This window comes from Haplochromis burtoni, unplaced genomic scaffold, assembly GCF_018398535.1.
Source record: "Haplochromis burtoni strain Fernald_Lab_line unplaced genomic scaffold, NCSU_Asbu1 Contig_77, whole genome shotgun sequence".
Lineage (NCBI taxonomy): Eukaryota > Metazoa > Chordata > Actinopteri > Cichliformes > Cichlidae > Haplochromis > Haplochromis burtoni.
The window spans coordinates 146,984-216,959 of NW_024582438.1; the positions used below are offsets into that span (position 1 = coordinate 146,984).

The 69,976-nt window shown below is 40.4% G+C and overlaps 6 protein-coding genes and 1 non-coding gene across 13 annotated transcripts in view; 4 read left to right on the forward strand and 3 right to left on the reverse strand.

Annotated features, from left to right (window-relative positions):
- Window positions 1-6,785: 6,785 nt before the first annotated feature.
- ano5a (anoctamin 5a) lies at window positions 6,786-26,923 on the forward strand. Of its 3 annotated transcripts, XM_042221919.1 has the most exons (21): window positions 9,542-9,590; window positions 10,117-10,254; window positions 10,548-13,003; window positions 13,690-13,797; window positions 15,623-15,691; window positions 16,814-17,098; window positions 17,283-17,402; window positions 17,534-17,649; window positions 18,174-18,308; window positions 18,411-18,516; window positions 18,648-18,708; window positions 19,315-19,466; window positions 19,755-19,835; window positions 20,770-20,998; window positions 21,117-21,292; window positions 21,398-21,495; window positions 23,034-23,164; window positions 23,422-23,627; window positions 23,718-23,911; window positions 24,726-24,831; window positions 24,927-26,923. In XM_042221919.1, exons 3-21 carry the CDS (start codon window positions 12,998-13,000, stop codon window positions 25,155-25,157), a joined length of 2,610 nt encoding a protein of 869 aa, XP_042077853.1. In that variant the 5' UTR covers window positions 9,542-9,590; window positions 10,117-10,254; window positions 10,548-12,997; the 3' UTR covers window positions 25,158-26,923. The 3 variants fall into 3 exon arrangements, with proteins under 3 accessions (XP_042077852.1, XP_005945666.1, XP_042077853.1); XM_042221918.1 differs by lacking the exons at window positions 10,117-10,254; window positions 10,548-13,003 and adding an exon at window positions 6,786-7,062 and having other exon boundaries at window positions 9,523-9,590; XM_005945604.3 differs by lacking the exons at window positions 10,117-10,254; window positions 10,548-13,003; window positions 19,755-19,835 and adding exons at window positions 6,788-7,062; window positions 20,188-20,262 and having other exon boundaries at window positions 9,523-9,590.
- LOC102290078 (P2Y purinoceptor 4) lies at window positions 26,883-28,823 on the forward strand. Its single transcript, XM_005945602.3, has 2 exons — window positions 26,883-27,152; window positions 27,399-28,823. The coding sequence occupies exons 1-2, from the start codon at window positions 26,883-26,885 to the stop codon at window positions 28,449-28,451; spliced, it is 1,323 nt and encodes a 440-aa protein (XP_005945664.2). The 3' UTR covers window positions 28,452-28,823.
- A 206-nt stretch (window positions 28,824-29,029) lies between these two features.
- On the forward strand, window positions 29,030-39,364 carry slc17a6a (solute carrier family 17 member 6a). The gene is made up of 12 exons (XM_005945601.3): window positions 29,030-29,644; window positions 31,098-31,353; window positions 31,754-31,872; window positions 32,778-32,892; window positions 33,877-33,964; window positions 34,161-34,247; window positions 34,718-34,860; window positions 34,949-35,098; window positions 36,589-36,721; window positions 36,808-36,918; window positions 37,017-37,144; window positions 37,699-39,364. Exons 1-12 carry the CDS (start codon window positions 29,559-29,561, stop codon window positions 38,026-38,028), a joined length of 1,746 nt encoding a protein of 581 aa, XP_005945663.1. The 5' UTR covers window positions 29,030-29,558; the 3' UTR covers window positions 38,029-39,364.
- A 5,016-nt stretch (window positions 39,365-44,380) lies between these two features.
- Window positions 44,381-46,526, reverse strand: fancf (FA complementation group F). Its single transcript, XM_005945596.3, has 2 exons — window positions 46,446-46,526; window positions 44,381-46,192 (listed from the first exon to the last, which is right to left on the reverse strand). Exon 2 carries the CDS (start codon window positions 46,138-46,140, stop codon window positions 45,109-45,111), a length of 1,032 nt encoding a protein of 343 aa, XP_005945658.1. The 5' UTR covers window positions 46,141-46,192; window positions 46,446-46,526; the 3' UTR covers window positions 44,381-45,108.
- A 368-nt stretch (window positions 46,527-46,894) lies between these two features.
- LOC102288855 (growth arrest-specific protein 2) lies at window positions 46,895-66,135 on the forward strand. Of its 5 annotated transcripts, XM_005945598.3 has the most exons (10): window positions 46,900-47,207; window positions 49,284-49,347; window positions 51,491-51,641; window positions 54,382-54,512; window positions 57,219-57,360; window positions 58,255-58,275; window positions 58,612-58,675; window positions 58,792-59,002; window positions 59,089-59,196; window positions 64,716-66,135. In XM_005945598.3, the coding sequence occupies exons 3-10, from the start codon at window positions 51,497-51,499 to the stop codon at window positions 64,923-64,925; spliced, it is 1,032 nt and encodes a 343-aa protein (XP_005945660.1). In that variant the 5' UTR covers window positions 46,900-47,207; window positions 49,284-49,347; window positions 51,491-51,496; the 3' UTR covers window positions 64,926-66,135. The 5 variants fall into 5 exon arrangements, with proteins under 5 accessions (XP_005945661.1, XP_005945660.1, XP_014196623.1 ...); XM_005945599.3 differs by lacking the exon at window positions 49,284-49,347 and having other exon boundaries at window positions 46,895-47,207; XM_014341137.2 differs by lacking the exon at window positions 58,255-58,275 and having other exon boundaries at window positions 46,907-47,207.
- Window positions 66,136-67,916: 1,781 nt separating this feature from the next.
- LOC102314437 (small VCP interacting protein) overlaps window positions 67,917-69,976 on the reverse strand; it is a 7,320-nt gene continuing 5,260 nt past the window's right edge. The window contains exon 4 of the mRNA XM_005945595.3: window positions 67,917-69,976. This exon is cut by the window's right edge and continues 959 nt beyond it. The gene's annotated coding sequence lies outside the window, so the exon portion shown is untranslated.
- Window positions 68,471-68,557, reverse strand: trnay-gua. The gene is given in 2 exon segments: window positions 68,471-68,506; window positions 68,521-68,557. It is a non-coding gene; the product is annotated as a tRNA-Tyr (tRNA).

The window sequence follows — 69,976 nt, forward strand, 5'->3', positions numbered from 1 at the left end:
ATCAAATCTCAGATAAGCTGGCACAAACTGGCTCTTTGTTCAGTGCGGCTGATACAGTTATATAGGTGGACGCAAACCTGTTCACCTGTGATGTTTTATTAGATAGTAAACATAATTGTTCAAGATTAACATGTTTTTTATTATGATTATGATTATTTTTTTCAAAATTTTACCTTAAAAATGATAGACCTTTTATTCATAAATGGGCGACAACAGGGGTCAATATCAATCATGTGGTCTGCATCACTTAGAACTGAAATAAATCTGGTTTTAGGGTTCTATTGATTTAAAAACACAATAATCCACTCAATCCCCCTCCAATATACAGACACACAGTCACAGATACACACACACACATGGCTGTTGGTTCTCACAAGGATAGTAGAATGCAGATTTCTGTCCTCACAAAGAAAGCTAGACACACACACACACACACACACAACATCCAGTGGCTGCTTTTCCCCTCCAGCACAACTATTTTGATGAGCACTTCCTTTACTGTTGTTCTTGCAGAGACACATTTTTACAGCACAATCACCTACTGAAATCATTTTTAAGTCTCTATCAACAATTTATGTACACACTATTTTATATTTGTCACGTATGGAGGGTCATGTCACATAAAAACCTTATTAAAGCCAGTATGAGATTAAATCAACAGGATAGCCATGACTAAGCATACAATAAAATTGAATGACTAAACATTTGGCCTATCATAATTTGACTAATGTATGTATCTGATACTACAATTAGATTCTGTGTCACCTCAATGTATTTAAACCTGCCTGGTGTCATTACAGCTATACTTTATTGAGCTATGTTTTCATTCTGTTTTAATGACTTTGTGAGATGATGGGGTTATGATTCAAGCTGCGCAGTCTGGATCTATTTCTGTGGCCCTCTTCTTAAACTTTAACTAAAGAAAAGGCAAAGTAACATGTCAAATGGGTGGTCCTCCGTGCCTTGTTATTAAGGAGGATTTTCATCATTAGTCTTGGAATCCTGGAAAGGCAACGCTCACCCAGGAAAACCCACATCTCAAGGAAGATAGGCGATATGAGGGCGGAGAAAAAGTGGTTGCGAAAATAAGCTGCTGTATTTCTGTACTCCACCACACCCCTAAGAGGAGGACATCATAATTACACCCACACAGGATTGTAGAACCACTTCAAGGGTGATGGAGGGGGTGGGGGCACTGCTACTAAATTTGACCCCAGTGTAAGAAGACTGGCTGGGGTGGATAGGAGGTGGAGTGAAAATGCTGCAGATAGTCTCTTTCCTGAACTCCACGCCAGAGAGGAAAAGACGTGCCAAACAAAGTCCTGCTCTAAACAAATCTAAGCAAATATATACAAACATCCACTGCTGAGGGGATTAGTTCCAGGAAATGTCTGCTCAAAAAAGAAGTGAAAGTCTCATATTTCATACATATATATATGTTATCAAATTCAAATTTTATTTGTCACACACACACAACCATACACAGTATGACATGGGGGTGAAATGCTTGTAGCTGTACAATGCCCAACCATTAAATGACAGAAAAAAGTTTTACAGTATTTACAATTTACAGGTTACTACAAAATTTACAAATTAACTTAGGAATTTACAGTAAAAAATGTGCAAATAGCAGAAAGAGATTATAAAGATTATAAATTATAGGAAATGTGTGGTGGTGCGTGTGGTGATGTGATGTGTGTGAGAGTCCAGTCTTATAGTGATGTGTGGGAGAGTCCAGTCCTACACCTGGTTCAGGGCCCGAATAGCCTGGGGGAAGAAGCTCCTCCTCATTCTCTCTGTTTTGGCCTTAAGGGAGCGGAAGCGCTTCCCAGACCTCAACAGTGAGAAGAGTCCATTGTTGGGATGGGAGAGGTCCATCATAATCTTCCTAGCTTTGGACTTGCACCGCTTGGTGTAGATGGACAGCAGGTCAGGGAGCTCTGATTGAATGATGCGTTCTGCCGAGCGCACCACCCTTTGCAGATCTCGTCTGTCCTGCTTGGTGCTGTTCCCAAACCAGGTGCAGATGTTTGCCGTCAGGACGCTCTCGATGGTGCAGGAGTAGAAGTTCTTGAGCACCTTCAGTGGCAGATGGAAGTCTCTAAGTCTTCTGAGGAAGAAGAGACGCTGACGGGCTTTCTTAACCAGGGTGTTGATGTGACAGGACCATGACAGGTCCTGAGTGATGTGGACACCCAGGTATCGGAAACTGTCCACTCTCTCCACTGGCGTGCCACTGATGATGAGGGGTTTGTAATTCCTCGCCTGCTTTGTAGTGAAGTCCACGATCAGCTCCTTAGTCTTGCTGATGTTTAGGAGGAGGTTATTCTCCTGGCACCAGGTCTCCAGGTTCCTAATCTCCTCCAGGTAGGCCGTCTCGATGTTGTCGGAGATCAGGCCCACAACAACAGTGTCGTCAGCAAACTTGACAATGGAGGTGGTGTCTGATGTGGCTACACAGTCATAAGTGTACAGTGAGTACAGCAGGGGGCTTAAAACACAGCCCTGAGGCCTCCAGTGCTGAGTGAGATGGAGGGGGAGACTTGTTTTCCCACCCTCACTGATTGGGGTCTGTCTGTGAGGAAGTTGAGGATCCACTGACACAGTGATGAGCTGAGTCCTAGATCCGTCAACTTGGTGAAAAGCTTAGAGGGAATTATTGTGTTGAATGCTGAACTGTAGTCCACGAACAGCATCCTAACATAATTCCCTCTGCCAGTGTCCAGGTGACTCAGGGATGTGTGGAGCAGGTGAGATATGGCATCGTCTGTGGAACGATTAGTCCGGTAAGCAAACTGAAGTGAGTCGATGGTGGCAGGAAGTGAAGAAGTGATGTGATCTCTCATCAGTCTTTCAAAACACTTCATCACAATTGAAGTCAGTGCTACTGGACGGTAGTCATTGTGGCAAGCGGGCTGTTGTTTCTTTGGAACAGGGACAATAATGGACTGTTTGAAGCACGTGGGAACCACAGCTTGGGCCAGGGAGAGGTTGAAGATCTCCGTGAACACCGGTGCTAGCTGGTCAGCGCAGGCTCTAAGGACCCGGCCAGGGATTGCATCTGGTCCTGCTGCCTTCCTGGTGTTCACCCTCCTGAAGGTGTTCCTCACGGCATGCTCTGTGATGATGAATGCATTTTCTTCACTGGTGCACTCCGAGCGCGCGCAGCCGTTTGTTGTTTTAATTGCTGCGGCGTCGAAGCGAGCATAAAACGTGTTCAGCTCATCAGCCAGTGAAGCATCGGCATTCATCATTGAAGAAGCTGGTCGTTTATCATTTTATCACCTCATGGCCCATGAGGTGATAAAATGGGGTCACCGTGTACCCATTTAACTACCTGAACACCCTCTTATGTGAAAGACAGAGTAGCTTGTGGGATCCTACACATACTGGGAAATGTGTTGTGTCTGTTCACATGAGTGTTTGTGTGAGAAAGAGACAGTGCCTTCCCAAAGTTAACCCTGGACATTTTGCTAAACAAATTACACAAATGAAGTTTTACAAGACATCACTGACTAAAAAAGGAAACAAAATCCTTGTGACCATGTGACCTCTGTTTTGGTTTAAAGCAGCAGCAGCATTTTCATTGTGAATTGACAGATCTTATCACAAGGGCTGGTTGTTGCTATGGGGTATTTTTTCTTCTTCTTTTTTTTTTTATTTTTAGCTTTTTCATTGGTTTCAGTGTGTGAATAAGTGAACCAATGATTAGGAGACAAGTTGGGACAGAGCCATGTTTACCGCTGTGTATCATTCCCTCTTCTTTAGACAACACTCTGTAAATATCTTTCAGCGCCTGTGGTGCCTTTTCCGATCTATAAACTTCCAGTTCTATGTATAATGGGTCAGAGATGCAGCCACTGAATGCAAGTCAGATGTTTCATCTCATCTTTAGTCTGTAAAAAGTGTCCATCTCTTTGCAATTTTTATGTTGAGGAACAGTAATGTTGTAAATGTAGATTTTTGCAGACTGGTGATTCTCTGTCCATCCTCACTTCTGAGAATCTCTGCCTCTCTAAGGTCCTCTTATCTATGCATATTCATGTTACTGACCTGTTGTCTATGGAACCCCAGGACTGCCATAATGAATTAATTAAATACACCATTAAATAATTAATTAAATGTGGCAATAATTAATTAAAATTGGAATTAATTAATTAAATAAATAGTTATGACACATGTAATTAATTAATTATTAATTACGATTCAGCCAATCAACGTTGTCCACAGGCTATGACAGCGTCCTTATGTGCCGACACCGGTGTTTTAGCTAGCAAAGCGGTGTGGCTGATGTGGAGTGAAGCCAACGTGTACAACCATTGGAGATGTGAGCAGGACAGATGGAACAATTGACGGGAAAAGTGTGGACTTTATAACAGTTTTTAAATTGTGTTGATAGGCCACATAATACCAGAGTTGTGATAAAAAGAAATGCAATGTTTGGTTTTCTTCCTTGAAACTATCGTTGTTTAATTTAACTGCCGGAAGAAACTGTAAAAACTGCGTTTTATAAGAAAAAAAAGCTTGAAAGCACTCTCCGCCTGTGAGCAAAAACAACCCCGCCCCCTCTCCCCCGCTGCCCCTTTCCTATTCGTCCAAAAAAGTACCATGTCGACCAATCAAAAAATGATATGGCAACCTGGCATCTAGTTGTTAAGAAACGGGGGAAGCTTTAGGAGTGACGGCAGTGTTTTGAGATGTGAGAGATTTGAGACGTTTAGCGCAAATCTTGTGTAGTTAGTGTGTAGTGTAGTTTTGTTGTGTGTGTCAGAACAATGAGGTGACTGCTGAATGTTACAGGTGTTACAGCAGTGATACATCTCCTGTTGTCAGGCCTGCAGGTATCAGGCTGTTGTTCTCCTTTATCCCATAGTGGACAGAAATTATTTGTTGGAGTGGCACAAATAATTTGTGTGGCATCAAATTTGATGCAGAACAGGAAATAGTTTGAAATGTTTAGTTAAAAACGCCTTGGCTGCATTTAAGAAATAGCTGCAAAAAACGTTGTTTGCTAAACTCAGTTACTTTTTTTTGAAGAAGTAACAATATAATTAATTGCCCAACATTGGTCATTATATACTGTATTTTGCAGACAGAGAGTTACAGGACTCTCTCCCAGACCACAGACTCATACTCATGATACAAGTCAGAGCTTTATAAAAAGAAAAAAAAAAGAAAGTTGTGTTTTCGAAATTGGAGTTTAAGTTATTTTTACTTCCAATAGTTAATTAAAGGTAGTCTAACATAAATGTAAATGCTGTAATTTGATTTGATTTTAATAAACCATGTAACTTGGATGGATTCGATGCTGGCATCGCCACAGTGCACACGTCTGATGTCGCTCACAGTGGTCCCAGGGATCGCTCAGGGAGTTTGTGTGCTTGCTCAGACACATGAAAAATTAGAGGGAACATTGCTCCGGGTACAACTTAACTTTTTGAGACTTGTAGCTGGCTCAAATTTAAAAAGAGATCATAAGTAAAATGTCCCAGCTATTTGTTGTTGTTTTTTTAATCATCTGTTTATTATAAAAGCTGAGAAAGCGACCAGCATAGTATGGAAACTTCTAAAAATTTAAAATGCATCAAAGAATCGTACATATCATTTAAACATAGAAATAGTGTATAAAAGAAAACAAGCACAGACTTCTCCAGATAAACATTTCCTTGTAAATTTTAATTACTGACTGGCTTTTAATAGTTGATACACATTTTAGAGACTTTGAGAAACATAAACATAATTCTGCACTGCATATACATACAAGGTCTTGAAAAATTGGGTCCCATCTTATCTTAAGAACCTCCTTGTACCATACCACCACAATAGAGCACTTTGCTCTCAGATTGCTGGTTTACATTTGGTTCCTAGAATATTTAAAAATAGAATGGGAGTCAGAGCCTTCAGCTTTTAGGTCTCTCTTCTGTGGAGACAGCTCCCAGTTTGTATTTAGGGAACAGAAACCATTTCTACTTTTAAGATCAGACTTAAAACTTTTCATTTTAAGGAAGCTTATATTTAGGGCTGGATCAGGTGACTCCTCCCTTATTTGGCTGCCCCTCCCTGAGCCTGATTTTGCTGGATGTTTCTTCCCCTTAAATGGGAGTTTTTTACTTCCTATTGCCGCTAAAATGGTTGATCACAGGGGTTTCTATGATTGATGATTGTTGATCTACCTTGCAGCATAAAGTGCCTGTAGGTAACTCTCCGTGTGACTTGACACTATATAAATAAAACTGAACTGAATTACATAATATATCTAATAAAACAACCAGGTTAATAATATTATGTAACTATTTTCCATACAGTCAAAATAGGTGCTTCCACAGAGTTACACGCTTTTGCTGCTCAGTCCTGGAAAAATTAAATTTACCAACAACTTTTAGCAATTTTGACATGGGTCCCATGTTTGGGGGGAAATAGCATGAACAAACAAACAAGTGCAAATGATTTTATTAGAAAAATACAAAGAAACCAGTTAAGGTCATATTGCGCAAAGTTCAGGTTAAATACACAGAGATACGTTTAACAAATACATACAATTCAATCTAACACTATCTACCAAGAACAATGGAAAGATTCAGGCTATTAACACAAAAACTGAATGTAAATGTGTTAAATTACCATTAGTTTGTTTCTTTGTTTTATCTACGGTAAGCGTAATATTGTCACCTGGACTATCTTCTTGAATTAGTTCAGTGTACATAGCACGTGGACACTTGGGTGCAGTGTCTGTTCACCGTCGGGCGAAGACTATTGGCTAGTAGCGTGGAGGCACTTCCCTCATGGGCCTCCCTTGAGGCTGTGGTGATGCGCCAGTGAGCGGTCAGTGGGTGAAGGAGGGCATCCTGGCGAGTGAGTCAGCCGTTTGGCTTCCCGAAGGGGGATCGACTGTGAAGCGGAGCGGTTCGGGCGAGACATAACACGCCTGGCTCGGAATATATTAGTCCAGACCAGAGCGGATTAGAACGGCTTGGCTTCGCGAGTGTCTCAAGATGCACAGATTAACGGGGAAAACGGGAGAAGACAGCTTAATTGAGATGAGTCCGACAGACTCTTTCAGCGGTAAGTAGCTGAGAGCCAGCGCTGGTCGGCCATGTAAAAAAACGTTTAAAATGTAGCTGAGAGATTTTCAGCCTGCCGAGAAGTTACTGGAGTGAGCTAAGTATTCTCAAGTCTGTACGCCAGACTTTCACAAGCTTGCTAAAATTGAACTACAGCTATAATATGAGACCTTTAATATTTTAACAATATAAATGAAACTTTCCAGAATGGGTTTTTCCAGCATTTTTAAGTAACCTTTATGTCAGCTGACAAATACAATTGTTCTTTGGTTAGCTCTCTCACCGTCAGTTATACAGAGGGTATATTAAAACTTAATTATGTAGCCGTTGCTTCACTGTTGTAAAGCGTTTCCACCCTGGTTATTTCCCCTTTAAGGCTCCAGCCAGCTCACAGTCTGCCTTTCTCATAATGGAAGTCACAGTGACTTATGTGCAGCTGGGCTCTGGCAGCTGGCCTGCTCACTGGAAATACTGTGTCACTTACAGACAACCACGTTATCCACCAGCAACAACCCCCAAATCCATCTCTGTTCCCCGCCTATGTAAATTTTAAACCAGTGGCCGGACACGGATTTTATTTACTTAAATTTTTTGCCATTTAGGGATATATTTAAAAAAAAAAAAGTGTGTTGATGATTAAAAGGTGAATCATCCTGAATGCAGAAAACCTTATCAACAATATTAAAATGAAGTGTGTCATTCAAACAGTCTGAAATGAAAGTGATAACCACAGGGCCATCCTCTGTCAGTTTGGTGTTGTGTGCTTATGGTTTGTTGAGATAACGTCTTAACAGAAGCAAAACATATCTCACAGTAGTCACAGATGACTTGGTTATTACAATATAGAAGTACAGATTGTGTCTTTTATAGTTTGTATGTAAAAATCACAGAGCTGTTCATGATTGTGGGTTTCACACGAACATGCGTTACTGCTTTGTAGCGGCATTGTCTTAAGATGTGAGCTACGTTTTGTAAAGTAGGTGTATGTGTGCATCTGAAACCAACCCCTCTGCAACATGGCAGGTGACTACTGGTTTCCTGTGCGTGTGAGGAAACCAAACAAACTCATCTACTTTCACTATGGGCAAAATGTAGCAGTTTGAGTTGAGTCTAAAACTGTTCATTTAGTCTAGAAAAACAGCTTTAAAATATGGCCTCCACCTGAGTTCAGCTATACCAGTTCTAAGAAGCTAGATCAGTCAAATGAAAGTTGTTTACAGTTTTGGCTTTTTGTTGTGACACTTGGGCTTGGTGTAAAATTGAATTGGCTGGAGTTGTTGCCTGACCATATTTGTCGCCGATGTTGCAGTTCATTTGCCATTTATTGTCAGCATGCGCTGTGTTGCAAAGTAGCTTTCGTGTAAATAATCAACGTATACAGTTTTTGACCCCATGAGCCTTTATGGTTGTGCGGCTAACAGAGCGAGAAAGAGGGAGGGAAGCAGCCTTGTGGCATTTCCACTGATCAGCTGCTCACACTTGAACAAAGCCTCAACTGTAGAGGATATTTAGTGGGAAACGACTCTTGGCATGAATGAACTGGCTAATATTGCACACATTCTTGCGCCCAACTGTGCAAAGAATATTCTCAGCTGTTTGAGAGGCGTTGTCATATGTTGCAAAAGAAATCTATCCAAATGAAAGTCACTTGCTATCTTCTCTCTTTGTGAGAAGCTGAAAGGCTTTAAAGCTGTTGTTCAGAAGCTGAGAAATTAGTTTGTATTTCACTTTTGAAGTGTGTCTTTTATAATAAATGTTTGTAATTTCAGTTTTGCACCACCAAGTTTTACTTTGTTAACTTGGCGTTTAATAATGTAGACAAAGGTCTGTGTAGACACTCTTCCTGTGCTGAACCCAGACTAAATATAACCGGAGAGAGAGAGAAACTATCAATTAGAACATTTTCTATTTTAAAACACAGACACAGAGCCCGAGACCTTTCGCTTTATATTTTTTTAGCTGTAGTGGTGCAAGCAGGGCTCCATGTTTGTCTTGCTTTTTCATCTGTCTTTCCATTTGTTTATGTAACTCTTTTCTCAGAATGATCTGGAAAGTTGTAATTACATGCCAAGCAGTGAGCAGTAGGTAAAGTACAACTCAGTTTCAGTTTTATTGTGTAGCCAACGTTCATTAAAAAAAAAAAAAGACTTGTAGGGGGGCTTTCCAGACTTTTCGGGCATGTTTCCTGCAGTCACTTCTGAAATGGGTGCATATTCATCTCAGTAGCGTCATTCACTGTCAAGTCACCCTGTTTGCCTCACAAGACCACAAAATGCTGTAAACATATAGACCACAACATGGGCCAAAGTCATTATTCAGGCAGTTGTTTCTGCATTATCCTGGCTGTCTGAGATAACTTTTTTTTTTGTTGATTCTTATTATTCTTTTACACTGGTAAGAGAGCCGTCTCTTAACTGCTAACTGTGTTTTTAATGTTGTGTTTTATCTTTTTGTCTTGCAGATGATGTAAATGGCTATCACCATCATGCATCATCCAGCACAGGTTCACCGGAGCAGGGACGATCGGAGGTAAAAACCAAACTCACAGCATGCCCTCAGTCACACAGACAATTCTACAAAGCAAGAACTCCATCACTGACAGTCTTTTCACAACAATTCTAAGTAGGATTTTTTATTGTTATTATTGGTACCTTATTTTTTGCATTTTTATGATTGTAGGTGCTTTAGTTGTTTTGCAGTACCTTCTATTTAAAGTTATGGAAAAAAAGCCTTTTGCAGGCAGATTTATGGAGCAGAAGGTCCAAGCTTCACATTCAGCTCCCTGCCTATAATCGTGGTTGCAGGAAGCATATTGTGTATAATTACAAAGATTAATCAAGATTTCCTTCCTGCTCTTTATCCACTTCTTTTTTTTTTTTTACCTACCCATCAAAGCAGTTTATTTTGCGTGTATAATACTACAGATAACTGTACTGAGTTTACTTCTATCTTTTCAGTCCATTCATGCTGTTGTTTCACAACATACAAATGGCAGAAGAGAGTTAGGTATAACTCTAATACTCATGTATTCTCCTCTTTCATACTCTAATTAAAGTTTGCTTTAACGCCCGATGTGCGTGTAGAGAGCTGTGAGTCTCTCAACAACAGCCTGGCCTCGCTGGCTCCCTCTGACCACAGCGACAGTCCACAGTTTGCGCCTCAGACCATAGAGCAAATCAATGCTTTAACTGGGGTAAGACACCAGTCAGGGGCACAGGTCGCTGTTGCTTGTGTCTGTGTCTTCATGTCTCTGTCGTGTCTCATATCTCTGAGCCTCAAACATCTAACTGACTGTGATTGTGCCTGAATCTTCATGTATGAAGTGTTTTTGGACATAATCTGTAAATGTATGTAGATGTAATGTAAGCGTGAAGTGCCTGTTCCCCTCTAAAAGGGTGCCGCTTCTGTTTTAGCGGTATGCTGTTGAATTTTGTTTTGAATCGTTTTGTCAGGCTTTCTCTCACTGTGCACTCGGTTCCTCCACAGTTTTCGAGAAAACGGGCCCTATTCCTGACGTTTCGTTCCAGGGTATGGCATGGTAAAACAAGCTTGTGTTATGATGCAGAAATGTACGCTATATGTGTGACTACCAGCCACCCATTATCTCCTACCTGCTGCTCAGAGTGTATGCTCATGGTCGAGTTTCTCTAGCAGTATTGGACATTCAGGCTATTAAACCTGGACATCGGAGAAATCAATAAGCATTTCTTGGTAGAGAGCTGATGTTGGCTTTTTGAAGGCATGTTTTGTTTTGCCTGCTGCGAGAAATGGAAACATGCTGTTGTGCGTGTTGATGTATCGTGAGAGTTCATTAAAGGTGAAAAAGGCCTTTTCTCTTGCTTTGTTCTCACCTGTGATTATTGTTGGCCTCACTAAGAGAGCAACAACCCAACCATGTGCCACAGCATAATAGAAGCTGCACATGCAGATTTCCACCTGCCTAACTCTTTTGTGTGTGTGTGTGTGTGTGTGTGTGTGTGTGTGGTACAGAACTGTATATGCTGTAATCATGGCCCTACCCTTTGCTCATGACAGGACTGCACTGTGGTGTGGCTAACCATATACTGTACTGAAGGCTTCTGCCTTTGAATCCTCTTCAATATGGCCTTGTTTAAACACTGTGCAACCCATGTTAATGAAAAGTGTGACCTTTTATTCAGAGCAGCCAATCTGCAGGGTAAAAAAGAACATTACATTCTAGGACTACAATTTAGCTGAGCATAAGGTCACATCAAGGAGTTTTAAAGGCAGCACATGTATAAACTGGCTCTGTAGTCATTACAGGGATAGAAATCTTGTTTCACTGCAGACAACACGGTTTAAACTACATGTAACTCTTCAAGAGGTTTGGTTTATGTGCATACTTGTATTATGCCGCTAAACCAGATGTAATTTTCTGCAAATCTGGAGATCCAGCTGGACATCTAGCTCTGCACAAAAGTGCACGTTTCAGAACAAACATGCCGATTGCGATGCTTTATTGCAAGCAGAGAAGCCATTGCAGTGATACAGCAGTCACCATCTACATTCTCCTGTGAAAAAAGGGGCACCTAAAGTACTTTAAACAATATAGCTAATACACCGCCTGGATGTTAGATTGAGTGGTACTAAAATCAAAGTGCATTAGAGAAGGTGGATTAAAAACACAGACTGAGGATAGACGGGGGCGTGTTCTTTGTCAGATGAGTCATCACTGAAGTTGATATACACCATAACCTAAAACATACTTTGGTTTGGACAGCATAGGAGTAACATTCTCTGCTGGTCTCCTACTTCCTCTTAATGTTTTAAATAACTTAATAAAGAAATAAAAAGTAAAAATAACACAATTACGTTTCAATATCAACTAAAGTGTGTTCAGCAACTCCTGTGTATTCCAAACTAATTAAGTGACCTGAAAATAAGAATTCATGGTTAAAATTATCCCTCCACAAAAAAAATAGTACCTTGAAAGTAAGTTGAAAATTTCCACTTACTTTTCTACCCCCTGAAATTGGAAGACTTCTTGTGTTACACCATATTCTACATTTACCCTTCACCATTAAGATAAAAGGGACACGTCGAAACGCCCAGTAGTTAGGGGTTAGTTCATAAATGTATAGAAGTCTGTGGCTCTGAGCAGTGGCACGTCCCAGCTGATGCGCCGATTCCATATGGCTGATCTGTAATTACTGTAAATTAGAGAGTTTCTGTAGCAACATCCCAGTTACAGAAAGTACCACCCTGCATTGGTCAGCACGTTCCAGTCCAGGCTGGGAGGCAGTGTAGACCAGCAGTTTGAACGTATGCATAATTTGGAATAAGAGACTGTGACGTTGTTGGAAACGACAAGCTGTACACGTTGAACACGTAGTTCAGTGGCTAGACAGGGTGGTAGATACAGCTGTGGAGCTGTAGCATTTAAAGTATATTTTTGTAGCTGAATTGTGCAAGTTGTCTGAGGCTGTTGACCCAAGGCTACACAGTAGCTACCAGTTTTGGTTTTCTTTATCTCCCCCTTATCACCCTTTGTAGAAAAGATTTCTTCATGTAACTGTTTGACTTTTGCACCAAGAAAACTTGAGATGATGTAATTTGAGGGACAGATATACAGTTCAGTCACATTACCTCCCCCCTTTCCTGATGCTGTGCTCTGATTAGATTAGCTAGCTGGCGGCAGCTATGCTACCCCTCTGCTGATGTCATCTCTAGGACTGTGCTGTGTTTCTCTCCCAGTATCCCTCCTCTTGCTTTTATGGATGACTGAGCAAGAAGTGAGGGATTGTCCTGGGAGGTGAGTGGACTGGTTGGCTCCCGTTTGGATGGGGATCAGTGGAGTGAGGGTCAGAAAGGCAGTGCTTGCTGGCCTGGACTCTACTCCCAGGAGTAAAGCAGTTTAGCTCTATCAGGCAGCTGGCCTGTTTGCTGCTGCATCGTAACGGTAAAGGGAGTGGACCATGAAGGTAAAGTGCACTTCCTTTCCTCCCTTCCTCCAGAGTGTTGCCGTGATGGGACGGGGCAAAGACACTAGCCAAATATGTGCCTGAAATGGATATTACAGTTTTTATTTTGCTTAGTTAATGGTTCTGTGTATTGCCTGTAGTCCTACTGCTGCTGTAATGTGGCAGAGAGAAACACACTGTACATAGTTATTTTTAGCTTTCTGAACAGCTGAAGCAGCAACCAGTCATGGGTCCTCTCCTTAAGCACTCCTTTGCGGTCCAGTTTTTGTAGCTTGCTAAGCAACTGCCTCTGTGGGGCTGATACACATACTTGGAATTTCTTTGGAGGTCAGTGCTGATTACAGAAAAACAGATTATTAAATTGCAGCAATGTTGGAGCCTTAAGTCAGTGTGGCTAGTTTTGATCTTCGATATCTGTTTTAGTTTTGCCCTATGATATAACAGGTTTATCGTCTTGTTCAGTATGACTTAAAAACAGACAACAAACAATAAACATCAAAGAAGCTACCCTCCATTTGGCATGTTGTTTGTGTTTTGAGTGATAATTATCAGTATTTTGCCTTTTTTGCATTAGCTACTAGATGCAAAGCTTGACTTTCTGGTCTGCTGTGGTGACTGCAAAATATCAGTCCCTGTCTATTTATGTGTGTTTAAAATCTCACCTCCTTTGTGTTGTCTCGTTCTAGATTGACAAGCAAAAATACAGTAAGGACTCCGTGTTCTTCCGTGATGGAGTGCGCAGGATCGATTTTGTTCTGTCCTATATTGACGATAAAGATGATCAAAGGAAACAGGTAAGACATTTTCAATCACATTTTTTTTTCAGTTATCACTAACTGGACTAGCTTCTTTTTTCATGTTTTGCGTATACAATGCTGTTACAGTTGTATGTACAACTGAAAAGAGTCCCATACAATTGCACTCAATATATCTTAGCGCAGTTTAAATGTTGACGTTATTTCCACTGTTAGATTTTAACAGTCCGAGGTGGCTCATACAGGACATCCTGTGGGTTCCTGTGACTCCACAGCATACCATAAATACCACAAAACAGACAAAGCTAGGAAGACTTTTGCTGTCAGCTGTTAATAATCCTGTCAAGGTATTTTCTAATAAGGTGACTTTGACATGTAAATCCATTCTCAAGTCTTTTTTTTTTTTTTTTTTATAAAAATAATTTGTTTTTAAAGTAAGTCCATATGGTTAGTGGCCTGTTTTATTTATTTATTTTGTGGTTTTTGTCTGTGGCCTGTCTCTCTTCCCTCACCGATAGCCAGTCCAGTTAAATGGCAGCCTCTCTCTGACCCAGGTTCTGCTGGAGGTTTCTTCCTGTTAAAAGGGAGTTCTTCCTTCCCACTTCCTTCCTACTTCTTACAATATAAAGTGCTTTGAGGCAACTTTTGTTGTATTTTGGTGTAAATAAAACTGTATTTAATTTAATTGGTTTTGTCTCCAGGATTATTATAGTTAACTAAAACTGAAATCAAAATAAATATTTACCTGCAAAACATCTTAACAAAAAAAAAATATGCAGGAAATATCTTTACATTTATTTTTTTAGTCCGTGTAGTTGAAATTTGTCAGCATAACTAGTCTGAGGCAGTGTTGCTTCATAGGGTTATTGAGACTGGGGTGTCACATTTATTTTTTTAACACTTTTTCATATATCTTGCATCTGTCAAATACAATAATGTTTTTAATGTAAAACCAAAGCTAACACTGAAATTCATAAATATTAAAACATTTCCTGCACTAAAAACTAAATTGAAAAGAGCAGGCCCACTGTGCAGGCTAACTGAAACTAAACTGAATTAATGATGTACAAATAAAAAGAAATTAAAAATTCAAAGATATAATAACTCTGCTTTGTCACCTGTTGAGTGCTGAAAGGCTTTCATTGATTCACACTGAGCTGCTAGCTTTACGTGTGAGTGTCAACACTCCACAGCTGACTCCCAGTTTTGCTTACGGCCTCAGTCGGTGAGTCAACAGTTAACCCTCCTGCCTGGTCAGGAAACCACTCATTTTTTCCACTGTATGAGGAAGGGTAAACCGGAGGCCAGTTCCTGTGTGTTATCCACATGCATTGTTAAAAGTGACTCTAAAATTCAGCTCTAACAAGGTGGATTTATTTATTCAATTTTTGTCAGTTTTTTCTGCAGTGATTCAGATAGTTATTTTCTACAAGAGAATTTCTGATACATTAAACCTAAGTGTCATATACCGTGAAAGCTTTTGTCATGTTACTGTTAGCTTATTTTCACTACCTGTTCTTTCTGGTAACTGATACTTCCGTGTCCACCATGGTTTATATATCACTTTTGTAGCTGTTTTGTAGCACTTGTGTCTTTTTTACTTACCATGTTTCCATGATTTTCCTCTTAATGTTGCACATATGAGCCGATTTCTCTCATTATTATTTTATAATGTATTATTTTCTGCTTACATTTTGCTTTTGGCTCAACATACTTAAATTATTCGGCTTTTGTTATTTCACTTGTTATGTAGATGAGGACATATTTTATCATTACTTCTAATAGTGTACAAATATTCCCTACACTGGCTTTGTGGTAATATTTTGTCCATGTGTATTGCCGTTTTCTTCTTCTACTGCTTTAGGAAAGGAGGAGGGTGTATGAATCCAACTTACAGAAAGTCGGCCTGGAGCTGGAGACAGAAGATAAAACTGTAAGCTACCTACTTTCGCCTGCGCTCTTATTCACAAGGGGTCACCACAGTGGGTAGCTCCGCATTAATGAGTTGTCAGAGTGTGTACACCTTGCACAACCCAAAGGGGATTTGTGTCTGCTCCAGGGATTCTTCCAGGGATCTTTTGCTTATACGGCGAATGTGCTGATAAACACAATCCAATTGTGTGTTGTTCACGGTGTGATCAAAAAGCTCTGTCCACGCGTCCATAAAAATCAATAACTTCACCTGATGTAAATATGGCCATTTCCTGTTCAAGATTATCTCTTTGTCCTGTCCAAACTCCGTCCAGCATGGCTCACTGGAAGTCCCATTATGACCAACTGCACTGTGCAGGCTACGATAAACATGCACAGAGGACAGACATAAACTTGTGCATCAAATACACCCAAATTTATTGTAGACGGTTATAAACTGTGAGAGCTGGGTCTCTGTCTATAACCAGCTGTTTTCAATCAAGATGTCCAAAGCTTACAAGCTTACAAGCTTGAAAGCAGCATATTAGGGGAAAAGTAGGATCAGGTATTTGCTCATCATTCAGGGGGCTTTGAACCTTGAGTTTGTCCAGAGAGTGCGATTATGGACATACTATCAGGGACAGCATTCAAGGAAACCACCTGAAGTGTGGTGTGTACCAGTGTGTGCTAAGTTCACGCTGAGTTTTTTCACTTAAAATGTCGGCTGCTCCCCACATTTGGTTCACTGCAATCTCATCCACTTTTTGAAAATGAGAATCAAGTTCACACGCTACAAAAGAGGCAGAATGACTTTAAAGGGATAAGTTTGAGGGGACTTGTACGGAGTGATCTAAAAATACACACTTGCACTGAAAACCATTTAGACGAAAAGATGATCTCTACAACAAAAGTTGTTTTTTTTTTTTGGGCAGACTCCCAGATTGTTTTGCTTTTTGATCACTCACAATATGTCATAAGACCTTAATGCTATTTAGTGAACAAACTAAGAGCTATAGATATAAAACCTGTCACTTTTCAGCGATGTCCTTTTTTTTTCTTTTTTTTTTACACTCATTATACTGTAATATACATTTCTATACACCACAAACACAGTGCTAATATTACTTACTGTCATTATTATCAGGAGTCAGAGGATGGAAAGACTTATTTTGTCAAGATCCATGCTCCGTGGGAAGTACTGGCCACATACGCAGACGTGCTGAAAATCAAGGTTCCTTTCAAGGTCAACGATATCCCAGACAACAGCGAGATCCCCATGAACTGGCTGTCGACGCCTTTCCGTCTGCCGGGGCACATCATGAACCCTGAGCCAGACTATTTCACAGCTCCATTCAACAAGAGCAAGTCTGACTTCTTCCTTATCGAAGACAAAGAGACGTTCTTCCCTCCTTCTACTCGCAACAGGATCGTAAGCACGCTTATCTTGTTTATCACCTTGAAGTTCTAAAATTACGCTGGCATTCAGAACTGAATTAGGTTCAAAAATGCAACAATAACATTTTTACAACAGAGTTATTTAAGTAACTAACCTTCCAGCATAGAAGGTTATGTTTTATAAGACCAATTTATTTTGTTTCTGTCTTCATGAACAGGTCTACTATATCCTGGCACGCTGTCCATACTTTAAGGATGAATGTGGGGATAGAGACAAGAAGGGAATCAAGAGGTTGCTCAACAATGGGACCTACACTGCTGCCTTTCCTCTGCATGATGTGAGTTTTTTCTACTCCAGTTTAGACATTTCTTAATCATTTTTTAGTGGAATATACGCCTATTGTTCTTGAATAGTAATATCTATTCATACAATGAATGACAGTGATCTGTGTCTTCTGTGTGTCTTCAGTCAAGGTACTGGACAAAGTCAAAGGATCCCAACTGCGAAAGTGAAAGATTCAGTCTCTACAAATACTGGGCCAAATTTTTTTGTTTCTTCAAGGAGCAGCCCCTCAATCTTGTGAGGTAAGCCCTCAACACAAAGTACTTGTCTTTGCTTTCTTAAAATATCTGGTTTAATATGTTCAAAAAATTAATTCACAGTAAAGAAGGGAATACACAAACAAAAAGGAAGCAAGCAAAAAATGTGCCTATTATTGATAATTTAATGCACAGCCAAACAACTCTTGTTTCTTTTTAAAAAGAGTGCAGGTGTTGGGAATTTTGTTCATTCAAAATCCATAAAAGCTGCACAGAAACATTAAACACTACGTGGGTTAAAATAAGCATGAGGATAAAATGAGACCAGCTTTCTGTTTGATTGGTTGTTTACAAAGTTAAAAGGGTCTCCAAACCTTTTTTAAATATTTCTTATCTTTCAGTACGTTTTCAATTTTTTTCTACAGATTAACATCATTTGTTTTATCATTTGTTCAATGAGTTTTTTTCAAAAACGGTGTTTTCTTTGGATACACACTAAGCAGAAATACTCATTATCCAATCTGACATCAGAATGAATGCAATAATTACTGTTTTTCAACTTTCAACAGGAAATATTATGGAGAAAAGATAGGTATTTACTTTGCGTGGCTGGGTTTCTACACTGAGATGCTGTTCTTCGCTGCTGTAGTTGGGACAATTTGTTTCGTTTATGGATTCCTGACATACGATGACAATGAATGGAGGTGAGTTTTTATCATCAGACAAATTCAATGACATCATTCGTTTTTTTATGTTAATAATATAATCATCTCTTTCATTTAAAATATCCTTTGTTTCCTCTACAGTAAAGAAATATGTAGTGAGGAAATCGGAGGCAATATTGTCATGTGTCCCCTTTGCGACCAAAAGTGTACCTACTGGAGACTCAACATAACATGCAACTCCTCGTGGGTGAGTAATTGTTGTACTTATCATGATTCATCTCTACCCACAATACGTGACATTTAAAGAGCGAATGCAGCTTAATGTCATCAAATCAGTTCTCAGTTACCTCACTTTTTCTTTAACATGTTCTCTTTCAGCAATCACACCTATTTGACAATGTGGCAACTGTGTTTTTTGCCATATTCATGGGGATTTGGGGTGAGTAAATGTGTCGCTTCTCTGCTTTTAGCATTTTTAAGTCCAGTGCTCCACCTAGTGGGATTATCAGTCGTTCAGAATAACTGTTAAATAATTTACATGCTTGGACTGCAGCCCTAAACTTTTTAGCTAGTGTAGTTGTATGTGAGAACACAAAGCTGGGTGATGTGCAGCTGTGCTCACGTGAGAATAAAGCAGATAACTGTCCAGAGACTTCACAGTGAGTTCATGCATGTCATCATGTCCTGCCTTCTGTGTGCTCTACCTGAGCAAGCAGCTAAAACCATGTGGGGTATTTTCAGTGAGGAAGAACTTGTCTCCTGTTACATGCCACTTGTCAATGTCTGGACTTGTTTATTGCTCACTGCCCTGGCTTCATGAATGAAAATAGCTGCTAGCTGCTAACTTTTCTGAATTTAAAGGACGTGTCAAAAAACTTTTAGTCAGAATTTTTAGGTCTAAAATGAGCAGTTTTACACCACATGTAATGAGTTGTCAAAGCAGTAAGCAAAACTTTAAAAAGAATGCCTTTGTAAGCCAGGCAATATTCTTAGTTGATTCAATTAATTTGAAATAAGTTTGTGTGACGTTGGTACGTCTCTGCAGTTACGCTGTTTCTGGAGTTCTGGAAGAGGCGGCAGGCGCGTCTGGAGTACGAGTGGGATCTGGTTGACTTTGAGGAGGAGCAACAACAGCTGCAGCTTCGGCCAGAGTATGAGACCAAGTGCACCAACCGCAAGCTGAACCGCATCACTCAGGTGTTTGTGTGCTCATGAAACACTAATATCCTGTATAATCCTGTTGTAATATAAAGCCACACAAGGTTTTGCCAGGCAAAGTGTCCTGAATGGTAGGACTTGATGACACATTTCAAACCCCCTTGTATTAGTTGTTTATAAACTGGTTGCACTCATTTATGAGGCGCTTTCATGGCTTAAATCAAAACTCTTTGAGAACATAGTTATTTAGCTAAATTATTAGCGGCTGTGACACAGAATTTACGAGAGTTCTATAATTTGCCATGACCACATCCTGCTTGTCTTTAGGAATCAGAGTGGGTTCTTGAAAGGACTGCTACAGATGTAATGGGAAAATTGTTTCTGTGCTGGGCCAGCGTGATCCTCTGGGTAAGGGGGGGAGGGGTACTCAACGTGAAATGCCAGCTTGATGAGGAGAAGGCTTTGGTGTGATGTAGTTTGTAGATAACAGATATTTCTGGAAAGACTCGGAGGCACGGGTTTCCTTCACCACCACATTTACTGATTGTCTGCTGGTGGATTATTCTGTTGGAGGTTTTTGAGAGCAGAAAATCACTCAATGAAAGAATTGGACTCAGGCTAATACAATTACAATTACTAGCTCTGCTTCACTAGTGAGGGTTCAGGTAATTCAAGGAACGTGGCCTTTTAGAGCTCCTTTTCAGGATATAACAAAGGGTGACTGACCTCTGTGTCCGTGCTTTGCTTGCTTATAATTTAGGAAATGGAGCCTTACTTACCCATAACAAGCAAGTGTGCACGCATATGCCTGTCTGGAGCTACCGTCCTGTTGTGGGTGAGCATAGTATCTTTGGTACAATTTATCTGTTTCTATCTTTCCATCTGTGCATCAAACTGATGTCATTTGTCCTTACTAAGAAACTATTCATTATAATCATTAATATGTTATTACCAAGGCTAGTATGTATAAAATGAGCCCTAAAGACAAGTTGGGAGCTCAGGCTGTTACAGTTTCACTTTGTTTGAACTGTGAGCCATTGAAAGTTTATACATACTGGCAAAACCTCATTACTGTTGTATTTTTGTTTGTAAATCCCTGTAATATGTCACTGAGCTAATGAGAAGAATATGGCCTGACTTTTTTCCAAGAGGCATGTGTGCACACTTCAAGTTTGACATTTAATACTAACATGTCCCGCTTTGTGGAGAAACGAGCTCTCGCTCTTTGCAAAGATGTCTGCATGATTCGTTTGGTGTTCTCACTCCAGTTCTGTCTTTTGATTTTCCTGTGCCATGTTGTAGTTGTCTTTCATTTTGCTTTCATGTTTTCTCTGTCCTGAAGATCTCATTGATCATTGCCTGCATCATTGGGGTCATAGCATACCGCTTGGCGGTATACGCATCCTTTGCTAGCATCATGAAGAACAATACCGCCACCAACCTGGACGTGGTTGCCCCCTACGTCACCCCACAGCTGGCCACTTCTGTCACTGCCTCTTGCATCAACTTTGTTATCATCATGATCCTCAACCTCTTGTATGAGAGAGTGGCTATTAAGATCACTGACATGGGTGAGGGGCCACAGTAGGTTTTCTGTGTCTATATGTCCACATGCCAGTTCACATCATCAAAGTTTTCGACTGATAAAATGTGGAAGTGTATTAAAAACAAATGTTTACTGTTTTATAGAAATTCCAAAGACCCACGTGGAGTATGAGAACAAACTGACAGTGAAGATGTTCCTCTTCCAGTTTGTCAACTATTACTCTTCCTGCTTCTACGTGGCCTTCTTTAAGGGAAAGTTTGTTGGCTATCCTGGAAATTATACCTATATGTTTGGAAGCAGCAAACTGAGGAATGAAGAGGTACTAGATATATCTACGTTATATAGAATCATACTGGTTTTTGAGTTTCGGCCTGAATTTTTGCTCTTTTCCATCTCTTTTCTACCTCGACCTGTGGGCACTCAGTGTGAACCTGGTGGTTGTCTGATTGAGCTGACCACCCAGCTGGTGATAGTGATGACTGGTAAACAGGTGTGGGGCAACATCCAAGAAGCTCTCGTTCCGTAAGTACAAACAAATACATGCAAGTACGCGGTTCATCGGCATCCACAATAAATGCCTTGTAATCTGCGGTGGTGGGGCCACTGTAAATGTAGCCTCGATGCTTAGAGTGATCTCTCCAAATAAGAACTTTTTTTAATCTTTATCTTACCTAACCAGTTTGCAATTTGGCTCCACAAAGTACACAAAGTAATGTCAACATAAATCCACTAAATAGTACTCAAGAGCTGGTCCAGAATTTGATGTGTGAACTGTGCTGTGATTTTAACCTAAAAAAGAGAAAAACATTTTTACATGACTATTTATTTTTATTTCACTTATTTATAAAGCACATTTAATAACAACAGACAGTTGACCAAAGTGCTGTAAAAAGTAATAATTAAACAATAACATTAACATCATCAAACAGGTAAGAAAATTCGAATAAAAAATTGGTAACTCTTATACAGGATAGAAAGCCAGCGAGAAAAAATATGTTTAAGATGGGATTTAAAAAGAGTAACAGTTGGGGCCTTTCTAATGTGGAGGGTTAGATCGTTCCACATTTTCAGCACCACAACTGCAAATGCCTGATCCCCCTCTATGAACCATTCTAGACTTGTGTAAGGTAAGGAGCAAATGACCTGGGCTGTAGAGGGTGTATAAATCTGCAAAAGGTCAGACAAATAGTCTGGTGCTTGGCCATTTAGCACTTTATAAGTCAAAAGTAAGATTTTAAATTTCATTCTAAAACACACTGGAAGCCAGTGAAGAGAGGCAAGCACCGGGGTAATATGTTGGGGTCTGTTCATACGGGTCAAAAGGCGGGCTGCAGCATTTTGTACGAGTTGGAGCCGTGCCAGACTGGACTGACCAACACCAACGTATAGCGAATTACAGCAGTCCAGTGGAGGACTACATGGATTGCTCGTTCCAGGTTTTTAAAGGATAAAAATGATCTCGCCTTGGATAAGAGCCTTAGTTTAAAAAAGGACCTCTGAACAACTGAATTAATTTGTTTCTCAAATGTAAGTTTGTTATCCAAGAAAACCCCCAGGTTTTTTACGTGTGTTTTAATAAGTTACAAAAATCTAAATCTGGGCCATTAAAGTTACAGCTTAGTCCAAAAATAATTACTTCAGTTTTGTCCTCATTAAAGGTAAGAAAATTTGAGACCATCCGGATTTTAACTTCGTCAAGGCATTTGAATAAAGATTCCATGAGAGTAGAGGTGTTTCTATTGAGCCGAAGATAAATCTGGGTGTTGTCAGCATAAGAGGGGTCTGATTTGCTTGAAATTCTGTAGGTTACATTTTATAATGCTGGACAAGTTTTTACTATGATGTTTAAATGTTATTTTAGAGTCCAAAATGAGCTCCGGATATTAAAACGTATTTACAACCTCAGCTCCTTGCAGTGTAATCATATGTGTATGAAACTTCGAGAAATATAGTTCTCTCCTCACCACCATTGTTTGTGGTTCAATACAACCTCCAATTTGGCTGTGTGAAAGGGATTACTTTTTCCTAATAGCACTCTATCGCCCCCTTGTGTCGCATAGGTGGCTGATGAACTGGTGGGGCAGCAGGAAGGCACGAAGTCACCCGGAGAGTCTGTACAGCCGCTGGGAGCAGGACTACGACCTGCAGGGCTTTGGGCAACTAGGCCTCTTCTATGAATACCTGGAAATGGGTAAAGATCCAGTACACAGTCAGACTATTACACACATTACTAATGACAGATTATTGAGAAATATTACTATTATACCAGTGATGTGTTAGTATTGACCTCAACAAGAAGCTGAGCTCTACAAAATATATATTCACCTTCAGTAAAAGAATAGGGTGGATGTATGGATTGATTGGTGGACTGGAGTGATCCACGTCATCCTGCAGATGGAGCTGTTTCATTTGTGTCTCTTACCATTTTCATTCCTCTCTGTGTCTCAGTGATCCAGTTTGGTTTCATCACACTGTTCGTTGCCTCCTTTCCCTTGGCACCCCTGCTGGCACTTATCAACAACATCATTGAGGTTAGAGTGGATGCCTGGAAGCTCACGACGCAGTTCAGACGCCCTGTAGCAGCCAAGGCCCACAGCATAGGAGCCTGGGAGGAAATCCTTGGTGGGATGGCCGTACTCTCTGTAGTCACAAATGTGAGTGCTGGTCTTACTTCAAAATGTTTTGGCAGACACATTATGTTTATTTAACTAAACAGACTAACATAATTTCTTTGCTTGTTATAGGCATTCATCGTGGCCTTCACCTCTGATATGATCCCACGGCTAGTGTACATGTATGCCTACCGTACACACGATGAGCTGAATATGAAAGGCTACATAAACAACAGCCTGTCAGTGTTTAACATCTCTCAGTTCTCCCTAGAAGAAAGGCCTGAGGAATATCCATCCTGGTTCAACAGCAGTATCACAACATGCAGGTGTGTGTAATTACGAGATGGAGAGAGCAGGACTGTGGCTATATTGTCTTTTGTGTAATCTATATATTCAAATATTACAATTATTTTACTAAAATTAAAGTTGAGTCACATTGCAGAAATATTACCAATATACCCGTGATATGTTAGTATTGACTGTATTTAGACAGTAATACAAGACACCTGCTGGTATGCAGGGCCTTTAATTCAGAAAATAAGTAATGTGATCTGCTTCTTTGTACCATAATATTATTTAATTCTTCTTTTTTTCTTATTTTTCTTATATCTATCTATATCTATATATCTATATCTATATATCTATAGATAGATATATAGATATATGGTGGGACAATAATGAACGTTAGTGACATTTAAGATGGCCAAATATTGAGTTGAGTTTATATACAAGTAACTCCTGTGAGCAAAAAGTCAGATGTTATGCTGCTCTAAACACCAGGCTTGGAAAGGTTTTTTTCTACTCCTGACTCTGTGTAATTTCATAGACTGCAGATATCATTTATATGGTCATCTACAGTGCAGCACTCTGGCAGCCAGTCAGATCAAAGTTGGCCTAAAGAGAATGTGGTTTTTAAGGTAAAGAAGCTAAAACAATGTGTTTTAATCAGTAAATGAACTAAAGTGCTGCACAAAAAGCTTTTTTTTTTTTTTTTGAGAGTTAAAGTATAACAATATAAAGCTGGAGGTTAGTGTGACAATTCTCCTTTGTGAATAACAATAAATAATCTTGAATTGGGAATCACAGTTTGTTTTAAAATCTGCAAGAAATCGAAATACGTGATGTGTTGCTGCTCTGCAGGTATCGCGATTACCGCTATCCTCCTGACGATAAGAAGAGGTACGAACACAACATGCAGTTCTGGCATATTTTGGCTGCCAAGCTGGCTTTCATCATCATCATGGAGGTAACACCAGCACTTAATGACCTTTTAAGCTTCACATTTTTAAGCTTCTTCTTGACCTGTTCTTATTTCACTGATTGTGTCCTCTTCCTCTGCAGCATGTTGTGTTTATGGTCAAGTTCTTTGTGGCCTGGATGATTCCTGATGTTCCATCTGACGTGAGGGCTCGAGTAAAGAGAGAGCGCTACCTGGTCCAGGAGTACCTCCACAACTATGAAGTGGAGAAATTGAAGATCCAGCTCAGCCAGAACAGCAACAATGAGTGCACCTGCACACCCATGATCTACCCATCTTTATCCAAACATGAGGTGCTATCAGAGTGCCTCTAGCCCAGCAAGCTGCTGGTCAGTCAGTCGAACACAGTGACATAGATTTCCCTGCTTGTGTTTTCTGATTCTGACCACCAGTTTGCTGCAATGCCATGACACTTGCTAAAGTGCTAGACCTCTTGTTCTTTACTCACAGCCATCCCTCTTCTGCTAATCAAGCAATAGCAGAAGATCACACAGGTGAAAGACCAAGTCTCCATGCATGCTGAAAGTTTGAGACACTTGACTTTAAACGTCTGTCGCATATTTATGATTTCTCACTCTCTGTGTTCTAATTGTGGTGTTGAGGATGATCACAAATTTGGTTTAAGGAAAGACAAAATCTTATACACTGTGTGTCAACCAGAGAGCTTTCTTATGTTCTAAATACAAGCCTATTTATTGTTAAGTGCCACTATGAGTAACCAAAGATTCGATGCCTTAATGTGTAAAGCATATGTTGTCATTGGTGTATCAGTCAAATGATAACTAATGTAGTTTTAAGGCAGAGTTTGCTTATTCTTGAATATTTTTTACTGTATGTGCAGCTTTGTAGAGCCACACAATAGAAATTCACGTTCAGCTCTATTGTTTGTTTGTTTCTGTTTTTACTGTGAGCATTGTTTATTTCTCTGCATCAAGGTCGCAGCACAACTTTAACAAAACCTTTCCTGTTCTTCACGCCACTGGCAGTTAGGAGGCCCAGGCACATTTTTTGCTATATGCTCACATTGGCCTCGACAGTTTCTGCAGGCCCAAACCTGACATGTGAAGTAGCTACTTTGTTTTTTTTCTTTAAATGAACGGAACTCTGTGCTGCTGTTACCGCTGTGGCGAAGGACAGATTTTGTCCTCCAGTGGCCAGTTTTTCAGCCACAGAAGCAGCAGCTGGTGCATGTTGAATGTTGACAGTCCGCCCCATTCTTGGAGATGGGAGTGAAGAGATCCCTTTTTAATGTGCCTATGTTTACCAACACAGAGCTAATGAAAGCCGGCCCTCACCTACTGAACTATGTTTGCTCCATTACACAAAGCACATCAGCCATCACCGCCTTCTTGTGCTTCTGGCTTCCTCAGCAGTGTCTTTGTAGAGAAGGAAAGACACACATTTTGTTTTTTGGTTGTTTTTTTTGTTGTTGTTGCACAAAGCACTTAATGAAACATGACTACCGAGATATAAACATGTAAATGTAATTCTTGTCATGACACTACAGATTCATGAGCAGTGTTTTGAAGTGTGTGCGAGTAACTGTTCCTTTAAATGGAACAGGAGTCGTGCTGTAGGTAAGGAGTTCAATGTTCTTTTAAATGTTAACAAGAAGATTAGAGATGATATGAAGGACATTTCACATTATGTGGTTATATAGAGACATGAGAAATATCTGTTTCTGAAGTATTTGAATTTAAGTAGCTGACTGGTTGTGCTGTAGACTCTGTTTGAGGTGTATTTACCTGTGACCACCTTACTGTTACATTTTGCCTTACTTATTATGTCTTCCTAGTTGAACCAGTGCCTGTTAATGCCTTAATGCATCTAGTACTTTCCCTTTTGTGTGTATTTCCCCTTTATTTATCTTTCATGCTCACTTTCTTCCCTCCTGTATTTCATTTGTTTTGCTATAATAGGTCAAATGTCCACGCTTACAGAAAAAGGTGAAGGAGTTTACTGTTTCCTTATAGTTTAAATTTGTTTTTTCTATTTTCTTATGTTATTTTTGTAAACCAGTCCTATATCCAAAATGTGTAATGTACCAAAAAAAAATAAAGAAAGTACTAATTAAACTTGAGCATTTGTTTGACACATTTGGACCGATGCTGCCGACCAGCAGCTCTTGTGCCGAGGACATCAAAGTTGCTTTTCACAGAACAGATGGCCGGAGAGAGAGCACTGATAACTATTCAGTGTTTGCTCGCACTGGTGGGTGTGTTTTACACCAAAATATGTTGGCAGGGTTGTTTCACTTGGCACTGTGCAGATCCTACTGTAACAAAGACATGGGGAACAGTCCGGTTCAGGTAGGTTGTAAAGACTCAATGTGATTTTAAATGTGTATCAATTAAAGATGAAACTGTGAATCAACTGAAATATTTTTCAGCTCTGTGATTAGGGCTTATATGACTATCATGTTGTTCGATGAGGATGAATACTTCTAGTGTAGCCTAGATTCTGTATATGAGCCCAGTAAACAAATCGGATTGATAGTTTAGATGATGATGTATTTAAATGCCAATGAGCTGGACACTGTGCTTGTGGTCATCCAGACTCCAGAGGAAGACCTTTGTGATCTGGACACCCATCATGGTTTAACTGTGGTCGAGCTCTACATTATGCCCGCCTCCTTCCTGACTGTGTTTATCCTCGGGCTTCCCCTCAACCTGCTCTCCCTGTGGGTTTTCACCGTGCGGCTGCAGCGATGGACCCGCAGCACGGTGTTCCTCTTCAACCTGACCTTAGCTGACACCTCCTGGCTGCTGGCCTTGCCTTTCCTCATCCATTACCATCTGAACCACATGCACTGGAACCAGGGGCTGCCGCTCTGCATTGCTGTGAGGATGTTTTACCACAACTACTTCTACCTCAGCATCTTCTTCGTCACCTGCATCAGTGTGGACCGATACCTGGCCATCGTACACCCACTGCGCTCTCTGGTGCTGCTCGATCGGCGGAAGGCCTGTCTGCTGTGCGCGGCCGTGTGGACGGCCACGCTGCTCCTAAGCATACCTGTTGCCCGGATGACTCTGATCCAGACTTGCCCCGGAAGCAACCGCACCGTGTGCACCCTGTACGTACTGCTACGTGAAACAGGGGAGAGCCTCCCTTATTCCCTCATATGCTCCATTATCGGCTTCCTCTTCCCGCTGCTCGCCATCTGCTACTGCGGCCTGCGCAGCATCAGAGAGCTTCGCCGTCGACCTCTCCACCCCGATCACCTCAACAAGAAGCTGCGGCTCAGGCGGCTGCTGGGCGCAGTGCTAGTCATATTTTCGTCGTTTTACCTGCCCTATCACCTGAGCCGCAACGCTGCCGTCGTGATACGGGCGATTTACCCCGACAGCCCCGCCTCCTGGCGACCCGCAGACACGGCCTTCGTCCTGGAGATGTGTATTTGCGGCCTCATTACCTGCGTTAACCCCTTGTTCAGCTGCCTTACAGGACGCCAGTTTAGGAATGAGTTTTACGGCACGATTGCTGCCATGTTTCCACGTTGTCCACGCATGCAGGCAACATCTAAAGGGACCCAGATGAACCTTAGGAAAAGGCAGGAGGTGTCCAGTGTTGCACCTGTGCGCGCACTGCCTGCACCTAGACCTTAATGAGGAATTTGATTAAATGTTTTTCTTTTTTTGTGTAAATGTGTCAGAGATCACAAACCGCTGTGAGCCCTCCCCTCCCCTCCCTTTCTTAAGTGCCAATATCGGATACATACACTGCAAAGAACAATGGTTTCTGGTCTCCTTTATCTTGTCTGTTATCTGTGAAGGTTGCTCTGCTTCTTAAACAACACTGCCTCTGCGTGGTTGACTGCGTGCTGTACTTTCTTCTGGTTCTGCGTGCGTGAATAGCAAATCTTTTAAATAAACAAATGAATTCAAATACAAATAGTGAGCTGATATCTTTGTTGGATTTTAGCAAAAGCAAGGCTTTCAGCATGTTTTGTTTTGTTTTTCACAAACTATCTCAGCCTCAGATTTAAGCCGACGAGTGCTCGAGAGCTTGCCCTTTTATAAGTTGTCTGGAATCATCTTGAAACTATCTTCTCCTGAATTAGAAAATAGGGAAGGGTGGGGAACGATTATGCAGTTGACAGCCGTAGCTGTTAACAGATCTGAAGTTGTAATTGAATTAGAGGAGACGAGCGGTGGGAGCGGAGGGAGGAGGGGCATTGCGCGGAGCTGCTGACAGGTAGATGAGCTGTGCGCTGTCCGCGGTGCTGAAACCTCCTCCAGCTGCACCCACACCGGAGATTCCCCCACCTCAGGTTAGACCTGAGCTCCGATCATCTCCGCCGGCTCAAGCTCTCCACAATCCCACCTCAGTTTCTCAAATAATAGAACAATAAAAAAGGAGGGAAAAAAAAATCCAAGTTGTGATCTTCGGTGGTGCCTTTTTCTTATCGCGGGCTGGATCTTAAAATGGCACTGCACGGATTAACATTGCGCAAGGCAAAAGCGGACTTATTTGACTGCTGTTTTGTGACTGTGAAAGCAACCCTTTCAGACTGAACGCCTCTCTCGTCCTTCTCCATTTTTTTTCTGGCGCATCTATTTTATTTTTTAGTTTGTTTCTACTGGACACATGCTTTTCGCTGAAGAGAAATAGGCGCCTTATTTCTGGATTAATATCTTAACAATATGCTTTTTAATGCTGCATTTATATTTGTTATAGTATTGTAGAAATTGTTTTCAGAAGATAATTTGGATATGGAGCCAGGAAAGGAGAAAGCTCTCCCCACCAGTAAAGAGGGGATGAAACAAATGGCAGGAAAGGCCCTCGGGGCTCTGTACAGGTAAGAAATTGTACATCTCTTTTAATCGCAGAATTAGTTTTGGAAGGATCAATTAAAATAGAAAATACGTCCAAATGATTAGATGACACAGACAAAGAAAACGTGCACTGGCTTTGAATGTGCTTATTACTGCATTACAATTATTACATTTTTTTTTTTTAAAGAAAAAAGGTAAATCTCATCTTTATGAGGTGAATCACGAACAGGGTGCTGAGAGCAGAGTCGTGTGGCCCGAATATTTAAGGATCAGATATTTCCCTGGAGGACGGTCCCCCTCCACCAGCAGCTGTGGGTGTTTTTAATAATTAATGAAACAGAACGAGTCGTGACACAAGGTCGGAGGATATCTATTACCTCACGTATTCATCTGTATTACTTCAAGATAGATGAACTTCATATCAACTGACTTCCTATATTCTTTAACGGCCACGAAGAGCTGCATGAAACGTGGCTCGGGTGAAACTGATGGCTGACTACAAAGGAAACAGCACCCGTTTAGATTTGGAGCAGGGAAGCAGGATGTGGTGGAGTAGAAGCGAATTATTATTTATTTATTTTTTCTTTTTAATTCTCATTGGGAATGCACATAAATTATATTATGGCAGCAAAAACAAATCTTCGACAAATATTCCAAAAGAAATACGAAGGTTTTAATCTGGGTCTGCATATGTTTGGAACCCTTTTGAGCCTTATTCGTTTATTTGCTGAACCAGAAATGATTTTTAGAAGCTGTAGCACAGAAAAAAAAACGTGACTCAAATCTGTTTGATTTAAGCTGTAGCTAGGCCAGTCATTTCACCGGATGAGGCCTTCGCATGTCAGGGTTTTTAAATCCACCTTAAATTTCGGTGAAAATTCCCGAATTGGAGCCAAAGCGAAATCCCTACACCGGATTTATGGCAGCTAATTAAATATTTAATAAAAAACATATATAGGGCGAAATTTAACTGCAAACAGCGCTGATGCAGATGATACTGCAATGCGGTATGAAGGTCATCTTTTTCTCCTCGATTCCATTCATCCTTTCCTTTCAACAAGTCAAGAAAAAATTATAACAGGATATTCCCCCCTCATGAAGAGTGTGCAGGCGTTTGGAGGCCTGTGTCAGATTAAAGAATAAATTAGAGCCACTGACAGGGCCTGGAGTTGAAATGAAATTCTCATTCATAAACGCGAAGAAGCAGTGTTGGGTATTTCCAGGGGAATTATTTCTGCTGATCTGGCTTAAAAATCCATATTTATATTTATATATATATATATATATATATATATATATATATATAATATTATATATATATATATATATATATATATATATATATAAATATAAAAAAAATACTGTTTTCTTTCTTTAAACACAGTATCTGGCTGGTACTTTGTTATCATCCCTTCACGCCGGCTTTGAACATATGAATCACCTAAAAAAAATGAGTATTATATAATCGAAATGCAGGAGACTCGAAAAGCGGCAGCAAACAGGTGAAGCGATCGAGCTGACGGAGGATGGGAGACCGCGAGCGGACGAGGAGCGGAAGACGCCCCTGTGTGACTGCACGTGCTTCGGGCTGCCGCGCAGATACATCATCGCTATGCTGAGCGGGCTCGGCTTCTGCATCTCCTTCGGTATCCGGTGTAACTTGGGTGTGGCCATCGTCAGCATGGTCAATAACAGCACAATCCACCAAAACGGGAAGATAATCATCAAAGAGGTGCCTGTAAACCCCGCCTCTTCATTCACCATGAACCCCATCCTACACCCCACCCTACCCCACCCTCTTATGTGTGATAGGTGGTGAGATAGAACTGAGTCTTTTGTCCCTTTCAAGTGCCTTTCATGTGTTAACAGAGTAATTAGCAAAATGAGTATAGTTTGCGCTTTTTTGTTGTAAATTTATTGGAAATTGTGATTTTTAAAAAAATCATTTTAGATAATCACAGAGGTCAATTTCACTGCGAAGCATTACATTTTATATACACTTTTCTGCAAATATTTCTCTTCTGTAACACTTACCACTTAGGGAAAAAAACGAAAAAGTGATCTCACTGCGATACACACTACAGCGAATTAAAAGAGACGTAATTTTGTTTTTATTTTTATGTGCCTGAAAGAAAGCGAAATTCAACTGGGACCCGGAGACTGTGGGGATGATTCACGGTTCCTTCTTCTGGGGCTACATAGTTACTCAGATTCCAGGAGGGTACATCTCCTCCAGGCTGGCTGCAAACAGGTAAAACTATACACATTTTTTGAGTTAGGTCTTTGAGGAGATTATATTTAGGAAATATCGGTTTCCTACTGATTTCCCATTGTATCTACGAACAAAAAAGGTATAATTTAGTGTGCAGACTTGTTGGCAAACCAGTAGGTTTGGAGAAACCTGCAGATAAACTGGGGATTTGGCTGATGCCCGCCAGGCGTGCCTCCTCATGTTAATGAGCTCCCACGGGACCACCGTGTCTAATCCTTTATGTTCAGAGGCATGGCAACCACACCGGCCAAAGCCATGTGTGCGAAGTGCTTCTAAGCAAAGATTGTAGCGTGATTTCAACCACCGCGTCCCACTTCTATACCTTATTATTTCATTAGCAGCTGACTGGCTGACTGGAAATATAGATAAATATACAAAACGATCATTCTTTAAAAAAACTAACAGTTAAACTGTCGATCAATATTAGAACGCAGTGTAGACAGATACTGCAGAAAGAAGGAGATGCAAGGAAAAATAAAGTGCGCTAAGCTCGCAGCATGGGTCCTTATTACATTAACGTTACAGGATTGTTAAAACTGAATCTAAATGAATCTTTGAAGAGCTTCATCATACCAAGTCAGCTGAGCCCTCTGACGCCTTCTGCTGCAAACACCTCCTGTCCTCACTCCCCTGGAAACCGAATAACAGCCTGTTGTGTGCGCGCTTTTGTGTGTGGCACCCAATTAGGACTGGTTTGTCTTGATTATGAGTGTTTATTCTTCCACTATATTATAAAAATTTAAAATATAGGATTCAGTCTACTGTTTACTGATATTTGCAGTTGATCAAAAAGATGCATACCCCGCTTTTCTTTTCCTTGAGTCACATACAGATTTCATTTTGATACAAATTTGACAAATAATCTTGTAATGCTGTTTATCCAGAGTTTTTGGTGCTGCCATCGTGCTGACATCTACCCTGAACATGTTCATTCCCTCTGCCGCCCGGGTCCACTACGGATGTGTCATCTTTGTGAGGATATTACAAGGGTTGGTGGAGGTACTGATGCACAATTTGGTTTTGACCTTTAAAACACTCAAGGATGATGCCTCATTATCAAACCAGGAGCTGAGTTTGACCCCTTCCTAATGAAATTGTCCTGACATTCTGTTTTCAGCCAGGTTTTACAGCAATCTTCTGTTTCTATTCAAGCCTGCTGCTCTCTATTTGGATTTCTGCTGAAAAAAAGGAAGCTCTATTCATTATACTGTACACATATTAGTACACAATCGTCAAACAAAGTAAAACCCTGAATAGCAGGGCTTATGTGTACTGGCTTGCCTGGCTTAGAGAGCTCCATGTTCACATAGAAACACAATGAACAAAAGAGATAAAAACCACTTGATGCGGGCGGCTCCCGCAGCTCAAGAAGGGGAATGATTTCAGAGGGAGAGACGCTATTATTAGTTTGAAGGTCATCTTCTTTTGTTGTTTTGTTTAGCTCCAAACTGTAGTTTCAGTTGCTGCTCATGACCATTCAGAGAGGGAGCTGCCTGCGTTCAGCGCCATGGCTTATTACTACAAATTAAACATTAGCATTTCAGGGTGTCTCCCACTGCAAGCCTCAGCAATTTGTGTCTATCAATAGTTGATTGTATGCCACTTAGTGTGTAATGAAGATTTAATGGGAACAATCCAGGGCTTCTTTTTTTTTTTTCATGAAGTGGGCAGTCAGCTTGAATTTGCACTGACTCAAACCTAAGCCATTAGTCTCTATTAGAAAGATCAGCTACAATGCATGTCAGTTTGTTTGTTATTAACTGCAATTTGACTTGTAAGTCTCTGGCAAAAAAGAAGAGACGGCATCAATCAAGCAGAATATATTTTCATTAATTGTGAAAACAGCTACAGTGTTGATGAAATTAGCAAATTAAGCATGTTGTGCTTTTACGCTGTCAAAACAAGTATGTTAAAGCTGGTGGGAAACAATCGCTGTCTGATCTTACTGTTGCTGTAATGTTGTGTTTTTCATTCACCATACAGGGAGTGACTTACCCGGCCTGCCACGGGATCTGGAGTAAATGGGCTCCGCCGCTGGAAAGAAGTCGTCTGGCAACCATCTCGTTTTGTGGTACAAAACAGACACACAAAAGCAAGATTGGCTCATCATTATCATGCATCATCACGTTACTTTATACACTTGAGTGCAGGTTTAGGGTTACATACCACTGTGCCTAAAAGGTGTGCAAACAAGAAGTGAACACCTTTGTAACGAAATACAAACACAGATCGCTTTCTGCTCAGTCATGACAATTTGTCCTCTTCAGGATCATACGCCGGCGCAGTAATCGCCATGCCTCTGGCTGGGATCCTGGTCCAGTATACTGGATGGTCCTCTGTCTTCTATGTGTATGGTAAGTACTGCTTTATCTGACTGACTTCACCTTAAAAGGACACTCTGTTCCATGTAAAGGTAGAAATAATGTAACAGTTGGGTTTTTTCTTAGCCATAAATGCCATACAGTTCAATTCTGTGCATTTTTCTTGTGCTGCTACAGTCTCATGTGGGCTTATTAGATAAAGTTAGCAAAGTCTACAAAGTCAATGTTATATAACTGACACCGGTGAGTCAGTTCACTGCCTCTCCCATGTCTGTCTATGCATGCAACTATCTAACTAATATATACTCTCTAAACTTCTGAAATAAGCCCAAGCATTATTATGACTAACCCATTAAATCAGATAGTATATATGTTTGCTTTCCATTATTTTGTACTTTTGTATTCTGATTTTGACGGCTGCTAAATCTCCGCTTGAATTTTACGTTCTGTGGATCTGTATCATCTGAAGTTTTTTTTATGACTAATGCGTTTGATTTGTTCAGGATCCTTTGGGATATTTTGGTACATGTTCTGGATTTTGGTGTCCTATGAAAGCCCGGCAGAACATCCAACAATCACCGAGGAGGAGCGCCGTTACATCGAGGAGAGCATTGGCGAAAGTGCCCAGCTCATGGGTGCGATGGAGGTGGGTGCTCAGTCTGTATCTTCTGATTTCTGATGCCACACCAAACACTGCTCAGGCTGATTTAGCATTTGTCACGTTGCTTCAACAGAAATTCAAGACTCCCTGGAGGAAATTCTTCTCTTCTATGCCTGTCTATGCAATCATTGTGGCCAACTTCTGCAGAAGCTGGACCTTTTATCTGCTTCTCATCAGTCAGCCTGCATACTTTGAAGAAGTTTTTGGCTTTGAGATCAGCAAGGTGAGTAAATTTATGCTTTATAAAGTCTATTATTAGGCCTAAAATGTCTCATCTGATCTCACCATCAAATTTCCAAAAAAACCGATGCTATAATTGCTTCTAAAAAAGGCATAACAGGTCCATTTTGTTGTTATGCCAGCCATCTAATGTCATGTATTTATTCTTAAAGACTAAATGTTTTCATTTTCTAGCTGAACAAAGGTATCCCAACTCCGGAAACCAAAAAGAGGGTTCACCATGCAGCCACTGCAGTGACCCTATGCCTCACCAGTGGGGCTCAACCCATGATTTCAGAACTACAGGGATAAACATACCAAACTGGCCATAACTGAAATTTGTTAGAGTAACATAACTGGATGAAAATATTAAAACAGTGTGAGAATAATAAAGATTTTGTTTATACTTAGAAACCTACAGAGAATTTTTGGCTTCCTTTAGCTTTTCACCCACAAAGCTGTGGGTGAAAAGCTTAAAATTTCACCCACAGCTTTTACTATTTTAGTTCACTCTCATTATAGTTTTCAGTCACAGATGGGCAAAGGTGTTTAAAGCAGCCATAAAGTACTTAAAACATATTATACCCTACTTGGCACATCAACCTCTTTGATTAGATTTCAGCCGCTAACGACTCCCTTTGGCAGCTAAGTAAATAATAACTCAGTTTAAAAGAAGCATCCTAGGAAGAAAGTTTGGGTCTAAATGGTATAAATGTAATTAAAGCCATGCGGTTTTATTCATATAGCATCAAATCACAACAAAAGTTGCCTCAAGGTGCAACATTTGTTCCTGGTTTCTTTTAAGTACTATTGCATTTTAGATTGTATTAATAATTGTCACCCCAGGGTTAAATTAGGCTGGAATGGTAGACTTACGCGTATAATTGTACGTTTAGCTGCTAATACAATGCAGCAGGCTAAACGATATCATCTTAAAAAGTAATAAATGAAGAAAGTTTGTTTCTGTTGAACCATTATTATATTTGGTCAACCTCAATGGAAATAATTGCCTAATTTTAAATGTTTAACCATGGATTTAAAAAAAAAAAAAGAACAATATAAAACAAAAGATATTTTGTTTTATATTTAAAAAAGAACATATAGAACATTAAACAATAATTTTGAAGCTTAATGGATATTTACATTTGCAATTTTGGGACAACTTGCTTTAGAAAATGCTGTGATTTGCTGTTTTTACCTGTCCTCATGTGTCATACATGTAAAAAGAAAGCAGCCAGTCTCAAATTACCCCAATCCTCTGAGCTCCAGCGAGAGTGTAAAGCATCACTCAGGCTGCTCTGACAGATGCAATTCAGGCTGAGGATGAGTTTCTGATATTACTGTGGTGAATTATTGCTGACATGTGATAGAGGAGACAAGAGGTTACAGCAGAGGCTGAGATTTGCTCTGAGACTGAGAGAATCCCCTTCTTGTTGTGACAGCTGCTCTGCTGCTGTTGGAGCTGCTTCAGAAAAGTATTTGATGCTTTCCCAGGTTGGAATCCTGTCAGCTCTCCCTCACTTGGTCATGACCATCATCGTGCCTTTAGGAGGTCAGCTAGCAGACTACCTGCGAACCCACAACATCATGTCCACCACTACGGTCCGCAAAATCATGAACTGTGGAGGTGAGGCCTTAATCGTGAGATTTTTGTCAGTTCTTTGAAGTACTCCTCATCAGTTCATGACTTAACTCTTTTCCTGCTGTTTTCAGGCTTTGGCATGGAGGCTACTCTTTTACTAGTGGTTGGGTATTCCCACAGTAAGGGGGTGGCCATCTCTTTCTTAGTTCTGGCGGTGGGATTTAGCGGTTTTGCAATATCAGGTGAGTCCTAAAACAATAATGTATTGTTTATATTTGATCCCACCTCAATGTGAATCAGCAGCAGACTCAGGAAGTCTCCTTGTTTCGTTTGGTTGCAGGTTTCAACGTGAACCATCTAGACATCGCCCCTCGCTATGCCAGCATCCTCATGGGCATTTCCAATGGCGTGGGAACACTGTCAGGGATGGTCTGCCCTCTTATAGTGGGAGCAATGACAAAAAACAAGGTGAGTCGTAATCAGGCAACAACAAACATATTTTTGTTTGAGTTTTTAAAGCCCACAGCCATCTCCTGATCCTAGTCTACTGTTTAATAGTGTAATCATTTAAACCTGGATCACAGAGCTTTCCTTACTGTAGCAAACCCTCTCATTATGCCCAAAATATGACCAATCCCCTCTGTGCCTGATCCTTACCCTTATATTTTTATTTACTTAAATGCAAACCACTGGTGCAGTTGTGGCGTATTTGTTCTGCCTAATCTGAGCAAGTTCAAATCAAATCACTTTTATTGTCACATCACATGTGCAGGTACATTGGTACAGTACATGTGAGTGAAATTCTTGTGTGCGAGCTTCACAAGCAACAGAGTTGTGCAAAATACAATAATGTAAACAAGCAAAATACAATAATGTAAACAAGCAAAATACAAGAATGGCTACATCTGAAACTAATAAATATATGTACAATATATAAGTTAGAAGAGCACATCTGTTCTATGATATAACCTAAAACTTTACAAAGGGACTCAGCCTGGCTCCAACCTTTGTCCATTTCCCAGACTCGTGAAGAGTGGCAGTATGTCTTCCTCATTGCTTCTCTCGTGCATTATGGAGGCGTGATATTTTACGGGCTCTTCGCATCGGGGGAGAAACAGCCATGGGCTGACCCTGAAGAAACCAGCGAAGAGAAGTGCGGTTTTATAGATGAGGACGAGCTGGCAGAGGAGACGGGCGACATCACCCAGGGATACGGTGCGATGGGAGGTCCGGCTAAAAGCTACGGGGCCACGGGGCAGCTGAACGGAGGCTGGGTGCAGGACTGGGATAAAACGGAGGAATACGTACAGGAGCCAGCGGGAAAGATGTACACCCAGCGCGGCTACTCTTAAACCAGACAGTTGTGGTGAGTCTGCCCACGAAAACAGACTCATCATCACCAGTTGCACAAGCATTATATTAGATGTTTAAATCCATTCTGTATGTTAAAGTAAAAGAAGATTCAAAAGCCACTGTAAAGAAGTAGTTGCAATGCAGAACAATCCTCATTAGAGCCTCATGTTTCTCATCACATGTACCTACAGTAGGGCTTCACTATACAGACAGCAGTCGTACTATTTAGGACCCAAAGCTCATCAATCTACTTGAACAAGACAAGCCAGACGAAACTGCAGTCGACCATCATGTAGGGTCTTTCTCTGAAATACTACTCTGATTGCACTGAAACTATGAAAGTATTCTAAAAACAAGATTCTGTTTCTCAAATATGTTTTATGTACTGTATATACCTGCATACTGTTTCTGTGAGACTATTGTGAATTTTGGGTCGTTGATCTGTGTGAACATTAATATAAAAGGCCATATTTTTCATGGACAGTACCTCTTCAGGGAGACGTCTGCTTGCAAAAAAGGTCTTCTTCTTCTCGAGTGAGGCCTGTAACACAATATAAGACAAAAATAGCGTGAGTGAAGTTGAACCGTAGAGTTTTAGTGTGTGTTTGTTGCATGACTTTTGCTCAGATCAATGTTTCAGACGCGGCCGCCTCACAGCCACCGATAGTCCTCATTCAGCCTACTGCTTTGTTCTTAGATTCAAGCGTCTCCCGCCATTATAAATAATAAGAGGAATTTTCGTAATCAGGTTCCGGTCGTGACGTGAGACAAATCAAAAAAGTTGTGAAGGCAACTGCTGCTCAGAAAACATTGACTATTGATGTTTGGTGTGCACTGCAATAAATTCTGTGTACCAGCTGCCACCCATTACATTCTGTTTTGTAACGTGACACTGGCTTGCTGTATCTTAACTGTAATTGTTTTTGGAGTCATGTGATGATCAACATTAAGGTGTGTGTTTTAACAAATTACAATTAGTGTCTGGAGATCCCCAGCTTTAGTGCTCACGATGCAGGAGGAATGCACTGCTGTGTATGAACAACCACGTTTTGTGATCCCCTGGTGTCCCTTGGTTATTGTCATTGTCACCAAAAAGTACTTTATTGACACATTGATATCGTCGCATATGAGTGGACCACATGGATTAATAGATGGCTCTTCCACCTGACTTTATTTGCTGTTTAAACACTTTGATTCATTTTGCTGTATGAAAAATCTGCAAGGATGTTTAAAATATATGAATATTTAAGAATGTTTATGATGACCAAAAGATGCTATTACGGCTTTGTGCCTAAAGATTATGTAAACAGATAAATGTGATTTTATGGCTTCTAATATTGTGTTTAATGAAGAGGTATGTTGATGTCAAAAGGTGTTATAAAAAAATACTCATATCATTTTATAAAAAAAAAAAAAAAGTAATCAAAAAGGTAATTTTTTGTCATTTTTATCTCGTGTGTAAATGGGATGATACATTAGTCCTCATTGACTGGAGACAGACTGCCAAATCGGTTAACCACCAATTCTCCAATCACTGCCAAGCATCTCCTTTTCTCTCCAAGTTTCTCATTAGTAAATCAATGGCACAGGTCTGTGGGGTCTAGGGGAGAGCACTGGACCCTGTAGCCTGGTAATTGGTAAGAGGCAAGAGATACAGCATTACTAAACTGTTTCATCCATGCACACCACCACTATTTAACATCTTTGCAGAGACTTCTGATTTTAATAAGCTGATGTGGAGTCAGGTTGGGTCTGTTTCAGAGGAAAAAAGATCAGGAAAAAACAAAAAAAGGAAAGGAAAGGTGATGACACTTTAATGTTTGTAATGTGCGGTCTCAGACACACCCATTTCCTTCTCTGCACATTTGAGCTCAACACTGTTCTCTGTAGCACATTAAGGTATTGACCCAGCTCCTTCATTATGTCCAATCACAAGACGAATCAATATTGTTTAGCTCTAGAATTCATTAGCATTTTAAGATAAAGAAATGCTCCTGTTTAAAAGATTTAAACAGCACTGATGATTCGCCTTAGTAGTTATTAATGCATTTTTGTTAGAATAAAAAAACATATATATACAGAGCAATAGTAGTCGTAGTCACTGTTTGCAGCTTTAAGGTTGAAAAATATTTATATTGTTGTCACAAAATTTACCTGATAAAACTCAATAAAATAAGTAGCTCTGGTAGGGATAATTAAAGCATAAAAACATAAAGGAATAAAAATGTACAATGACATTAGAACAAGTGACATATTGATATCTATGGAGATAATCTGTGTAGAGTTGCTGAAAAAATGCAGATTAGAGCAATCAACTCGTACTAAGAAAAATGCTCTAAAGATCAACTTTTTAAAAATATAAACACTGACTCATCTTCTCTTTCTCTTAAGATAAACTGAACATTAACAGATTTTTTCTTTTAACTGTTTGCTAAGTAAAGCAAGCAATCTTGATAACTGTGGTAAATAATTCATGTACGTCTCCAGCTTATTGGTGTATAAGACTATGAAAAGCACAAAATAAAAGGAATGACTGACTCCATCATCAGAAGTCTGATCAGCTTCTTGAAGAATGGCAGTGTCTGAATTTCCATTGTCCTGTTACTGCAGTACAAGGTGAAAATGTCCTGGGAAAACCTCTGCAGCCTCGTGCACGTGAAACCTTTGGAGCGCTCCTCTTACCCGAAGGGAACGTTCGAAAGGCGTGACGTCTGAAGGGTTGTGTCAAGCACTGGTTTCCTGCCCGTGATGGACATTCAGAGTACAGTAGCCTTTCACCGCCTTAATTGATGGTTGGATCACAGGAAGCAGCTTCATGTCTAAATCATCCCAACTGTCAGGAGGGGGAGCAATTACAATAAATCTCAGTTTCTCCCCTGATTATTCACCCAGCCGAGGAGGGAAACCATTAACCCTCACGCCTGCTTGGCGCACGTTAATTTGACAGAAAACACAATTGTGTCACCACTCACGTGGAACATGTTTTCTCATGCCTAACCAGCCGGAGTCGTCATGGCTGTTACACCAGTGACGTGCCCGTTAGGATGCACAGTAATTGGGCAAAAAGCTTCTGTCAGCATTTCTTTCACAGGTGGAAAGTCTGTCAGCCTTCACCTGCCTGCATCACTGACTCTTTATGTTTCTGCAGCATCTCCGGCTCGGTCACTGTGATGTTCGTCTGGTTGTGTAATCTGGAGGGTGAGTGGAGGGGGATTGAGTAGTTGTCAGTCTGTGGGGCAGGTGCACTTTGGCTCCTGGGGGACTGTAATGGGATGAGGCCCAGCCACAATGAGTGTTTGATGACGGGGTTGCATGCCTCCTGTGGGACTCTCCCTGCATGCAATTATCCTCCTGCTCCATCCTCCCGTCTAGTCTGCAGCTCAGACAATTTCTTTTTCCACACTGCATTCTCAATATTTTTTTTAGTCCTAACGTATAATTCACATTCCTCATACCCCAAAACATCAGGTATTAATTAAGGCCTAAATTTCAAGGCAGGATTGGAGTAATTACTGTTTTACAACACCCCCCGACATGACAATACACATCCCCGGGGCAAGTGGTTTTTCCACACACCTCCTTCCTCTCTCTTGTTAATTGCTTTATTAATGGAGATCTTGCTGGCTCAAATTGGATTTGCACAAAATAACATGTTATATATCACTACTTTGCACCCACTACAAACCATATGTAATTTGAACATACACACACACAAAAGAAAAGACTGGTGTTTTTCCACCACGACTCCTAAACGTTTAGATATTATATTAAAAAAACGATTTTAAATGAAACCCTCTGCAAAACGGCTTTACAACGGTGTGCTATCATCTCTGCTGTACTTTCCAGTTGTATCCATTAGCATTACATTTGATAGCATTTGCTCTAATGAGTCAGAGAAACGGGGATGCAAAGGTGAGAATTTTCCAGGATGAGAGGAGTAGACGGAGACTGCTACATTTAATTTGTCTTTTGTTTTTCACCTTCCATGGAAGTGCAGTCACATTTGAAGCAATCCATCACAGGTCCATCCACTTCCCTACCCCCCACCCCTCCATATCGGATTACACTGACAGCTTCATACACGCTGATATAGTATCAGAAGCAGACAAAGGAAGATAAGATCCAATACGATACTTGTCGTGTTTTGACAAAGCACCGTCAGCTCTGGAAGAAATCGTAATAAGAGAGTGGAAGAATTTGCAGGTGATGAGACAAAATATTTTGCAGGGTTTATTTTCACTTTGCTTTTCTGCACATAATTTTTCTTTATTTATATAATTCATCATGCCGCTCAAAGAAATAAATTTGTTGCCACTATCTTTGTTCAACCTTCAGAGATGTTTAGTTTAAGATGTTATGATGATAATCAAACCCATTTAAGCAGCGTGCCTGCTGACGGTGGTCGCTGATCGTCGTCATCCTCTGAGTGGGACACAGGTGTGCGGAGGGGTTTCTCCTGCCTCTGTGATCCATCGCTGAAAACACAAAAGGGGCCAGACTGGAGCGGCTTAGGCACGTGCCGAGGGAGGGCTCTACCCTCCTGCGCCCACCCCCTCAGAGGACTCCCTATTTACACCACCAGATGGTGGCTGGATCTGAGTTTTAATGAATGTTATCCTTCATGACCCTCCAGGAGCTGCAGGACAGCAGTCGCTCTCAGCACGTCTCACTGCAGTTTGTTACCCCCACGCTGCTGGAGAACAAACGTGACGCTGGACGGATGGAATGTAAAATAAGGAAGGATAAGACAATCATCCAACTCTTTGCTTAGAGCATGTTCTTTATAACAGACAGAACTGATACACATGTATGAAATTATAAGTTTTCTCATTTGTCCTTTTGAATTAATAAAGCGCATGACACATTTAAATTAAATAAGCTGGATGTAAGCGGCTGACTTCGACTCTCAGTCTGTTCTAATAAAGGCTTACTAGCTTGCTGCAAACAGCTGGAGGTCAAATATAAAATAAGCAGTTCAGAAGATAGATGGATAGGTGGATGTTTAATAGCTAAATAGTGTTACAGACTGCCAAAAGAAGCAGTTTCTTCTTACTGGTTTCCAGACATGTGGGTATGATTTAGACTGTTATAAATAACGGGTAAAACATGGTTTTATTAAATATTAGATTGGCATAGGCATAGTACTAAAAATGCTGCTTTTCTTGTAGGCTTATTGGAGTCAGATGGTAACACATCTGAATCATCACCATGGCAGCTCTCTCACCCTGCCAGTAACGTGTAAGGCTGTGAATCAGAGTGAGAACCACAAAGTCTACACAAGAAAATAACTGTGGGTGGAAGCACCCGATGGCTACATGCTAAAAGAGTAGAGGTGGATAATTCTCGTTAGTTTGTGGAATGGTGCTCTGAAACTGCATTTTTGTAGATTTTGTAAATTAAACACACTCCCAACAAATTCATAATTATTTTTGCATGCATTTATAACACAAGAGCAGGTTAGATCTCTGCAGTCGTTGCTGGTTGGCATATGTTCTTCACTGGCTGGAAATAAACTGGTTGTGTATGCGCTGCCCTTTACTCAGTGACCCTCGTCCGTCTCTACGAGAATTGCTTTCACGGTGTGTTAAATGAGCCGTGGCTGTGTTGGTGTTTCCCTCCGCACGGTGGCCCGGGCTCTAATTCGCTGACAGGGTTATGTCACACACCAGCCATTGTGCAGAGTTTGATTGAAGACGCCTGATCTGACTAATTGATCCCTCGCTGCACAAGCGCTCAGACACATGGGCAAGGTCTGAGATGTGTAAATTGGCAGTCAGGTCACATGACTGGAATTAAGCCAATCCAAATGTATAGGGTTAGATCAAGCACTGCTGGAGGCTTTTACTGACAGATGGTGTGAAAAAAAGTGAAAATCATTTGAGGTGTGTAGAGTTAGGAAAGGGTACGTGGTTGCACAGCGCTTTTGCTGGCTTTGCTTATTGCTATTTCCTTATAGCCCCGAGCTTATTATCAAACCCATCTCTCTCCACAGATCTGCATAATGTGGAATTAAACTTTAATTTCTTTTTAGGTCCTCATAAATCAGCCGCTGCAGAATAATTTTAAACAACGCAGATCCTAATGGCTTGGTATTAGGATCAAATTTATGAGGCTGAATGAAACCTTGAGCTTCCAAAGACCCATGGCATCTGTTTACTGTCTCACAAGTACGTTCAGTTTAAGTGAGTCGGATCGTGTGCTGACACGGTTTACAAAGCAGCACAAAAGCTATAATGTGTCCAAACAAGTAAGTTCAACAGTTCAACAAACAGCCAACTGGACTGACTAAAATAAATATATATATATATATATATATACATACATACACATACATACATACATACACACACACTAAAAACAATAAATCCAGAGATAGAGATTAACTCCTGAAGCATCAAGAGCAGGATCCCATTTGCCATTGTTCTTGTATCATGTGCCCCACCCTGTTCTTCCTCCTGCCTCTTTTTCCACTTTTCTAGATTAAAATCTCATATAATAGGCAATCTGGCCAATTTCACCAACAGTGAAGTCATCACAAATATTCTAATTATCACAATATTTCATTAAAAACATGTTTACATTTCAACAAGAATTACTATATTGCAACAAATTTTCAGTCTGAGAGGAGCCACCACAGTGACCATTTTTATTATATCTTTCTACTGCATCTGTAATTAGCAGTTATGTGTTTGTCTAGATACATGAACTGAGGAAAAGTGCAACATGAGTCAAATATTGTACTGAAACACATTTCTGTAAACAAAGGTGGAAAACATTCAAGAAGAACCTAAAACTTTTTGCTCTGCTAGAACAATTCTTCTCATCACCAGCCTAAATTCTCACATGTTAAATATTTCATAAACCCACAGTCATGCTCACACTTTGGTAAAATTAAACAAAACTGACAGAAATATCATTACAATTGTTAGAACAACGTGACCATTAGTGACCATTAAGAAAAAAAACTGATGTCAGCTGTTTAATATGCTTTTTCTGATACCGAAAAATATAGACAATATCAAGATATAAACAGGAATTTGGCCACAATTTGATCATCTTTCAAGCTCCAAGACCATCAGTCACATGTTTAAAGCTGACAGCAGGTCTCCCCACACACTCAGCCCTGTGACATCAAAGTCTCCATCAGAAATCTTCAAAGCATTTAGTTCTTTTTCTACATCCCCCCTCAGAGACGGACTGGCATCGAATAAAGCCAGAAAGAGCTCAGTAAGTTTCTTGAAGGACACTCCGGGACCCGTGCTGGTTAGAACCCATTCGCCGTCACTTAAGCTGTATTCCATTTCCGAGGCCCACTTTTTCAGTACATTACAAGATGCATCTCTGAGTTTCTGATGTTCTTTTGCCAGGTCTTTCAAAAGTGTAGGAGACAGTAGAGAACACATGTACTGCAGCAGACTGTGTTTCTTTTGCAACCAGTCTAAGAGAAAATCATGTGCAGCAGTTTGTGCAGTACAGTTTTTGGATGTCAGCAGAGCTGCAGCGATGACTAGACAGAATTGTTGCAATGCCCCTTCGCATCCCTGGAGGACAGAGCCTAAAAATTGCTCTGCCCTGCAGGTTTCACTGCCTTGGTTCAGCAGAGCCTCCAGCCTCTCCATCAGCATCTCCCCCTGCACCTCAGCATCAGCACCAAGGGCTGACATATCAGCTAGGGGGCTCAGGACCTTATAAACTGATTTGCATTGAACTATGTGACTGCAGAGACCTGTGACGTCCTCATAGTCTCCGTGCATCGTCTTGACAGGACGCGTTGTGTCAAAGAGGATCTTCATGAGAGAACTGGGAAGTTCTGGGTTGTTCAACAACCTGACGAGCAACAAGTGCTGGCACCGGGGGAGGTCCGAGAAGGAGACTTCGGTGTATCCGGGGATGGTATCTCGCAGAGTTTGGTTTGTGAGCTGCAGCTGTTTCTCCATGATCCTCCTAATAGCGGCGTTATTATGGAACTTGGAGAAGACGTGCTCGCAGTACCGGGCCCAGTGAAACGCCCTGGACAGAGTTTGTTTATCCCAGTGATTCAGCGCATCGCTCTGCGCCGCCACCGCCAGCATCTCCACCGTGCTAGCTAAGTTTTTCAGCACCGCCTCCATGTGGCGCTCTCAGCATTCAGAGTTCAGCCTTCAGTCCGGCTTCGGAAATCCACTGAGGAGAAAGGTTACAGCCTGAACCTGAATCATCTGAATTTCGCCATGCTGCTGAAAAACTGCTATAGCATTTGAGATGTAGCGGTTTAGCTACATGTTAGCTAAGATGTCAACATACTAGCATGGCAAAACAAGACTTCCGGTGCCGCACTTCAATAAATAATTCCTCTTGAGTAACGTGGGTTTCAATAACAGCTGACGTTACAATAAAAAATGAATATGACAGCACGGAGAAAGTTGAAGAAACTCACATATATGTTGCCGGTTTCTACTGCTTGATTTTCCGGTTGAATATACCGCTCGTTAGTGCGCAAGTGTGCCAATATAATTTCATCCCCTTCAAAATAAAAGCACATCAAGTGATCTTAGCGCCACAAAATGAGTTAATGAGTTCGGTACACACAAACTCGGAATTTTTGTGCTTACGTGTATTCATTATATGGATTACACACACATTTACATTAAAAGGCATCATAAGGGTGTTCTGACTAGGAAGACTACACCTGAAACACGTAATTAATGTATTAATAATGATCGTCATTCATTATTTCAATTTATTCTCAAATGCAAGATAGTGTCATTCAAATTACGCCTAAATGAACCAGTCTTGATATAATAACAATGCGACTAGATGGATCAAACAGCACAGTTGCACACACAGACAAAAACTTTACATCAAAGCGTTTGGAAGAATAGAAACTCAGGCCAGAAAAAAATGTTACAGAGGGAACACAAAGAAGAGGCAGTGCCAACACGACCAAACTTTCCTCCCATCATCATAATCAGCAGCAGCAGCGTAGCCTGCTGTGAGTGAGTATATGTGTGCGCGCGTATGCGTGTGCTTGTGCAGTCAGCTTGTGCAGCGAGAAAGATCACCCCGGTCCACACTGGTTTGTGATTTTGGAGGCTAACCTGTGGGTCGGTGCACCACTGTGAAAAGCATGAAAATTGGGAACCAGCATCTCACAGGACGAGTGAGAGGAAGGAGCGCACCAGCGAGCTGAACCCTCAGGGTGAGCACACACGAGAAGCTTTTCATTCAGGACATTTTTCGCTACTTTTACACTGTTGCTGTATGACTGTCAGACTATTCATACCTGCATTTCTGTTTTAAGTTTTTAGAAAGTACCCTTTGCAATCTCTTCCTTTTGTGTGCTTTGCAGAACAATACCATCTAATGAAACTCATTTAACAGTTGAGGGGGGCTTGGTTGAATCTTACTTCTTGACAGTTGACAGGAAGGTGCTTGCCTTTTTACTCCTTTCAGAGTTAACACCAGACATCTGTAATTAAACGGAATATCATATATTTTGTGTACTAGCTGCTCTCAGTCACTTCATTGGTTTTTAATTAGCAGGCGCTCTGCTGGATTTGAGTCATAACTCATCAAGCGTCCTCCCTTGGACCTATTTCAAGAGTTGTAAATTGTCTGTTGTGGGCGCTTTATTTGTGACAGCTGTAAAGAAGGAGACAACCTAAAAAGCCTTATTGCAGTTGTAAATGAAGTGAGAGGCCAATACAGTTCTACCCAAAACCAAGCCCTGGCACCAAATTCAGAGAAACTATAAAAATAGCTCATTTTATCTGTTTTCTTGACATACAGTCAGCCTGAACTTTGGTTTGTTGACAGTTCAAATGTTTCCTTAATCAAAGGTCTGAGGTTGCATATTCCACTATGAAATCATTTCATTTGTAAGACTTAAGTGCAGATTCCCATACAGACAGTGTGCTTCATTGACTGTAGCACCTCAAGCAATCTGATACCTGAACACAACAGATTACTTGTCAGCAGTAGAAACATGCTGAGTGTCCTTATTTAGATGGACAAATCAACCTCCAGATCGGCTAACTGTTGTAGTGGAGGAGGGCATGCAGGGCAAAGAGGGTTACGAGGACAGAGCCGCTCTTGTACTTTCTAATGTGATTCATCAGTCAAAATTCCCATCCATATGCCTTTCCCGAAGCAATCTGCAGCCAACCGTGGCACATTAGCATGGCTTTAGTGAAGTCACGAGATGACTCAGGATGAATGTAAATTTTGTATTTCTATATATTTTTTTTTTAATGTTTTGGGTTGAAAAGTGGGATCTCTTTGTGAATGCACAAAGCCTAGCATTCGATCATGAACCAGATTCTTAAAATACACGCAGTTTAGCAGAGTGCAGGCTGCTGAAGCTAAACATGTCAGGAAACAGTATGGTGAGAGGAACCAGGTATGTTTTACAACAGCTGGCCGGGGCTATTTCCTTGGGGAAAAAATGGTGAAAATTGAGCTCGATGTTTGTTTACGATCTTGTCAAGAACAATAAAACTGAACCGAGGTTGACATGAAGATTTATTGAACAGAGACTAGTATGTGCGAATTCAAACAAAGCAAGAAAATTGTAGTGAATTTTAAGTTAATTTAAAGTGACATGTGAGAAGACACATAGGAATCTTTCAGAAAGTTTTTATACCATACAGCTTTAATAAGGAAAATGTACAATAACAATACGTAAAATAGCAGCTTGATGCATTGCCCACTGACACAGCACAGGGAATGAGCTTGTTAAGCTCTTGCACTGAGACATGAGACATGAGACATCCTAGTGCCCTTGTTCTGTCTGTCAGCCTTCACCAGTGGACATGGGAATGTAGCACCTGTGTGTGAGCGCCGAGCTCCAGACTTTTGTGTGTGTATGCAAGCGAGTAGAAGTTGCCTTCTCAAAGATCTGACAGCCTTGGTCGGACATCAAGGTCCTGATGTCCAGTTTTGCATCACGGTGCCATTTAGTTGCAGCCAACTCCAGACGGACCTTGAAATGTTACACAGCTTTAAAGGTCAGATTCCTCATATCGTGCTGCACTCACTCAGTATTCACAGGAAATTTTCATCCACCGCGTGCTTTGAACTACTTGTTCGTGGCAGCTTCCTTGTTTAAATAAGCTCTTCTTGCAATTTGCATCCGATATCCTGTTTTTATTTGCGTGCCAGAGGGTATGTGAAATGTTCCTGCTTGGAGGAAGCGGTGGAGGCAAAACCTTTAAAATGCAACAACAAGATTTCAAGAATGTGAATTCTCTTCAAGTAACTTTCTGTTTCTTTAAAGAACCCCGGACAAAGAACTTTACCAGAAAAAAGGAGAACAAAGTCACTTCATCATTGGCTGTTAGGTAAGCTGTAATGATACCAGACTTAAGCTGTCTGTTCTGTATGTAACAGAGAAAAGACATTTTGCTCATATCTTATTTGTTATTTTAAAATAGAAACTCTTGAGTACTTTGGGAGCCTTTAAATCCCCGTTATGCCACCACCTCTATGCTCTAAAGGTTGGGGTGTCTCCTTTCTTTCTGCATTGCATCGTTTTTCTATGTCAGAGTACTTTAGAGAACAGATTGACGCTTGCAGTGCTGCTGATGTGCCCTGTTACACAGCTCAGGTCTTGCATCTGGTGCCCAGTTGTTTTGTCAGGCACTCACTCTTCTCCACCGCAAATCCGTTAATGGAGTGACACTGGACTGATATCTGAAAGATTTTCATATTGCAGCTAATGCGGTGCACCCTTGGCGCACTGTAGCCTGGTATTGGAAAAGACTGGGCCAAATGCTAATTTACTCAGTGACTTCACTTTCAAGGAAATAAGCAGCAGTTAAATATTGTTCCAAGTACTGATGTCAAATGCAATCTGTCCATCAACCTGTAACGCAAGACCTGCTGCACTGTTGACTGTGATGGGCTGATATGCACCGCTGGATAGACTGCTTAATAGATGGCAGAGTAATTTGAAGGAGCTCTTTGTTGGTTGAATAAAAGTCCTACTGTACCAGTCTGGCTGGTATAAAAGTGTCTCTTGTCCAAAGAAGGGGTGGAAAGAAATGGTGCTCTCTAATGTCATCAGGTTTATTGTAATCCATACCAGGATTTTGACCAGGAGAACAAAGCTGCTCTCCTTTCCTGTTTCAGCTTGCTCCTCCTCTGCCCCTTTTGTGAATATGCAACATGAATGATAGCTAATACAGAAGAATTTTATTGTGAGGATCTGTTTAGATCACGAGTATAAAACACACACATGTTCAGAGGTTCCTTCTGTTATCGTGACATATCATGACCGCTGTAACCAACTTTGTTTAAGCTTTCAAAAGAGCTGCACAATATTTGGAGGATGCTAACTAGAGCTGAAATGATGGATTAGTATATTTCCAGAAAATGTGTAACTACTTTGAAGGTAAATGAACCTCTGGTTTAAGGTTATTACATATGAGAATTCTCCGATTCACTCTGTTTTGCATCACTGTCAACTGAATGGGTATAACACTGGGAATTTCTCTTTTTGTTTTTTGTTTTTTTCCTTTTTGATATCAAATGAATTGAAGAAGCCCTTTCCTAGAGTGTACCCCAGCTCTTGCCCTGTGACAGCTGAGATAGGTTCCAGCCCACCTCCTGGCAACTCTAAATTGAATTAAGTGATGCATTGCATCACCTAATTATTCCCTGGAGAGAGTAATTCCTCGCAGTACTTGTTACATTACTTTAGCATTACTCAGAAACATTGCCTGCGATGAATTGTCCCATTTACCAGTTAATAGTATCAACCTTGAACTACAGTGCCACACACTGGCATGAATCCCTATCCTAGTGAGGACACAGGATCTTTCTTTTATTGTTTAAGTATTAACACAAAGCTAACAGCAAAGTTGAAAATCAGCTCATTGTGCAGATAACTGAAGAACCTTTGTAATCTAAGTAATGCTGACTGTGTAGTGTGCAGGAGTGGGTCTGCGTTACAGTGTGATCAGGGGACTTGGTTGGAGGGAATGTCTTGGACTCTTTGTCATGTTCTTTGAGCCATTCCTGAGCCGTTTTTGCCATTTGATGAGGTACATCGTCCCGCTGGGGGAGGCTGCTGCTGATGTCTGGCAGAGTTTTTCCAGTTCTTTCCAGCTGAACGCTGCTTTTTAACAATATGATCAATGTTTTTTTCACTTCACCACTTAATGGTTTTAATGTTGGGGCTCATGTATGTATATACATACATACATGGGTGCATACTCAAACATATGCATGTATAGAGAAGAACATGATGGTTTTGTTGCCTGCTACAACAACAAAGCATTTATTAGCAGGACTTAGATGGAGTCCAATTAATATGCTGAGGTATCTGGATAATATGTACCTCCTTTATTAATGTTTTGAAGATCTGCTATACTGCACACTGAAGCTGCATATTGTGTCTGCTTGTATAATATTACAGATATCTTACATGTTTATGAATTCTATATCATTGGACTGTCTTAACCTTCTCCTGCTGATGAATAGGGAACCATGTGCAGTTCCCTGAGCCCCAAACAGCCCAGCGGGCCCGGCCTGACAGACATGCAGCAGTACCAACAGTGGCTTTCCAGTCGACATGAGGCCAGCCTGCTGCCTATGAAGGAAGACCTGGCCCTGTGGCTCACTAATATTCTTGGTAAGTCACACTAACGAGCAAGAAACACATGCTATTAACAGTGAGGATTTATTACCACGAGTTATAGTTTATAACATGGTTTAATTCGCTAAGCAAAGCGAATTTAATTCATTTATATTTATATAGGGCCAAATCATAACAACAATCGCCTTGAGGGGTAGTAATACTGTTACATATATAAAGATACAGTTATATTCCTGAACTGTGGTTAAAATGTGTTTTAAATCATTCATTTCTCAGATGTTTTGCTAGCTTTGCTAAATAAAATAAATTAAAAAAATCAGGGTGTGGTTTGTAGATTCATTGGATACACAGGCTTAGAAATAGCTTGGCTTTGAAAAAATCCTGCACATTTCATTGCTTTGTGTCTAAAATTAACTCAACTGGTCTTTGCTGATGTAAACACCTCTGCAGGGGACTGTGATCAATCCGCACCTCATTACAAACTATTTTAAAGTCCCCAGATTGTGTGGACCTGTTCCAGTTGCAACGCTCTTTCACAGATTTACTTTAAATGAATAATGGACACCATTAACTGTTCTTAAATAATGCATAGTGGGTGGGAGCATCAGCACTGTGCAAGGATGTGGTTGTATAATAAACGATTCTCTGCGCTGTACTTCTTTAACAGCGCAGCCACAAAACAAAAGCACAGTGCACTTTGATCTGATTTGAATGGGTGTGTAGGAATGAGTTTTGTATGGTTTTTTTGTTGTTGTTTCTTTTTGTTTGTTCCTAGAGCCAGGGAAAAATTTGTATTTAACATGGATATCATTAGTGAAATACCTTAGAGAAACACCTACAGTCATTTCCATGATGTTTTCTTAAGCATTCTTGCACCAATGACTCACCAGAGTCAGCTCATAAATATTCTTACAAAGGCTGCCACCAGAGTAAGAATTATGTATTTGTTAGTTGGGTTTCAGAGATGTAAACTGTCTGTTAACCAGTGTTTCATCAGAATTTTAAATTTGTTAGAGTCGAGTTCTCAAAATTTCAATGACTGAGTGCTAATGAGGAAGCCAGTGTATGAGTGAACACACAAAAATACACACATGCAGCACGTTTACTCTAGCTTTTGTCATAAGTATGTTGGTTTGTGTTTGTAATTATCATGCTTGTACTGCTTTTAGGTTATTAACAAGGTCGCACCGATATGTTAGAAGAGATAAGTATGAACTGCTTGATTGTTTCTTGTTACACAAAACCAAGGGCCTCCGCTGGCCCTGGTGCTAAACGCTTCATAGACTCTGCTTTTTGTTTAAAATATGCTTAAGAACTACTGTATGTGTTATGACTGGGAGTTACTCCTGGATGCATATAACAGACACTTTTCAAACCAACTATAAGGTTCCTGAGACTCTCTCATGTCTGTGTGCAAACAACTTAAAACAACTTCAGTGTCTTCCGCGTTATCTCTGGCTGTGTGTGTGTTTGCACTGGAACCAGCTGAGCTAGAAAGCCATGGAACTAAAGGGTTCATAAGCAGGAGCATGCAAGTGTTTCCAGTGAATAAACACTACAGAATTAATTTGTTGGTTTAGGCCAAGTTCTGTATTTGCTCAGTATTTTTTTTTTATTCTGTGAAACAAGATGCTGACATCCTTGATTACAGTTTCAGGTGAGACCTGCCGTGTGGCCCGCTACCGTGTGGGAGGCATATGTTTGGTTATACTGATGAGTCATTGTTGTCAAAGCGGTAACAGCTTGGCTCGTATTGTTTTCACTTCCCGAGTCTGTCTTTTTGTCTGTCGTCATGGCAAAATGTGCTCCTCAAGACACTTACTTAAGCAGGAACTACAACAAAGGTGGTTTAAAGCACTTGGCAGGTGTTTATGTTTGTCTTTGTGCATTTGTCTGTGGACAGTTGTTCAGTTGTTTAGCAGTGCAAGAAAAACCCAAGAAACTTAACAGGTGTTTAATTGTAGTTTTAATGCAAGGAGAAGGCTGAGTTTGCAAACGGTCAGAGCTCACTGATGCTAATATATTCCCAGTGTAAGATGATCTCAAGTCAGATTGAAGGAACTGGGCAACTCGTATGATTAAATATTTAATTTTACTATACTTCTATTGGAGCCCGGTGAAATATATTTTCCTCTCACAGCGTGGAACGAGGGTCGTATGAGTAGAGTATAAGACTCACTGAGTGTTTCTCAAGATTTCAATCTCTCTTTTCTGGGCTCAATTGCAACATTTGGAACTCATTAAACATTGAACCCCTAAACCCCTCCTCCAATAAGAAAGAGAAAAGGGATAAAAAAAATATCTCCAGTTTCTTTCCACAGACACCCCCCTGCCACCACCTCCTATTTCACGATGATCTAACTAAGAAAGAATGGTCCTCTGGAAGTCAGTCAACTGGACACCACATGTTGATCACCAACGTAGCTCTGCAACTGCACAGGATAATGAGGCATTACTGTGTACAAACAGATGCCACGTTTTTTTTTGGATTTTTTTATGCATCCCCGTAGTTGCCATCCCACGGTGTGTGACCAGGAAATCCCCAGATCCTCTCAAATCATGTTGTTCTATTTCAGCTTTTGGCTCCTCCAGAGCCGCCACAAACCCGGCAGCAAAAGCGACGCTCGGTCATTAAAACGGTTTTAGGAATCAACAGCACTGCGTCAGGTTTGACCGCAACCCGGAGTGAAGTGGAGATTAAATTTTATTTCCTTACACTATATGTATATTTTTTAAACTTGTGGCGCTGCTCTTTCTTTATGTGTCTCCTGCTCAGGTCTGGAAATCACTGCTGAGAGCTTCATGGACCGCTTAGACAATGGCTTCCTGTTGTGCCAGCTGGCTGAGACACTGCAGGAGAAGTTCAGGCAGAGTAATGGAGATCTGCCTACCCTTGGCAACAGCAAGGTACAGAGAGACTGCAATAGTCCTGTGTGATACAGGTTACAGTGAAAACACTAATCTGAAAGTTAAATCTTGGCTGAAAATCTTCCCAGACTATCAGCTTGAACGATTTCACAGAGCATTGTTCCTGAGTATGAAAACATCATCTGAGCAGACACTTATTAGGTCAGATTGACTGACAGTCACTATTTAAAACCACTTCCACATGTAATGGTCTTTTTCACATCTAAATACAAAAGGATATCCCAACACAACATTAGGAAAGTAGCACAGAGGCAGAAAGACGCTCTTGATGACTGCGCCCGTGAATTCCTACTTTGCAAAGAACTCCACAATTTTAGAAAGAAGTGCACATAAAGTGGGATGGGGGGATGGGGGCCTCTTGCCTTCAACAGGGCAAAAAAGAAAAAAAAATAAGGCTAGCAAGGACACGTTAACTGATGGGGCCCCACATCCCCTGTGAGATTTGGGAGAACAGCATTAAACGTTCTTTTCTTGTGAGCCTTGACTGAGGATTTAATGAATTTCATTAAAAGGGGTGCCTTGAGAGTGGTTACCTGTAATTTCACCCAATCAGTCTGTCCAGATGTATATTTATGGGGTTGGTGACTAAAACAACAAAAACAACTAGGCAAAAGAAAAATGTTTCTATTTATGCCCCATATATTATAAAAACCCCATGGATACATCCTCAAAAGTTCAAAAATATATGTTAAAAGATGGATATTTACCTTCAGTATCTGTTTATTGCAGATATTTAAATGCTGAAGTGACAGCTGGTCTCAGTGGCATGCAGCAAAAACTGTGATTGGGTCATGTTCGTGCCTCTGTTCGGAAGGCAAGAAGTAAAAGATGTTTGTTGGTCCTTCAGTGAGAGTTGTTGATGTTTGCACTGAAGCATTACTGTGCTGATGTCAGTGGGTCTCCTGATCTCAGTGTGAGCGCAGCAGCACAGATGTGAGGAAATACTTGAGGTCAATGACCGTGAGACAGCAGAGGAGCTGCCGAAATAGAGGAGTCTATTGATTGTGAATGCCAACAGAGGGAGAGAGAGAGTCCTTGGATAGGCTTTAAAATGAAACAAAGCTGCATTATGATATTGTGCAGCGAGCGTGATTTGATTCTGTTTGTCTTAATTAAGGGTTTTCATTAAAAGATTAACCGTGTTATTCATGTCTGATACACAGTATGTCATCCAATGAGTCTTTATGCTTGTCGTGGCATTTGATCAGCTCTAGTTGTTTGCTATCAGATTTCACCACTTAAAAGAGGACATCCATCTGTGTTCAAGCCCTGTTATAAGTCGATGTGGTGTGTGAAGTGGGCCTGTGACTACAGCACAGGGGTACCATCAATCACACTTTGCAGATGCTGTGCTCCAGACGTCTTCCCATGTGTTTATATCAATCAGTATTAAGTCCAGATGAGCAAAGGTTGTTTTCGTTCTTGTCATAACACTTTGACAGGCTGATTTTTGTACAGTCATTTCAATAACTGTGGGAACTTATTGCTATAGCACTGAAATTTTAAGCAAAAGTGCAATGTTCAAGACTTGGTTTCGGCAGGAGAGTGAGATGAGAAGATCAAACATCGTAAATAAGTAGCATTGACCAAAAGGGATTTTTTTTACAGGGAAAGGAAGGGCCATGAAGCTAGACGCAGCTGCTGGTTATCTCAGCAGAAAGGCTTGGAGAGGAAAAAGTAGCCCGGCTCTGTACAAAGTTCATGAAATCTGTCCGCTTGCACCCATAAAGCTCACCACATATTTGCTTAACCAGTGCAAAAACAGAGATGTCAGTCGAAGACAGTTCAACCTCCACCTAACATATGTGATAATAGCATAATCTTCTCATCTACCTCTTAAAGTAAGAAAGTACCGGGTAAATGTATTTTTAAAGTGTCAAACTGCTCATCTCGTGTGTGCATGTTGAGGTATTTAAATTCTTTGAATGAAATAATTTGATTATAGCTGTCGTTGCTCATTTCAAGCATAGCAGTTCCTTTTCCTTATTATTATTCCCATATGTTTAAAGATAATCTTTTCCAGAAGTCCCCTACCTCCTGTGCAATCATTAGACATTCAAAGGTGCAGATCATTTGGCAGCCAAGGCAGAAATAATAATACAGTCATCTGATTGTTAGATGAAAAAAAAAAAAAACAACCTTGGCAAAGTTGAATATTTATCCGGGAATGCAAAGTCATTTAACACAAAAGATCCCCTAAAAAAAAAGTCAAAAGGAGAGTCTGGAATGAAAAGAAAAATACCCACAAAAGCTTGCATATTTCCAGCATGAGCTCATTCCACCTTTCTCAAAGCACAGACACACATATCCTGTATAAAACCACAGCAAAGCGCATAAATCTCCCCGAACAGACCGTGTGGGGGCTGAAACCCATAAGCATGTCATTTGAGCCCAAATCATAGACAGCCTGGTAAAGTAGCACAGGTTTTCAAACCCGTCATTTCTCATATTGATTTCAATGGGAAGGGTTCTTGATCCTGGGCTGAAATCAGAGCCTCAGCAGACATCAGTGTACCGGTAGATGTAGAGAATGTGGCTCTGTGTTTTGGTGGAGCTCTGGGTATTGGTTCGAACAAGTCACTCTGGAGGACTTTTGTCCTTTCTTTGTTAAACTGCAGAATAAGATGTTTAAATCCGATCTTGTTTAAGTGAAAGTAAGGGGGTTCTTCTCTGTGTCTGTGACAGAGAATTCCCAATCGGAGGATACCGTGTCGGCGGAGCGCTCCATCCGGCTCCTTCTTTGCACGGGACAACACAGCCAACTTCCTGGCCTGGTGTCGTGAGGTCGGAGTTGGAGAAACATGTCTGTTTGAGTCAGAGGGTTTAGGTGAGTCTGTTTTTATTTCTCACCCTGCGAAAATGTCAAGATGTAGGACAGACCGGGTACATAAACAGGCATCACTTTCCTCACAAAGATTCAGTTCTCTCAGGCTTTGGTTATCCCTGGCACTGCTGGGGCAGTGGGCTCAGATTTCTATCTTCTGTGAATGGCCTGATTGTACAGGTACAGTGACACGCAGGTTGGCCTGCTTCCCTCTCCTCCCCTCTGAGGATTAGAAGCCTCACATCACCAGACCGAGCCTCACCTTCTTTGACGTGCTCAAAAAGCTCACAGTCCGGGTAGCACAGTGATGGGAGCAGCTCTACCTGACAATAAGGGAATCTCAGACAATGCACTCATGCACAAAACATCTAAAGTAAAACTACAGGAGCGTGGACATAAAGGTGTGAGATGGTGAGAAAGTAGGCCAACAGTATGCAAATGTTTTCCTCAGCGCACAGTAGGGATATTTTTCTCTCTTCCTCATTCGCACTCTCAGTGTTTATCTGTGTCTTTCTGATCTTTCGCAGAGCTTTCTTGCACGTTATTTCACTGCAGTGTCCTTGCAGCAAAGATATGCCCAGACTGAAATATTTCCCTCATAATCAGATGTGCCCCTGACAAGAGCACAAATACGCAGAATAGTCATAAATTCTTGCCATATTTTTGACTAAAAGGTTGATCAGCCATTGCTAAAAATATTCAAGCTATGTAAATCATTTCTGGATTCCAGGATATACACACACGCAGTGAGCTAGCTGCAGTGAACTATAATCGCCTTCGAATCCAGTGGACATGTGATTGTAATAAAATGCTTCAGTGAACAATCCAGCTGACGAATGTCTTTTTTTTCTTTCTTTCCTTCCCTCTTACTTTCTCTGGATGGATTTGTCAGTTCAGCAGTAGGTGTAACAACATCAGGTTTGCTATCACGCAGTGGATATATTCTTTCTATATTGCATGGTGTGGTGTGTCACATTATTCATGCTTTGTGTGTCCACAGTCTGGTTTGATCTATTATTTGCCGTGGTTACCGTTACCCTCTGAAGTGGTTAAAATGAACATGTGAGCAGTATTCTTTCCATTTGGTTTGGGATGAACAGGATTAGAGAGGACCATGTGATTGCATGAAGTTCATAAGCTTGTTTTTATGTCCATTTCACCATCACACAGCCACTCATTCTCATTCATCACCTTCATCCAGATACAGTACAGTATTTTAATCACCAAATCCTAAAAGGTGATCTCTTTTTGCAGTTCTTCATAAGCAGCCACGAGAAGTCTGCCTTTGTCTTTTAGAGCTGGGCCGGATAGCATCACGGTATGCTCTTGGTTTTTACATTTTCCTCCTTGATTGTCTAGATTTTCCTGTGTATGTCTTTGGATTGTTTTGCAAATCCTTTCATAATTTCCATGTCTCTTTTATTCCTCATCTAGGTACAATGTGGAGCCTCCTGGCCTTATAAAACTGGAGAAAGAGATTGAGCAAGAAGAGAAAGCGCCTCTACCTCCTCCGTCACCTGTATCTCCAGCTCAGCCTGTCCCTCCATCACCCTCTTCATCTCCTTCCCCATCCCCTTCCCCATCCCCAACTCCTACCAAAGTGACTTCTATCAAAAAAAGCACAGGGAAGCTTTTGGATGATGCCGTAAGTTAGCAAGTGTTCACCTCTGTTTGCTGTTTCTACTTAACTTATCAGAGGAAAAACATCAATGTTTGTTTTTGTCAAAACAGGTAAGACATATCGCCAATGATCCACCTTGCAGATGTGCAAATAAGTTCTGTGTAGAGAGACAGTCGCAGGGTCGATATCGTGTTGGGGAGAAGATGCTCTTTATTCGGGTGAGTGTGTTACAGTATTGTACAAAAGTCCTCGTTTCTTTGTATTTTGCTTCCAAGGAGCCAGACTTTCTTGGATTTTTTAAAAGCAGTCTTGAGGAATACTTCTCCAGGCTTTTTGCAAGTCTTTCCAAGTTTTTCTTTGGATATTGGCTGTTTTTTTCCCTCATTTTGAGTCCAGTCCTTGTACCCGACCAGTTTCAGGAGAATGTTTTTTTGGTTTGTTATGCCACTTAACACTAACCTATGACTCATTGAAGCATAAAAAACGCACATAACTCAAAAGATGGCCCAGTCTTGCGTCTGCACGCGACAGAGACCTTAGCAAATCGTCTATCTTTAGGCACCTTGTTATTAACAGTCTGTCACAAAAACATAATTTGTCCCCATTTCTTTCGTTGCATCCAGGAAAATGTCACCATTTTACATGAATAAAATAGTATTTTTGCAACAACAAAGTGATTCCCAAAGAGCTATTAGCCAAACACTTGACATGTGGTGTGCAATATGTCCTTAAAAATTTTGAGGAAAATGGACAAATAGAGGAGAAATGAAGTTGCAGGCCTAAGAAAATATCTACAGCATATGAACAGGTTCTGAAAGTCTCGTCCTTAAGAAATGGGGGGGGAAAAAATCCACCAAAGACCTGAGGCAGGACCTGAGCTGATTCATCCACTATTCACTGCAGCCGCATCAGAGATACTCTCAGCGGAAGGGTGGCTGATTCTTAAGAATGCCTTTATTGTCACTATACAGTTGTACAATGAGATACAGTGGAAGGGAATCAGGGAAAAATGGCTGTGGTATGCCACAAAACTGAACTGAAAATCAAAATCATCAATATGTATGGGGCAGGTCACAAGAGAGATACAACTACAGCAATCTTAAAAACACAGTGATTGCTCGGGGGTGCATTTCAGCCAGTGGTGTTGGGGATCTTGTTAAAGTGGATGGAATTATGAACACAAAAAGGTACTGTCAGATTTTGATCTACCATGCAATACCACCTGGAAAGCATTTGACTGACAGTTTCAGTTTCATTTTTCAGCATAACAATGATCCCAAATACACTGTCAGTGCAGTAAAAGGATGCAATCAGTCAAGGATTGGCCTTGCCAGAGCTCGGCCTCAACGTTATTCAGGCAGCTTGGGATCATCTTGACAGAGAAACGGTGGCCAATATCCAGATAAAATCTTTGGATGTCCTTCAAGAAGACTGCTTAAATAAATTTATAAAAAGCTTCCCTAAGAGAGTTTAGGCTGTGTTGTAGTATAAACGTAGTCATACCAAATACTGACCTTCAATCATGTTAGACTTGTACAAACTCTGTTTTTGGATTATATATTCTATTTTCAATGTTTCCTATTTTCCTTGCAAAATATAAGGAAATGAGTGATGGCTCAAGATTTTTGCACAGTACTGTATCTAATAATTAACATAATCTTTTTTTCACTTGTATCACTTTCATATGAGGTTATCAAATTATCAGGTTTTGGATATTAGCATAAAACTGTTCAGTGGAAAAAGTCTATTGTTGGGAAGGCCCCAACGGACATAGTTCTTTACTGGTGAGCTTATCCTTAAGCTTAGTTTTCAGGTCACTGTTCTGAATGTTTTACATTCAGTTTGCTATTATTACACTGTTATGCACTACTATAAAGTCTCAGTCCAAATAATAATGAAGACATTAGTCCCAGCACTGAAGCTTCAGAGGCAAATATTACACATTATACAATAATGACTCTATGAAATCATTGTTCAAATAAAGTAAATCATACATTACATTGTAACCTTCTTTTACAAACTGGCAAAAAGGGGAAATAGTCTATTTCTAGCAGTGGAAAATGACAGTAACCGTTTTCTTATTTTTTAATTATTCCATTCATTTTATTTTCATTCCAGTTTGCGGTTTGTAACAATAACGTCTCACATTGCAAAGCAAACTCTTTTTCCAGTCGTATAGCAGATATGTGGGGCTGGTTTTGGCATGAATGTCATCCATTGTGTCTACAAATGGCCTTTGCCTTGACAATGTTTACTTTCATTTGCTGTAAAGAGAAAGCAACATCCACACATTCACCTCTGATCTCACAACCAACTTACCACTTGGAATACGTCTGACCCAGAACTGGCTGTTGTACTAACATAATCACACACAATCAGTCTTTAAGCTCAGGAAATGTTACTCAGCTTTCTCTGAGTGGAGAGATAAAGGCGATTCGTGAAAGATAAATGGAGAATAACAGATCGGAGAAGTAGCATCTCTCCCCTTGGGATCCTGGTTACTTGGCAACCCACAACCGGGATTTACACCTCCAAAGATGTGATTCATGCTGGCGGTATGTGTAGATTAGCAAAAGGGAGTTTACTCTTGGATGTCCTCTGCTGTTTGTCCATTGTATTGCAGCTACTAATAGTTAGTAGTTGGTTTTTAAAAAACAAACCAAAAAAGTCTTAAACAAAAATGGGGAAAAAAGCTTCAGGACAAGCAGCAGAGGATGAATATATACCGTATAGTATATAAATGGGCAGCCATACTGAAAAATAGCTAAATTATAACAACATTATTAGACATCCGTTACCATGTGTCATCGTGGATACTAGTCACATCTTCAGTATGTGCGATACTGCTTAGGATGACAAACAAAGCAAGTGTTAAGCCTCTGTTCCTCTGTCTCCCAGCCAGCACTCTTCATGCTGAACATGCTTTAATTAAAATTCCTCACATGGCTTTCCCCCCCCAGCAGCTGGGTCGACTGAAAAGGCATGAATACAGTAAGCCCAGTCACTGTCTGTAGGCAGCTGGGAGCAAGGACAGCAGTGACGTGCAGCAGATCTCACTTCACAATAATCTGGGCCACTGGAGAGGCTGACCTTCTGCTGGAATAAATGAGCTAGTTGTAGCTTGAATGAGAGAGCAGAAAAACACCAGAGTGGTTTTGTGAGAACTGCTGTCCCAGCTCAGCCCCGGGCCTCTGCCCTTCTCTGGCCTACTGAGAAGGGTTTGGAGTCCAGCAAGGGTCTCGTCCCAAAGCAGCGTGATTGAAAACCCCTCTGCATCACACAGGTCCATTAAATCCACAATCACAAAGCCTGAGGCCTGGTGCTGATGATTGGATCTACTGCCCTGCTCCTGCCCTCACGATTGATTCATTTAAGAGGCCTATAAATGTTGTATGTTATGCTGCTGGAGGGCAAGAAGCGTCATATCTGGCCAAACTGAGGTGACAATTGCATGATGTAATTTGCCCTTTTTAACTATGTATTGTTTTCCTATTTGTCTGAATCATTTTTGAGTTGAGTAAATAATCTTTATAATAACTTGTTTTGGATTTACTCTTCTTCAGATAGGGCCATTCAGCAAACAAGCTTGTTTCCTCAGAGGTGTAATGGTGTGTTAATGAGGTAGAGGGGCAAAAAGCCTCCATAGCAAGGCAGACATGTTTTATGTGCGCAGCCTCTGGGGAATGCAGGCTTCTGATCATCGAATATACCAGCGCCTTTTATTTCGTCTCTTTATTATAACCGGTGACGTTGCCATGGTAGCCAACCTTGGGAATGTGCCCTGATGTGGCAGGTGGCATCGTTTTCAAGCAAATGTTGTAGAAAAGGGATAGGAAAAAAAACCAAAAAACACTGCATATGTCTGTTTAACCAGACATATAATTTAAGGTTTTATGCTTTTTAGTGATGAAATCACCTGAATATTTATTAGCTATCCTAGTAGGTTGGGAAGTTGATCTTCCAGCTTGTCAACTCAGACCCATAAAATGTTCAGTGTTACCAGAAGATATCCCATTAACACTGCAGATTGTATGCAAATTCATGTGTATGAATTATCAGTCAACAAAATTGTATGATGAAATTGGGGGTGGCTGTGGTTAAGGAGTTAGAGCGGGCAGCTATTGAAAGATTGGTGCTTCTCTGGCTGCTACAGCCTGCATACCAAACTATCTTTGGGCAACATGCTGAACACACAGTTGGTCCAAATGTGTTCATCACAGTGTGGTAAATAGAAAGCATTTAGACGTAGAAAAATGTGCTTGCACGGATGTGTATGTGTAGGAAACATGTTAAATAAAGTGCCGTGAGTGCTCCAGTAGAGTAGAAAAGGGCTATATAAGAACCAGTCCATTTACCATATAAAAGTGAACATCTGTAAATTTTTGGTAATGCTGATGTTTGTTTAGAGTCAGTGATGTAAATGTGTCAGATTTAGCCACATAGGCTAATTTTCCTCAGCATTCCTTGGCAGGTTGATTATATTTACAGACATGCTTCAACTTAACTTCCATTCATATTTATTGCCTGATTATCTATGTCCCACCTGGACACCAGTGGGGCCTACCCCGCAGTTTGAGAACTACTGGGCTAAGCTATCACTTATTGATTAACCTGTAGACTTTATGGGTGGTGTAATTGGGAAAGTAACAGTAATAAAACAATAGAACACCACTCACCAAAACTGAAGCACAAACCTCTTGGATGTTAATAAAGTTGCTGCACCTCAAGCCTGCTGTACAATCATTAAGTGGGTAATTAGCTAAAAAAAAAAAAACAGCCTGTAAAAGTGTCTGCTTCTGCTCTGAAGTTGTAAATTGTAACATGGGTGTCAAAGAACACTAACTTGTTTTGGAGCCAGTATTAAGCACCCATTCAAATTCAACAAACTCCCCAATAACCATAGAAGTTAGAACTGGAAGACCTTGTCTATTAGCTAATGCTGGCAAGCTTGGTTTGCTTGTTACATATACTCTAGGGGGACAACACACCGACACATCTTAATTAGTGCACAATTAGCAGAAGGTACAGTAACAGAACAAACAAAAATTCCCACTTGACAAACATCAGTGCTCTCTTGACTTTTATTCTACCACCAACAGCTATTTGTCATTGCATTTTTTGCATGACAATATATATGACCCAGTAGATAATCCTCAGACTTTAGTGTTCCCCTGACTACATCACTAAATAGCATTTGATATTTTGAGGGAATGTCTCATTAATTAATAATTTCTCATACCGACCATAAGGTCCCACTCAGAAGGAATTTTAATAACCTAATCCTTTGATGTTTCCTGTAGCACCATCATCATCATCATCAAAAACTGGAAATTTTAATGGGCCTAGTTTATCATCAAATGCCTGCTACTAACAGAAGCATTTGTGTTTAGGGCTACTTTTATTTTTATATGAGCGTAAGGTCAAAGCAGTGCTGCATCTGCACACAGTCTCATCACTGTTAGAGTTAAGAAATAAGAGTTTCTTAGTAATCAATTCACCTAGACGTTAGGGCAGCAGGGTTGATAAAGAATCCCTCCAGGGATACCAACCACTTCTGGGACACCCACATCAATCAACAAGCTTTGACATCAAAGCCGCGCTTACATGTTCGTTCAGCTAAAACCCAAAGCTTCAATCAGGGTAATGACATTAGTCCTATAGAAGGGTTCACCCACATCTATTAAAGCACCCCTTTTGACACACCAGCATCACAACATAATCCTATTTTCTTCCGCAGATGCTGCACAATAAGCACGTGATGGTGCGAGTCGGTGGAGGCTGGGAGACCTTTGAGAGCTACCTGCTGAAACATGACCCATGCCGCATGCTCCAGATTTCCAGGGTGGAGGGCAAGATATCCCCTATAAGCAGCAAGTCCCCTAATATCAAGGACCTCAGCCCTGACAGCTACCTGGTGGTGGCAGCGCACTACCGCAGCAAAAAGTGAAGACACGAGACTGAAAAAAAATCCATTAATAAAAGGACAGATTGACTTCGTGCTGTTTTTTACTGTGTAGAGAAGGGGGCGTAGCTATGCAACATATCCCTGTTCTCATGAAGTAAATATTAAAGCTGTAGTGCAACACCATTCACAGAAAGCACATTTTTCTCATAGTGATGATTTTGTTTTGTTGGTTAAAGGTCATTCTTGGGTGTTTTCATTTGATTGGGCCTGGACACATGTTAGTAGGCCTCTGGGTGTTATTTACTTTTACATAACAGCTTTGAAAAACATGCTCATTATTATCGTCACAGTATAATTGGTTTCATAATTAGTGCAAGGGAAGGTGTAGATTTTCTTGAGATTTAAGATTTTCCTGTTTTTATTGCATCTGAAGCAATATCACATATGGTAGGTAGAACACTTTCATCTTTTAGCTCCTCATATAAATATCTGTATTTGTACAAGGTAAAAACACAAGTTGTTTTTTTTTTACATGAAATGAAATGGGTGCTGGAGATGTCGGCAATTTTATGAAGCCAGTATTGCTTGGTACCTTGATGTGGATTCTATTGATTTTTCTGTGCTAGTGTTGTTTTCCCACTTTTTTTCATTTCCCATCAAACTGATCTTCTTATCTAATTTTTTAATAATACACAGACCCTATCGGGCTGTGGCTCAAATGGGATTTTATCTCCCACATTAGAAGAATTATTTAAACCCAATGAAGTTTAAATGCTTTACTTTATACATTTAAATTCTTGTAAAAACTCTCATAAAACCTAAATTTATTCACAAAATGTTATAGCTTTTTCTTTGTGCATTTCTTAGTAGGCTAAAAAAATAAAGCAATGCTCATATTGTTTACATTTTGCATAACTGTTCTATGCAGTACATTTATATATTAGCATTTTGATTGTATTATGCATTACTAGAATAGATCCTGTGTGTAATAATGTCTTCATCCGACAATCATATGTTCGAATCAGTTTCACTAGCTTGTGATTTATAAATAGATTTACTCATTTAAGGTCTCACGTTCTTCACTGTGTCGTATTACTGACCCCTACAGGTGGTGCAGTGATTTAAATACGATTATTATTGATTACTTTTGGGGGGTTCTTACAATGGAGAAATATCAATCACTGCATAATAACTCATGTTATATTAATTTGTTTTTATTCCTGGAGAATAAATATGTCGGTTTGGTATTATATTCACTGGTTGTGGAAAGCAACTTTCAAGCCTGATTTTAGTTGTACACAGCAAATTCAAAAGTGTTAAATGTTTTGGTGTTAATAGTCTTCTTGCAAAAGTAGAGTTAATTTTACTCTAAGCAGAGTCACATTCTTTTAATGTAACTCTGAGGTGTAAAATGATAGTAGTTAAAATCGAGTGTTAAAAATGAGTGTTTCTCTGTCAAATCTGGAGGTGTTACAATGGAAACATTAACTCTTGACCTCTTAACTCTGAACTCCTACAGGGGCTATGACACCAACAGAGTAAATTCACAGACTCCGCCCCCAGCACGGCTCCAATCGAAGCTGAAGTGAAGCCGTTTCAGAACATTTTGCTCTACATATTTGAGTTGTTTGCCATGCTTGGTAAGTCATTTTTTCAAAGATTGTTTCACATTATTATTATAGCTTTTACTTCTGTGGCTCTTTGGAGTTGAGACAAAGCTGTGTGAAAGGCATTAGCCATGTTGCTCGTGATAGCATAATATTCTGTTTTAGCTAGCTGAAAGGTATTGTTTGCGGGCAAATACCACAGCCTTGAAAAAAGCTTGCATGTGAATTTTCAGTCAAATCTTGGTCAAATACACCTAAAACAATGTTAGAATGTGAAATGTTGGTATAATGGTGCTACTTGAAGCCTGAAAACGATCGCCCATAAAAAAAAAACGAGCAAACAGCAGTAGCAGACGTCCTGACTGGATTCTACGTTAGCATAGATCCCTCCAGAGTTTTGTGCACACGGTTTAGGTAAAAATGAAAAAGGTTGAGGTTTTACATTTAGTTCAGTATTACCTGTTGCCTGTGTCCTTGTCTTTTGGGAAAATACTTTACACAAGTAATGGCTCAAAGAGGATTCCTTTTTTTTTTACTGTGCTGCAATTGTTTACTGGATTATTTGTGCCATTAATTAGTGTCAACTAATTTTTATTCAATCTCCGCACAGGATATGCTTGTGAAGATGGAATATGGGGGAGAGCAGAAGTGCGTTGAAGTTCCACAAAGGGATGAATGAAGGACATGCATATTGTATTGAAGAAATAAGTGATGAGAATGCTGTTATTTGCATTTACCATGTCAGACCTTTTGATAAACAAAATTCTAATGAAAGTGAGAACATGTATACTGTTACATCTTTCAGAAAATGTTTTGAAATTGTGGTGCACAGTTCAGAATAAATGTTTTTCAAAAACCATTGCATCTTTTTAGTAAATGTTTATTTCCAAAAGAAATTTCTAGAAGTTCAGAACAGTAAAATTCCCGCTTTTTAGAATGAATTAGAAGATAACTCTTACGTAGTTAAACTAAAATACTCTTTGAGAGTTAATATATAAACTCTTAACACCAAGTGTTAAATTATCAACTCCAGACAGATTTGGTGTTTAACACTAAATCAGAGTTAACGTACCAACTCTCCAAAAAGAGTTAAATTAACACTCTCTGGTGTGGACCCATATAGACACTTTAATAGTGTTGAAATCAAATCCGACAGTGTTAATTTGGACATGCTGGATTTGCTGTGTACATTTTCAAGTGAAACTTATTTTGATATGAGTTGAGATTGTTAATTAGTAAGAGCTGGTCTAGAGATGCTTTTTGTAAAGTTTATACCAGTTGGGTGTGGTCTGGATCTAGAGATAGTGTTGTCCATATGTTAAATCGAAGAATTATTATTATCGACATCTCCTACAGTTACGTCCAAAAGACCCGAGCCGCCCGTCATGTGCACAGATTCGGTGAAATGTGCATAAATAAGTGGAAATAGAGTCCATCAGGTAAAAACAGAGTTCATGCTGTTTTTAATGAGACGAGGTTTTGGTTTTGTTCATTAATACTGTTTCTTTTATTTTGTGGACATCGTGTCCGGTAGGAACTAGAACTGATGTTACAGGCAGTTTGTGAGTGTCAGCCAAGAACACTGTGTGATTTTCAGTCCCCTCAGTAATTCATCTCCGGTTAATACTGCATTAAAATCTGGCGTTAATAAGGTTGCTGAAGGGCATGCCTTTTTTTTTTAAAAAATGAAGTGTTACTGTTAAGTCTGGAGAGATACAGAAACACGTTGCTGTTTGCACATATGTTATAATGAGGTCTGCACAGAAGCTGAAGAAGAGTCCAGGATAATATTCATAATAAAAACACAGCAACGATGATGTTGGTTTGTGAATGGGCAGGGCAGACGACTTTGCTTATGTCTGAACATACTTATTTCAGTATACTCTGGGAGACAGAGCTAATGTTTCAGTACGACACTGACCTGTAACGTTCAGGATATTTTACTGTAGTTAGACGAAAAGAAAATTGTGAAAATATGTCTCCTTCGAGCCGGATTTGAACCAGCGACCTAAGGATTTCAGCTGTGACGTCTACAGTCCTCCGCTCTACCAACTGAGCTATCGAAGGGACGCTGCCAGTTAGCGCTTCCATGTGTGTGGATGAGCTAACGAACACACCGGAACAATACTTCTGCGTCAGTCTACGTCATTAGTTACGCCTTAAGGCAGCGAGATTGTGAAGCGCGTGCGGTTCGGGTAGATGATGTATTTGATATTCGAAGCCACGTGAGCCGGTGTTGTGGCAAAACGTGATCATCTGTTTAAAAAAAATCATTTAAAAAGTCTTTTTCAACAGCGATCAGACCAGGAGTGCAGGGTAAACTTCACATCTATAACACAAGTTATATATTTTTAAGCGTCCAAACGGACCCGGATTGATTACAAAGTAGAAGATAGTCGTAATTACACTTAGAAAACAGGTTATTTCTTTATTTGTATAACCAGTTTTAATCCTGCTGTCTGCAGACTATTTATCAAAAGGATATTAGACACCCGTGGTGTGTCAAAAAGTAATCATCTGACCAAAAGAGATTTCCGGTATTTGCCAAAAAGTGATTATCCGTATTTAAACAGCTGTAAATGATTTGTTGGCCAATAATATGTCAAACGATGTCAAATGCATCCCTCATGAATGATATCAAGTCATTTTGAGCCACAAACAACATTCCTGTGACAAAGTAGAAGCTACTATCAGTCTATTTAGCAACACAAGCAAAGATACATTTAAAAAAAGAGGCACAGACAACATTAAACAAAATCCTTAAATATAAAGAAATTGGGGGTGGCTCAAGACTTTGCACATCTCTGGCTACACCTGAACGACTCTAGACACGTCAGAAACTGTAAATATTAATATTTGCTTATATTTTTGTCAACTATATTAACAGTGAAACTCTACCACTAAGTATTACCTCTAAAACTGTGATTCTACGCATGAAATTGACACAAGGGTAGCAGAAATGTGATTTATTGTAGCAAATAACATTGGCTAGATTTCTTCTACAAAATGACAAGAGCACCAGAAGCATTTAAGGAAGGCTGTAAGAAACGCACTCAGCCAAGTAAGTCAAAGAAAATATCTCAAAACATCTGTTTTCTCCTTCATATTCCTTCAGTCTCGTTTCCATTGTAGTGGACTTGAACCTTCGAACGAAAGTGAGCATATTGGCTGATGGTGTGCAAATAAGTGTGTAACAAAAGCTTCAGTTGTAGTATGGCAATTCACAAACATTTCTCATTTAGATTAAGCAGCCATTCCATCCGTGTTTGCATACACTACAATTCAATGCAACAAACTCAAAAACTGTGCATGATAAACAAAGTAATTAAAAAAAGGGCTCTATTAAAGTAGGGCAAAGACTAGTGCGAAGAACTAGGGCATTCTTATTGGCTGGAGAGTGCTCTACAGTTGCTCTACATCAGGGGTGTCGAACTCCAGGCCTCGAGGGCCGGTGTCCTGCAGGTTTTGGATCTCACCCTGGGTCAA

Excerpts from the sequence above, each read along its gene's own strand:
- LOC102290078 (XM_005945602.3), top strand. The coding sequence starts at position 26,883 with ATGTACCAAAAAAAAATAAAGAAAGTACTAATTAAACTTGAGCATTTG. Across the intron at positions 27,153-27,398 it reads TGGGGAACAGTCCGGTTCAG|ACTCCAGAGGAAGACCTTTG; the intron begins GTAGGTTGTAAA and ends GTGGTCATCCAG.
- ano5a (XM_042221918.1), top strand. The coding sequence starts at position 6,993 with ATGCACAGATTAACGGGGAAAACGGGAGAAGACAGCTTAATTGAGATG. Across the intron at positions 18,309-18,410 it reads TACGATGACAATGAATGGAG|TAAAGAAATATGTAGTGAGG; the intron begins GTGAGTTTTTAT and ends TTTCCTCTACAG. Across the intron at positions 23,165-23,421 it reads CTATGAATACCTGGAAATGG|TGATCCAGTTTGGTTTCATC; the intron begins GTAAAGATCCAG and ends TCTGTGTCTCAG.
- LOC102288855 (XM_005945599.3), top strand. The coding sequence starts at position 51,497 with ATGTGCAGTTCCCTGAGCCCCAAACAGCCCAGCGGGCCCGGCCTGACA. Across the intron at positions 51,642-54,381 it reads GTGGCTCACTAATATTCTTG|GTCTGGAAATCACTGCTGAG; the intron begins GTAAGTCACACT and ends TCTCCTGCTCAG. Across the intron at positions 59,197-64,715 it reads AGAAGATGCTCTTTATTCGG|ATGCTGCACAATAAGCACGT; the intron begins GTGAGTGTGTTA and ends TTTCTTCCGCAG.
- fancf (XM_005945596.3), bottom strand. The coding sequence starts at position 46,140 with ATGGAGGCGGTGCTGAAAAACTTAGCTAGCACGGTGGAGATGCTGGCG.
- slc17a6a (XM_005945601.3), top strand. The coding sequence starts at position 29,559 with ATGGAGCCAGGAAAGGAGAAAGCTCTCCCCACCAGTAAAGAGGGGATG. Across the intron at positions 32,893-33,876 it reads TATTACAAGGGTTGGTGGAG|GGAGTGACTTACCCGGCCTG; the intron begins GTACTGATGCAC and ends TTCACCATACAG. Across the intron at positions 34,248-34,717 it reads CTCTGTCTTCTATGTGTATG|GATCCTTTGGGATATTTTGG; the intron begins GTAAGTACTGCT and ends TGATTTGTTCAG.